We start from the raw sequence: 72,089 nt of genomic DNA, 5'->3' as shown, positions 1-72,089 counted from the left end.
TTCGCAAACAAAATCATCTTCAGTGATGAATCACATTTCCACATAAATGGTTTTATGAATAAGCACAACTGCCGTATCTGGGGTCAGAAAATCCTTGCATGATCCAAGAAAGGGAAACACGTCGACAACGGTGCGACTTTCGGTCGGGCGTTGCCACGGCCCTTATTTTTTTGAAAATGAGGCATGACAAGCAGTGACAGTAAACGGAGACCAATACTGTATGATGATAAGGGAATATTTGTTATCTCACTTGGATCGCATGGACATTGAGGAGTTATAGCTTCAGCATGATGGAGCCATTTGCCATACTTTCCTCGGAACAATTCAGTTATTCCCTGAGCGTTTCCGGATCGCCCCATTTCGCGCAATACTGATTATCAGTGGCCACCAAGGTCATGTGACTTAACTCCTTATGACTTTACTCTTTGGAGTAATCTTAAGTCAGTGATGTATACCATCCATCACCTGAAGGAAGAAATTCGACGAGTTGTCAGCGAAATGTGTTCTGGCATAACCACAAGCGCTGGAACGAAGAGGAAGAACGCAAGACCAGAGAAGGTGGTGAGGCGACGTCGACCAATAGCGCTCTGACGTCACCACGATATGAGCGGCATCTAGCCGAAGTGAATATAAGCGCCGCTCCTTCCAGCCTCGGCTGCGCCCCACGTGTCTCCTGCCTCTTTGTGAACCCACAGTTGCCCCTCCTCTCTTCATGCCGCCGCTTCCTCAGCTGCCCCATGCTCTCCCCTCCTTTTCCATCCTCTCTGACCTTTCCCTCGGCAGGTCCCACCTGGTAGTTTTACTCTTCGTCGTGTGTGCTCCAACTGGGTTTTAAGTGTGTTGCTTTGGAGTGTTTTTAATACTGTGGCCAACTTTTAACCTGTGTGTGCGCATTCAGTGTCTTCTCTGTGTTTCAAGAATCGCCAACTGTGTTTTTTTAACTTTCTGGTGACTTTTTTAACTGTCCCTCATGAACGTCTACATGTCCATGTCTTTTTTCCTGCATTTTCTCCCCTTACTCTGTTTTATGTTCCCCTTTTTTGTCTCCTTATGTATGTATCATTTTATTCTTGTTTTAGATGTCGTGTCTCCCAGCTGAAGAGCGGCGGATTGTGCCGCTGACAGCCCATCCCCTGCCCGTATGGGGCAGGGGAATGAAATCACAATAAAGAAAAAAAAAAAAAAAACAGCCTCGGCTGGACATTAGTAGACTGTGTTCGCAGAGTATTAGCACGGCCTAGCAGAGTGTGCTACGATATCAGTTATTAGTGATCCATATCCATTGCTTGTTTGGACTTTGTCTATAGCAAACGACATTACTGTTTGAATGACGCCCATCACTTGCGACGCTTGTTCTACATACAAAGTTAAGTATTACCAATTGTATAGGATTCCGAGAACGCTGCATCCTTTAGGCACCCTATATGAGATGAGTGGGCAGGACCCCACATTTGGTGACAAGAACTCCACAAAATGGATGTGGAAACTTGTGCAGGCATAGCGAATTTCATGCACAGAGTTCTTGCATGCCAACGCAGTAGAGGAGGTCATATGCCTCACATTTTTCATACATAAAATGGGAAGGTTAGATGAACATGTTTATGTATTTTGTTTAGTAAAAATAAACTTCTTACTTTTATGTACCAAATCCGGCGTTCTTTTTCAATCACTCTAGCAACACCCTGTCACACAAATGTTTACTTATTTTGTGAGCCTGAAATCAACCAGCTTTGGTTCAAATGGTTCAAATGGCTCTGAGCACTATGGAACTTAACATCTGTGGTTATCAGTCTCCTGGAACTTAGAACTACGTAAACCTAACTAACCTAAGGACATCACACACATCCATGCCCGAGGCAGGATTCGAACCTGCGACCGTAGCAGTCGCGCGGTTCCGGACTGAGCGCCTAGAACCGCTAGACCACCGCACAGCCAGCTTTAAGGAATTATAGCAAGTAAACATTTTTCTGCTACCATGGATGTGTGGGCTGAATTAACAGTGGCATTTAGTTACTACATTCACAACAATACATGTTTTTATTGAACCTGGTGTCCAGGGCATGCCACACTGACTTCCCGCGCGAACTGCTGGCGAAACGGCGTGACGTCATTAGCAATACGGGAAATGAGAAGCGGGAAGCGAGAACACCACACGTGCATTGTTAATGCAAGCAAATTGCCAAATCCGTGTGTTGAAATAACTAAACTGCAGTTGTTTATCAGCTATTCTTCTTTCTGATTGTTTTGTAGTACTATGAAGCAAAATTAGAAATCACTGCGCCATTGCTGAATGCAAAAATGCTCCATATAAAACTGCGGATGTCGTCTACCATCGATTTCGGAAAGATAAGACAACTATAGCGCAAATATGGCTCACGCTCTAAAAGAAGTGATCCTGTAAATATGAATAATGCAAGGATTTGCTGAGATCATTTCCTTCCCGAAGAATATGAACGTGTCAAGAAAAAAAAAAAAAAAAAAAAATTGGGGCTTCCTTCGAAAAGATAATTAAACAGTGATTTTTTGCCAGATATTCATCGTTCTTAGAAACACGTTTCTATGTGTTATTGTTTTTGGAACATTATTTTTTTATCGTTTGCAAGCGTTCCATTTCTACAACGACAATAATGCTATCCAAAAATAGATTTGCTTTTATAAATAACATGAGCAAGAGATCGACGATGCGAGAAGACAAGAGTACGCTGTCTGCCTTAGAAGCCTTATATCCGAAGAAAATGAGATTAGATCCGACGATCAGTACAGAGGTAGCTCTTAACCTAGACGTTACTGCCAAATACGAAACAGACAGATTGAAAACCGAGATACAACTGCCGAGGAGAGAAAACTGCGCTTTGAAAAGAAGTAACAAGTCAGGTATGAAGTAGATGTGCTGCTTCTCCATCTACATGACTACTCTGCATTTCGCAATTAGGTGGCTGGCAGATGGTTCATCGAACCGTCTTCAAACTATTTCTCTACCATTCCACTCTCGAGCAGCTCGGCAGAAAAACGAAGCTCTGATTTCTCATATTTTTTACGATGATTATTCCTCCCTCAGTAGGTGGACACCAATAAAAGGTATTCGCAAAGTTCGTGATTGAAATTTCATTAGTTGATCCTGTCCAATTCGCGTATCATATCTGTGACACTCCCTCCACTATTTAGAGATAACTTTTTCATGCCTTCAGTCAATCCATTCTGATGCAGATACTACACCGAACTGCAATATTCCAGAAAAAGGCGGACAAGCATAGTGTAAGCCTTTTTTACAACTGTGGAGTTTTCCAAGCGTTCTGCTAATAGATCACAGTCTTTGGTGTGCTTTCCCCCCATTATCTATCTGGCCGTTCCAATTTAAGTTATTCGTAATTGTAATCCTAAAGTATTTAGTTGAATTTACACCCTTTAGACTAACGTGATTTATCGTGTAACCGAAATTTAGCAGATTCCTCTTAGTACTCAAGTGAATGACCTCACATTTTGCATTATTTAGAGACAATTGCAAGGTTTGTTCTGCAATGAAACAACAAATTAGAAAGTGTTTCGCAGTAGGCCGGATATGATCCAACACTTACAGTTGCCCAGTGTCAGACAAAAGTCTTCCGGATTCAGATTACACCACTGGTAATGACTGGTTCTCCGTAATATCCAGAAGAGGGCTCACTTCTTCAATTAACTAGTTCAATAAAATAAAGGAGTCTTAAGTGATGTTTTGCAGTTTTCTTGGGCTACATGTTACTAATTATGATGGAGGAAGGCAAAATATAATTTTTACAATAACTTTCAAATTTGCTGAAGTGCGTCGCAAAGTGGTTCCTCTCTACTTATGGCCAGGAACCTTCATCAGAGTAAGTCATCTGAACCCACAAGCTAAACCAGGAAACATCATAAAAAACTTGCCCTTAAGAAAACTCTTCAGTGTGTTGCGTGGTGATTTTCCTGAGCTATGGTGAGTATTTATGAACGCAGTGATATGTTCTAGCTCTTTAGACTTTGTATAAAGTTTTTGAAGGTGGCATACGACTGTTTATTTATCACAATTTTTGATTTAAGCGATGCTTAATAATGTGCATCAGCACGTAACAACATAGAACTTACGACGCTGGTGTTAAAAAACTCTCGCGCACCGCGGTGGAAAAATATTCCCGCTGACGCGCAGTCGGCAGGCAGTTACGGACTTCTTCCCGCAGCACGACCCGGTGTTTTGCCAAATGAATATTTCCAACCCGGTACGTCGGTGGGATGATTGGCTCGATGCTCACGGCTTTTTACCTAATTCATATACCGGTTGTATACTGTAAGGCCGTCGAACGGAAACTTTTTGGTGACCCCTTATATCTTACGATAAGCTTGTTATACTATAATTAAAAATTAAAAATTGCAGTAGTATAAATAAGAAAAAACCACACACTTAGTTTACATCCTAACATGATGAGTACAGCACTAATTATAAATTATACGAACGTAGGTTTTAATTATGAACGAACGGTAGCAGCCTTGGGCCGGAGAGAGAGGGGTGGGAGAGCGAGGGAGAGAGGACCGCGGTAATAGTACACAGGCAATGATTATAGTATCGCACATCTTTTTTTAATTCAACAAATGAAATGTAAGTAGAACACATATATTAAATTCTCAGTCTTCGCCCCATCATTTATCTAAATGTAAATTAGTGACAAACTGCCTGTTGGCTTCTGTCTCGGGTTCTTTGGCCGATGTCTGTTTCATGATTTTTCTGACGTTTCGCCAGCACAAGTGGTTGTCATTGTCAGAGCATCATCCTCCATTGCTGGTGGTGGCCTGGAGTCGAACTCACGGCCGCAGATTATATGCTTAGAAATACACAAACATGAGAATAGCTTCAACAAGAAAGAGGAAAGTCTGAAGGAGAACGGATCCTGGATTTCCGAGCTGCAGCGAACGACCGTTGCAGGTAGCAAGAGGAGAACCGCACCGGAAATGACCACAGAAAAGCCCTAGGAAGTTGGCGGCAGGTACGTAGAACCTGCAGGTGTGAGCACGACTCCAATCCACCGCCAGCAATGGAGGATGTAGCTTTGCCAATGCCAGCCACTTGTGCTGGCGAAACGTCAGAAAAATCATGAAACAGACATCGGCCAAAGAACCCGAGACAGAAGCCAACAGGCAGCTTGTCAACAACTGGCCACGAAAGCCTTAACAGTTTTGTAAGTTAATGGTTTGCTGTACACATGTTTCTTACTTATTCTTTAGTAATTAGCATAAAACTTTTCAGCAGGCGTATAGACGCTATTACGTGAATGAATGTGACCACTAAAGGCTTGTAAGGGAACTAGCACAGTCTGCGGAAATTATAGAATGCTACATGGTGGGAAGGAACAGTAACTTCCTGCAGAAGAACGAAATAGAAATAAAAGCAAAGATGAAACATATGGTACCGGAACAAAAACCGTCATTAAAGACGTAGACGTTGACGGGATGTCAAATTCTAACCTTCATTTTTCCCGTTAGAAAGAAATCACGTCACTGGAAGTGTATCCTGTCACAGAGTAATTTGCCTGTGTCACGGAGTAATTTGACTGGTCCTGCTGACTCCTGTTCAGTACTACGGCCTTGGCCTTAGCATGTGACAACGGCTGCTCGGATCGTGTGTGTGGAAACAAGCAAAACAAAATAAGCGATGTTTCGAGCGTCTGGCTTCCGGCTCATCAACAGATAATCCTGTAGCCGTCGCCTTCTGACATACGTCGCGTACACCACAGGCGTTACCCTTCTCTCTTTCACTCTGCGTGCCTGGGCTTCTGGGCCATTCACTGTGTGCCAGAAACGAGGTTACGGCCCCCGCTGTTCAGGTTCCACCAGGGACGGCAGTTCCCGGCCTCCAGATGCTTTCTGCCTCTCCTGGGAGCCGGTAAACGGCGACCACAGCGTCTCACACGTGCGGCTTTCTGTTTTTCATGTTCAGTGCCTCAGGGTGGAGTGTTACGTTCCTAATAATACAGGTCTCCCAAAATAATGTACACACGCCGTAAAACTGAATCTCTCTTTAATTAAACCAAACAAAGTTAATTTTCAGTGGGTAATAGTTCAGAAGGCAGTGAAACAGCAACGCTTCCATTTCCACGTCTGCATTTACGTCCACACTCCGCAAGCCACCGTGTGGTGCATGACGGAGAGTACTATGTCCCATGGTTAGTCATTTCCTTTCCTGTTCCAGTCGCAAATAGCGACGGAAAAATGACTATCTACGTGTCTCCGTCAGTGAGCTAATTTCTCTTAACTTCGTGGCCCTTACGCGAAATGTATCTCGGCGGCAGTATAATCCTTCTGCAATCAGATTCAAATGGTGGTTTTCTAAGTTTTCTCAATTCGGCTTCACGAACACAAGGTCGTCTTTCCTCCTGGAGTTTCCATTTAAGTTCACGAAGCATCTTCGTAATTCTCACGTGCTGATCGAACGTATCGGTAACATACACTACTGGCCATTAAAATTGCTACACCAAGAAGAAATGCAGATGATAAACGGGTATTCATTAGACAAATATGTTATACTAGAACTGACATGTGATTACATTTTCATGTAGTTTGGGTGCATAGATCCTGAGGAATCAATACCCAGAACAACCACCTCTGGCCGTAATAACTGCATTGATACGTCTGGGCATTGAATCAAACAGAGATTGGATGGCGCGTATATGTACAGCTGCCCATGCAGCTTCAACACGGTACCACAGTTCATCAAGAGTAGTGACTGGCATATTGTGACGAGCCAGTTGCTCGGCCACCATTGACCAGATGTTTTCAATTGGTGGGAGATCTGGAGAATGTGCTGGCCGGGGCAGCAGACGAACATTTTCTGTATCCAGAAAGGCCCGTACAGGACCTGCAACGTGCGGTCGTGCATTATCCTGCTGAAATGTAGGGTATCGCAGGGATCGAATGAAGGGTAGAGCCACGGGTCGTAACACATCTGTAATGTAACGTCCACTGTTCAAAGCGCCGTCAATGCGAACAAGAGGTGACCGAGACGTGTAACCAGTGGCACCCCCAATCATCACGTCGGGTGATACGCCAGTATTGCGATGACGAACACACGCTTCCAATATGCGTTCACCGCGATGTCGGCAAACACGGATGCGACCATCATGATGCTGTAAACAGAACCTGGATTCATCCGAAAAAAATTACGTTTTGCCATTCGAGCACCCAGGTTCGTCGTTGAGGACACCATCGCAGGCGCTCCTGTCTGTGATGCAGCGTCAAGGGTAACCACAGCCATGGTCTCCGGGCTGATAGTCCCTGCTGCTGCAAACGTCGTCGAACTGTTCGTGCAGATGGTTATTGTCTTGCATACGTCCCCAATAGTTGACTTAGGGATCGAGACGTGGCTGCACGATCCGTTACAGCCATGCGGATAAGATGCCTGTCATCTCGACTGCTAGTGATACGAGGCCTTTGGGATCCAGCTGCTAACAGTCATTGGATCTCGACAAACGCGAGCAGCAATGTCGCGATACAATAAACCGCAATCGCGATAGGCTACAATCCGACCTTTATCAAACTCGGAAACGTGACGGTACGCATTTCTCCTCCTTACACGAGGCATCACAACAACGTTTCACCAGGGAACGCCGGTCAACTGCTGTTTGTGTATGAGAAATCGGTTGGAAACTTTCCTCATGTCAGCCGGCGCACAACCTTGTGTGAATGCTCTGAAAAGCTAATCATTTGCATATCACAGCATTTTCTTCCTGTCGGTTAAATTTCGCGTCTGTAGCACCTCATGTGCGTGGTGTAGCAATTTTAATGGCCAGTAGTGTATCGAGCAGCACGCCTCTGAATTGCGTCAGTTCCTTTCTTTAATCCGACCTGGTTCGGATCCCAAACGCTCGAGCAGAACAGGAATAATAGGATCAAGACAGAAGAAGGACGGGAAGAAAGGAGCGGAAACAGATAGCAATGCGGAAAGCCGGGTGACAGTCGACGAAGACACAGAGATGTTGTGGAAAGTAAGAAGTCAGCTGGTATTCGCCGAAATGAAAGCTACGCCGAGTATTCAAGGAGAAGTTTTAGTCCTTTCTTGAATGTATCGTGATTTTGGATAAGAGGCAGCTTACTGTGTAGTTTATTCCACTGACGTGGATGAAACGGGAAAGGAGCTGGAGAAAGATTCAGAGTTACGTACAAATTCAGCCACGACGCTGAGTGTACAATGTTCTCTATTTCAGTAATGGAATGATGATGGTATGTAATACGTGAGAGTAGGTATTGAGAACATCAGTGACAAGCAAACCACTGAAGGCATCAGACCGCGTGAAAATCCGTCGCCTGTCCTATTACATCCACCCTAAACAAGCACAAAATGTACTGAAACGATCCAAAAACTAGATGTTACATACGTATCCCACACAAGCATCTACAGCGAAGTCGCGTCATCTGGAAATTTCACAACTTACGCTGCGCTGAGCTAAAGCACTCTGGTAGAGATTCAGCAAGATGTTAAGGGCAGTGAGCAGGAATCAAAAAAATGGTTCAAATGGCTCTGAGCACTATGGGACTCAACATCTGAGGTCATCAGTCCCCTAGAACTTAGAACTACTTAACTAACCTAAGGACATCATACACATCCATGCCCGAGGCAGGATTCGAACCTGCGACCGTCGCGGTCGCGCAGTTCCAGACGGTGGCGCCCAGAACTGCTCGGCCACTCCGGCCGGCGAGCAGGAATCCCCAGCATACTGAAGCAAAGCGTAGCGCCAGCACTGCAGACCAGTTTCATGCCAGAATGAGTCAATGAAGATAGTTGCAGTGGGTCACATGTTTTACAACGAGCACAGACATCCTTGGCGAATGTTCCAGTTAACCGACCGGTCACTGTTGTCAGATCGCATTTTCTGTTAATTTGTTGTGTTAATTATTATTAAGTATTAATACAGAACATTATTCAAGATGTTAACCTGTATGCTTACGCCATACAACGTCCTAACAGAATGAGAAAATGACCCACTGACACTATACTCCATCTGCTCAAAAAGTTCCGAAACTTATTTTATTCCTGGCGCATGAGCGAAGTAAGCGTAGTAGCTGTGCTGGCAGCTTATAGTAACAACTGTAAATAACAGAATGTCAAATAAAACACCTTTCAGCCGTCTAATTTCCAAACTGTTAGGAGGGTTGGAACTCCAATAGTGGTAACTTTTTATTTACAGCTCGTACAAAATAGATACGTGTTTCAAAGTTTTACTGGCCTTCAAAACAGTCACCAGCATTGTGCATAATCCGTTGCCAGCGATGTGGAAGTCGTAGAATACTCTTAGCAGTGCCAGTTGTGTTGACAGTTCGAGCGGCGCGGTGTACTCCCCGACGAATTTGTAGCAGGTCTGAAGCGGATGCCTTGAAGTGTTTCCTTCAGTTTAGAAATCGAGTTGAATTCACGAGGGCGTATGTCAGGGGAGTGCAGTAGGTGGTACAGCACTTAACAGCCCAATCAGTCAAACAAATCAGCAACAGCTTGCACTGTACGTGCTTGAGCATTGACCTGCATAATGATGGTCAAGTCCTGCAGAAAGTGCCATCACTTCTGTCTCTAAGCTGGTCGTAGGTTGTGTTCCAAAAATGAAGGCAAGCCTTCACACATTCCTTTTAAATATTTTGTGGCTAAAGCCCTTCTGGCCTGTTATTTATTTTATACGAGACGTGTAAGTACTGCCTCTGTCTTGCATTGTTAGTACTTAAACTTTTTTATATAAAGAAATTTTTTCTTCCCACAAATTTGTAATTATGTTATAGACCACTTTAAATGTCTAAATTCTGATGAAGGCACTCTTAGAAGTGTTGAAACCTGGTTAATAAGACTAAAAAATTGTGACCGAGGGCTCATTTGTTTCAATTTTAATTTATAAACGGTCACTGAACCAAGCAACCATGTTCAAAACTTTATAACAGTAAAAAAAACCTGAAATATCAATTAACCATAGCAACAATGCTAAAGATTATCGTTTTCAAATAAAGCTTTTTTAAAAACTTAGTAATTTTCATTTATAAATATTACATTGGTTTTACACATCGCATTGTCATAGAAAATGGGGATAGCTATCACTGAAATCACTGATATTTTAATAACAGTTCCGACAGAAACGACGAACATACACAGAGCATAAGAGTTGGTACATGTGATGTACCTTTTGCATTTCTTGCCTTTATGTTTTCGTTTTCTTTAACGGCAAAGAGAAAATGCCCAGCGTAGAGCCTGCGCCTACCATCATGTATTTTTGGTTTTCAAATGTTAAAAAACATAAGATGTTTTTCCTGTTCCTCGGTAAGAGGAAGGACTCACTCTCTGCTAATGAACGAAGGTAGACGCACGTTATTTTAGAGCGTAATCAGTGGTAGCCATTTTAGGTTGAGAGAATAAGTAAAATTGTCTGTATTTTTATGTGTGTCGAAGAAATAATACATTCGTATTTCGTTAGTGAAAAATTGAGTTATTATTCGAAGTAGTACTGTGATATAGAAGAATTCAAGAAACCTACCTGTGTACTTCGGAGCTAATACGAAGATCCGATTACAAAAGGAATGATAGACACGGTCAAGATTTTGTAGGTGGATACGGCAATCGGACGTAGTATTATTAATTGACAAGCATAAATCTACAGCAATAGAAAGACTCTTTCGACCATGCACAACTAATATGAGCTAATATGAACCCTTTTACAGGCATAGCCCAGTTTATTGTGCTTGTCCGAGCGCCGAAAAATTAATCTCATTATGTTTTAGTTGGACCACTTTTTTCGCTTTGTGATAGATGGCGCTGTAATAGTCACAAACATATGGCTCACAATTTCTGTGTTCATCAAGTTACGTAAATGCACTTCACAATTGTCAGTGCAATGCGTCAGACAAATCTGTTCAATATGGTGGCTAGAAAAGACATGTTGCTATCCTGTCTACAAGAGCACAAAATCTAAAACAGGTCACACCACACCTCGTTTCTACTGGACACCTTCCCCCCCCCCCCCTTTGATAATGCCTGAGCTGCTTCTATAGGCAAGCAAATTCATCTGCCACATGACCTTTTTTAAATAATGTAAATGCGCTCTGATGGCCAATTTGTTATAAACAAAACTGATATTATAATGAAGGGCGTAAAATGCTAGCTCTTTAGTGGTTGAATTACCATTTATAATAATTTAAATGAAGCAGATATGTTTTCAGGGACATCAAGGAAAATATTTGAAAGCCACAAAAGTCAAAAACGAATTTATAGAAAATTCAAAATTGCGAAAAGTAAATAGAACACTACATACATTTTTTGGATTCATAATGAAAGATAATTTCTAATATTTAAAGTTACTGATGCACTAAAAGTTATTAATTCATTGATAGTCAAAATTACCCATTTGACGACATTTGATTACATATATTGAGTTATTCTGACAACCTGAATCAACTGCAATAGCATATTTGCACAGATATCTGATGTAATCAAAGCGATGTAACGTGAAATATGGGAATAAGCACATTTCCTGTGTGACTAAGTACCTTTGTCAAGCAATGCACCACAAAGCCCGTATGTCACTATAATTATTCTATCTTACTGTCTTACATTTAATGGTTGGAAAATTTGGTTTGAATGCGAAACAGAGATCGAAAAATGCAATTTGAATTCATTCAGTGACATCCATACATTCAAATGTATTTTGACAGTTTGGTATCAAATGATTATCAGAAATAGATGATCTGTATCATGAAGACAAACTTTAAAGATGAGGTAAATTTATGTATGGGATTCAAGTCTGCAGGAGCTGGTCGACCATGAACATGCATTTGATATTTGCCTGTGTTTCAGTATCGTAGTTCGAAAATTATGCTTCACTGTGCAACGTATTAGTTTTGCATCATTGTAGTATATTAAATACTAGCTGCACCCAGCACTGATTGTAAAGTCTCTTTTTCTTTCTAAGTAGGTACACATATCCAAAGCAGACACATTTACATATACAAAATAAATGAAATATAATGATTGTTTGTTTCATTAAATTGCATGCTGTTAATCAGTGTCCCTCCCTTTAACCGTCACTTTAAACAGAGGAAACCGATGTAAAGTCACTGTGAAACAGTGTCATTAGCGGAGCTTTAACGCCAGATATTAATAATGATATCGTCTCTTTCGCTTACGAATTGCGGTAACATACAATTTCCTTCGAACTTCTTTGGTTACAAAACGACAGCAATTACATTATTATAGACAGTCATGGGTTGCGGGGATATTTCATCTGTCAAACTGTGTGCCCGGTACGCGTTGCAATGTCTCTTTTTATTTCTAATAGCTATACATATCGTGTGGGTGTACAAAAACATGAAAACATAAAAAACGCAACACATAGCCGTCCCTGATACGGTGTAGGAAAATTGTTCGCATGCCAAACAGCTTCCAGTCGTCTCAGAAGGGATAAATACATGTCCTCATGTCCTGTATGGTTTTGAGGGGACTATTATACCATTATTACTGCAAAATAGTGGGAGGTTTAAGTAACAAGGATTGAGGAGGATAGCTATCACGCACCCTTCTCTCCAAAGTAGACCTCACAGGCTCAGTAATACTGAGACGTGGTGACCGTGGTGGACAGGGAAGAGGCGACAGTTCATACTGATGCTCACAAAAACAGTCGTGGACGATGCAAGCTGCCAGCCGTCTTGGAACACAGCATCACCAATGGGGAACATTGTACGGTAGGATGGAGCTGAACAGCCAAAATGATCACATAATCATTGGCAGAAATATGACCTAGTAAAGTACCCTTGGGGCTCATGCAATACCCCGATGTTGTTGTTGTCTTCAGTCCAGAGATTGGTTTGATGCAACTCTCCATGCTACTCTGTTCTGTACAAGGTTCTTCATCTCCCAGTACCTACTGCAACCCACATCCTTCTGAATCTGTTTAGTGTATTCCTCTCTTGGTCTCCCTCTGGGATTTTTGCCCTCCACGCTGCCCTCCAATACTAAATTGGTGAACTCTTGATGCCTCAGAATATGCCCTACCAACCGATTCCTTGTTCTAGTCAAGTTGTGCCACAAATTCCTCTTCTCCCCAATTCTATTCAATACCTCCTCATTAGTTATGTGATCTACGCATCTAATCTTCAGCATTATTCTGTAGCACCACATTTCGAAAGCTTCTATTCTCTTCTTGTCTAAACTATTTATCGTCCATGTTTCACTGCCATACATGGCTGCACTCCATACAAATACTTTCAGAAACGACTTCCTGACATTTAAATCTATACTCAATGTTAACAAATTTCTCTTCTTCAGAAACGCTTTCCTTGCCATTGCCAGTCTACATTTTATATCCTCTCTATTTCGATCATCATCAGTTATTTTGCTCCCCAAATAGCAAAACTCATTTACTACTTTAAGCGTCTCATTTCCTAATCTAATTCCCGCAGCATCACCCGATTTAATTCGACTACATTCCATTATCCTCGTTTTGCTTTTGTTGATGTTCATCTTATATCCTCCTTTCAAGACACTGTCCATTCCATTCAGCTGCTCTTCCAGGTCCTTTGCTCTCTCTGGCAGAATTACAATGTTATCGGCGAAACTCAAAGTTTTTATTTCTTCTCGTTGTATTTTAATTCCAACTCTGAATTTTTCTTTTGTTTCCTTTACTGCTTGCTCAATATACAGATTGAATAGCATCGGGGAGAGCCTACAACCCTGTCTCACTCCCTTCCCAACCACTGCTTCCCTTTCATACCCCTCGACTGTTATAACTGCCGTCTGGTTTCTGTACAAATTGTAAATAGCCTTTCGCTCCCTGTATTTTACCCCAGCCACCTTCAGAATTTGAAAGAGAATATTCCAGTCAACATTGTCAAAAGCTTTCTCTAAGTCTACAAATGCTAGAAACGTAGGTTTGCCTTTCCTTAATCTAGCTTCTAAGGTAAGTCGTAGGGTCAGTATTGCCTCACGTGTTCCAACATTTCTACGGAATCAAAACTGATCTTCCCCGAGGTCAGCTTCTACCAGTTTTTCCATTCGTCTGTAAAGAATTCGTGTTAGTATTTTGCATCCATAGCTTATTAAACTGATAGTTCGGTAATTTTCACACCTGTCAACACCTGGTTTCTTTGGGAATGGAAGTAGTATATTCTGCTTGAAGTCTGTCACACATCTTGCTCGCTAGATGGTAGAGTTTTGTTAGGCCTGGCTCTCCCAAGTGGTTGGCCAAATCATCACCGTATCTGCGCCATGTTTCGCTCTTGGAATGTAAACTCGATCGGAAGTTGGAAACAGCGTGCAACAAGGCTCATCCGACCAAATGACTGTCTTGTACAGTCTGGGTTTTATGGCTTAGGCACCACGTTTTCCTGTCTCGGGTATTTGCATCATTTATGTGTGGTTTTGGATTTCCAGGTCTCCCTGCAGTTCCCAGCTTACGGAGCTGCGTTCGTGTTGTTTTGTTATTTTGGTGCTGACAGGGTTCGCGAGTGCGCCATTCGGTCCTGCTGTAACTTTTGCAGCTGTCGTGCTCTTATTTTTCCTCACTAGCCTCTTAAACGACCGTCCGTCACAGTCACTCAATAAACACTTTCGTCCACGTTGTGACTTGTCGGATGATGTTCTTCCTGTACGCAGTAAAATCTTAGATACAGTGTCTATTGAAACACCAAACACTTGTGTTATCTTGGTGACGGAAGCATCCACCGTACGAGGACCAACATTTGGCCCACTTTCGAATTCACTGAGCTCCAACATACAGTCCCTGGCCAAATTATTAGACGCACTGCACATTTTTAATGTTATTTGTAATAGTTATACGTTGTGTACTGTATTTAATGCGATTAATCGGAAAATTTATGATAGTCATTCAGGACACTTATTACATAGTTTAATCTGTCATTGCTACGTGACATTGGATTGTTGACTTAATTGTAGGTATCAATGTGCCGAGTACAGCGCACAGGAGAAGGCCTGTTCAGTGGCGTTCTCGCGTGTAACTGGTGTAATATGTGTTCGCTTTGATTGTCAATTTCGTAATATCGACATCACAATTGATTGTTCGACAGCCAGATGTTACTAATTGTGACATTTAAAAATGGGTAAAAGAGGGGACATTTCACCACATAAAATTGCTGAGGTCAAAGCCCTCGTTAATACGAAAATGTATTCCAGTCGGGAAATTTCACGAAGGCTGGAAATGTCAGAAGCTAGCGTGAGACGCATAAAGAAGAAAACTGGTTCAGGTGAAGAAATGAGCCCAAGAAGGAAGAATAAATGTGGAAGAAGACCAATTTTCACCCCAAGGTCAGAAAGATTTCTCAAAAGAACTTGCCTAGAAAATAGATTTGCAACAACGAAACAGATAAAATCTCAACTGGAAGAGGCCAATGTGAATGTATTTGAATTCACTGTTCGCAGAAAGTTGAAGGATATTGACTTCGAGGCCTGTCGACTCGCTAGAAAACCAAAGTTAACAGTCACAGTGGAAGCAAAGTGTCTGAAGTGGGCTAAACAGTGGTGTGACAAGGATGTGGACATCTGGAGACTGGTAATTTAACTTTAAAATTATTATTTACGATATGATATAACCTATGTACATTTATTCATAGTATATTAATTATGTTTCTTTATTTTTACAGGCATGCTTCAGCGATGAAAACACGTTTGAAATTTTAACTAACAAATGCGCCGTCGAACAGGAGAAACATTTCATCCTGACTGCATTATTCAGACCGTAAAACACGCAACCAAGGTGATAATTTGGTCTGTCATCTGATGCAAGGATACAGGACGTCTTTACGAGGCTAAAGGCATAATGAGGCAAGATCAGTACATGGAAGTCCTGCAAAATGTTTAATACTACAGTTCAGAGAATGGTTCCTGAATGGGGAACCATTTATTTTTATGCAGGATGTTGCTCCCTGTCACACAGCCAGGTCAGTTAAATCCTTTCTAAGAAGCAAAATATCCCTCTGTTAGACTGGCCAGGTAATTGTCCCGAGATGAACCCCATAGAAAATGCATGGGAACTAATGAAGAAGGAGGTGGCAAAAGATGCCATCACAACAAAAACACAGCTCTTAGAGAAGATCGCCCATGTGTGATATCATCATCCGCAAATGCAGGACACAGTACAGTCCTGCATCGACAGCATGCCACGTCGTATTAAGGCTCTCATAGCTGCAAAAGGTGGCGCAACAAGATGTTAATACTAATGTTTTCACTTTCACAATATTTTAATTTTTGTTGTAATTACTGAAATAAAATATTTTCAACAAATACTACGTTTTATATACACTCCTGGAAATTGAAATAAGAACACCGTGAATTCATTGTCCCAGGAAGGGGAAACTTTATTGACACATTCCTGGGGTCAGATACATCACATGATCACACTGACAGAACCACAGGAACATAGACACAGGCAACAGAGCATGCACAATGTCGGCACTAGTACAGTGTATATCCACCTTTCGCAGCAATGCAGGCTGCTATTCTCCCATGGAGACGATCGTAGAGATGCTGGATGTAGTCCTGTGGAACGGCTTGCCATGCCATTTCCACCTGGCGCCTCAGATGGACCAGCGTTCGTGCTGGACGTGCAGACCGCGTGAGACGACGCTTCATCCAGTCCCAAACATGCTCAATGGGGGACAGATCCGGAGATCTTGCCGGCCAGGGTAGTTGACTTACACCTTCTAGAGCACGTTGGGTGGCACGGGATACATGCGGACGTGCATTGTCCTGTTGCAACAGCAAGTTCCCTTGCCGGTCTAGGAATGGTAGAACGATGGGTTCGATGACGGTTTGGATGTACCGTGCACTATTCAGTGTCCCCTCGACGATCACCAGTGGTGTACGGCCAGTGTAGGAGATCGCTCCCCACACCATGATGCCGGGTGTTGGCCCTGTGTGCCTCAGTCGTATGCAGTCCTGATTGTGGCGCTCACCTGCACGGCGCCAAACACGCATACGACCATCATTGGCACCAAGGCAGAAGCGACTCTCATCGCTGAAGACGACACGTCTCCATTCGTCCCTCCAGTCACGCCTGTCGCGACACCACTGGAGGCGGGCTGCACGATGTTGGGGCGTGAGCGGAAGACGGCCTAACGGTGTGCGGGACCGTAGCCCAGCTTCATGGAGACGGTTGCGAATGGTCCTCGCCGATACTCCAGGAGCAACAGTGTCCCTAATTTGCTGGGAAGTGACGGTGCGGTCCCCTACGGCACTGCGTAGGATCCTACAGTCTTGGCGTGCATCCGTGCGTCGCTGCGGTCCGGTCCCAGGTCGACGGGCACGTGCACCTTCCGCCGACCACTGGCGACAACATCGATGTACTGTGGAGACCTCACGCCCCACGTGTTGAGCAATTCGGCGGTACGTCCACCCGGCCTCCCGCATGCCCACTATACGCCCTCGCTCAAAGTCCGTCAACTGCACATACGGTTCACGTCCACGCTGTCGCGGCATGCTACCAGTGTTAAAGACTGCGATGGAGCTCCGTATGCCACGGCAAACTGGCTGACACTGACGGCGGCGGTGCACAAATGCTGCGCAGCTAGCGCCATTCGACGGCCAACACCGCGGTTCCTGGTGTGTCCGCTGTGCCGTGCGTGTGATAATTGCTTGTACAGCCCTCTCGCAGTGTCCGGAGCAAGTATGGTGGGTCTGACACACCGGTGTCAATGTGTTCTTTTTTCCATTTCCAGGAGTGTATCATTTTATCACAGTTTATGTATTAAAAAACAAATTTCGTTAGACATAAATTACAATTTGCTTAAAAACTGTAGTGCGTCTAATAAATTGGCCAGGGACTGTAACGTACTCGCAGCTACACAGTACAGTCTTCTGAGCACGGCTAACGGTTGCAGTCCGTGGTCAAATACAAGAACGCAACCTGTAGGCTTGGCTAGCTTCTGCGCTTATGTTGAGCATGCATTTGTCGTGCTGTTCCCATACTTTTGTCCAACTCTTGTAGTTCTTAGGGAAAAGAAGGAATGAAAGGGGAGAAGGAAGAACAGGATAATTTGACTATAAACCTTATACAGTTAAAGTGTTCTGTCCGTGTTCCAGAACAGCAAGACCATTTTCGCTTCCCCGTATTCGGACTCGTTAGCGGTTCACCTTTGCGATTACATAAAATGTTGTCTTGCGAGTCATTAGCATCGTGTGGTGAAATACTAGTCTTCGAATGCTTCCTGTATTATCGCTTGACCTTGTCCATCCATCGTTTGCATTTTCTGCGGCTGGTATGACTGCTGTCGTAATAGGTCTTTCAAGATAGCTGAGAAACCGGCCGGTGAAGTAACAAGTTCGCGAACCTGGCTGCTAACCGACCTTCCAGATGTTGATACCATTGCAGGAGGTGCCTGTTTCGTGGCATCTTCGGAACGCACGCTGCACGGTAACAGCGGACAAATTCTTCCGAGATTTAAAAACGTAAAGCGTTCTTGTTGATCACTCTCCTGGAGCAGGAAAGATGGCAGACTCAGGCATTAAAACCAGCGATTTCTTCTTAAGTTAAGCGATTAGTGCGAAGGGTCGCATCAGAACAATAAAATAACTATGTTTCTTTGTAGGTAGAGAAAACTATGCTCCTACTGTCCTTGATGGTATGATTGAAGATATGCTGTTAAATGCTAACAAAACGTCTATGACTCCCATAGTCCATGTTCAGGTTTCATCTGTCGTCTACATACGTTGTCTGATAACGATATGGCTCACCAATGATTTGATTGTGCATGTCACATTGATGTTATTCGTAGTTCGGTGTAATATTTAAATTTGCTGCTTATCTCTTACATTGTAACTGACCACTCAGTTGAACGTGTCATATACTAGTTGGTTGGTTGGTTGTTTGGGGAAGGAGACCAGACAGCGAGGTCATCGGTCTCATTGGATTAGGGAAGGACGGGGAAGGAAGTCGGCCGTGCCCTTTGAAAGGAACCATAAAACAGGAAACATAAATCAGGACGGCCGGACGCGGGATTGAACCGTCCTCCTCCCGAATGCGAGTCCAGTGTCTAACCACTGCGTCACCTCGCTCGGTCATATACTAATTATTCTATGTAATGTAACTTTTTTAACATATTTAAATTCATTTGCATCATTGTAGCAAATACATATTTCATCATGTTCATGTTCGTTACTCATTGTTTGTCACCTAATCGCATACTCAGTCCTTTTTTCATAAGGATTTTACTTGCTTTATGTGATTCCAACGTAACCAAGGATCTCTTTATAGAGTTCGGGGAATCTACACTGAAGCACTGAAGAAACTGGTATAGGCATGCGTATTCAAATACAGACATACGTAAACAGGCAGAATACGGCGCTACGGACGGCAATGCCTGTACAAGACAAGTGTCTGGCGCAGTTGTTAGATCAGTTACTACTACTGCAATGGCAGGTTATCAAGATTTAAGTCAGTGTGAACGTGGTGTTATAGTGCACGACTGATGAGACATAGCATCTCCGAGGTAGCGATGAAGTGGGGGCTTTCTGTACGACCATTTGACAGTGCCGTGAATATCAGGAATCCGGTAAGACATAAAATCAATATGGGACCCATGATACGTCTAGCTATGACTCTGACAGATGACACGTACGTAAGCATCCTGTCTGATGTATCCTGTCCATTGTGCACCGCTGCGGCAGGAAAAAGATCCTCCAAGAACGCGACTAACGACGACTGAAGAAAATCCTCCAGCGTGACAGAAGTGTAACCCTTCCGCAAATCGCTCCAGATTTCAATGCTGGGCCATCAACAAGTGTCAGCGTGCGAACCATTTAACGAAATATCATCGATATGAGGTTTCAGAGCCGAAGGCTCACTCGTGTACCCTTGATGACTGCACGACACCACGACATAAAACTTTACGCCTCGCCTGGTTGCGTCAACACAAATTTTGGACTGTTGGTGACGCAAACATGTTGCCTGGCCAGACTAGTCTCGTTTCAAATTGTATCGAGCGGATGGACGTGTACGGGCATGGAGACGGGCATGAATCCATGGACCCTGCATATAGGCAGGGGACTGTTCAAGCTGATGGAGGCTCTGAAATGGTCTGCAGTTGGAGTGATATGGGACCCATGATACGTCCAACTACGACTCCGATGGATGACACGTATGTAAGCATCCATTCATGTCGATTGTGCATTCCAACGGACTTGGGCAATTCCAGCAGGACAATGACGGACAGCCCTGCAAGATTCCTAGTGTCAGTTCCCTCCAGCACTACTTCAGACATTAGTCGAGTCCATGCCAAGTCGTTTTCCGGCACTTCTGCGTGCTCGTGGGGGTACTACACGAAATTAGGGACATGTACCAGTTTCTTTGGCTCTTCAGTTTACAAGTCATTCATGGTTTGAAAAAATCATAGTTACCTCTCACATACTTCTTGTCTATTCAATTGATTGTGCTATATTACTGATCATTCTACATAACGTACCTTTATCGATCTTTAAAGTCAATTTCATAACTGCAGCAAAGACGAATTGTACTATGTTCATGTACAGTACATAACGTCTATAAATTAATGTTCTTTCCTACCTTGGTATCTTTGACAGTAACGGTTTTATTTCTATTATCCATGTGAAGCAGGGGCACGTTTTGTGAATGTTAAATATTTGTCTGTTGTGCCCTAAAACATACGTTAGTGATTATTAATATAATAATTAGCGAATTTCACAAATCAGATTTAATGCAAGTACAACACAGAAATTTTAAAAGAGCTGAATTCATGATTACAGCTCTTAGGAGCATGCACAATATGTTTTCACCAAATCATATCTCAGTCAACTTTAAAACAGTTTCCTGTATGATTCCTTAAAACAAACATCTTTCCCCTATGTTTATTGAATTTTAAAAGAAAATTTTTTTGTTTATCTTAGAGCACGACACAATTAACAAGCACAAAGCGGAGCCTCAGCATCGAAACTTGTACGAGCCATCTGGCGATGGATTTGCAAAATTCCGAAGTCGATAATTGTTCTATGCGAATAAACTTTCTATGTAGTTCTTGTGCTTGGTCGCTGTGTTTAAGGTACAATCCTCATAATAGCTAACAAAACATGTTATCCATTCCGGTATTCTGTCGTTCCCTTCCTGACATTGCTGTTCTAACGCTCTGCACTGCCATTGTTTCGACCGATAACGGGCCTCAGACACAGTGTTCTTGACATACTCTCGCTTTGCGAGATACGAAGGTCACGTTTCCTACTTCCGAGCACGAGCAATTCAGCCTTGAATATTCACGACAAATTCACGTTATATCCATGGACAAGTAATAGTTGGAGAGATAATTGTAGAACAACACTGCTGTTTTTGTAGACGTTGCCCTTTTGTTCCGATCGACTCAACGCTTTAAATGAAACGGGTGTAGTTCCAAAGATTTCCTTGGCAAGTAATAGCAGATCACCTTGCTTTCACACGCAGTGGAAAGCACAGAACACTATTAATTCAGGATATTACTTTGTATTTCGTCGGACACCTCGATTTTATTTCGAGGGAACTGGTAAGATGTACAGTTTAATACTGTGTGCGACAAGGAGAGCGGCAGTAGTGGACTGATGAAGAAGAAAATCGGAATTATGACATTCTACGCTGACTGGTATTGTCTCGTTGCTACAAGCCGCCGGAAGATTTCTTATCCTCCGCTTCATGGACTAGGCTTCAGTCGGATCCCGGTCTCGCAAATGATCCGTGCATTTCTTCTTAATTCGTCCTACATATCTTCTGCCGGACGGTTAAAAAGTCGATGTTAACTTGCCAAGTCATCCTCTGTATTAATTCCACGTCTTTCGATATTTATTTTATGTTCAACTGACACTATTTCTAGTGTTTGTCTCAATTATTCATTTATTACGTTTTCTTCTTTTCAGTAGCCTTTTGTTCTTCTCAGAAGTTCATTTCCGCACTCTGTATTTCATCTAGAGTACTCTTTGGATGCACTCGGCATTTATTCCAATGCAGAAGTAGTGAAAGAACCACAGTTACAGGAATTTTACTCATGTATCTTGACAGGTCGAATTTTTAGCGTTTTATGAGTGATGTTACATATTCTTCTAAATCCAGTCCTAAATTATTTCCGTTTATGTCAATTTTACAGTCGAAATAGCTAAAGAATCATATTTGCTGCGAAATCATGTTGACGACAGTAGTTTTGGTTTCAAATGGGTATTCATCACAGAAAGTCATAAGGTCTTACTTTTTGATATTTTAGCATCGTATTGTTCACATAGATCATTCGGAGTGTGAAGTCCACGTTATAAATTAGCATATTTTCTTTGCAAAATCGAGGCGTCGTCTGTGTCAACTCAAATATTGTCAAAAATTATATAGTCACTCATTGATACCTTTGATATGTTATTAGTATAATTATGAAAAAGAGCAGGTGATAGGACACCCTTATCACATTCCTTTGTTAAAATGGCATGGTTTTTCATCCGCTTATTAGGAAATTCGATTTCTTATATTGGATTTTAAAGGCTTGTACTTTACTACCTGGGATATCTACTATGTTACACTGCATAAGTTTATTACAATTCACATTAGGTGACTCTGCAAGCTGAATTCGCATCTTACCTCTGTTAACTGTAGAATAAATATATCGCCTGTAGTTGATCTACCGCGCGGGGTAGCGGCGCTGTTTTGGGCGCCTTGTGAAGGTCCGTGCGAGTCCCCCTGTCGGAGGTTCGAGTCCTCCCTGGGGCGTGTGTGTGTGTGTGTGTGTGTGTGTGGTCCATAGCGTAAGGTAGTTTAAGTTAGCTGAAGTAGTGTGTAGGCCTTACTGCGGCTCCCAGCAGAGAATACTAGGTGCGTCGCTTTCCTCCAACTGCGAACTTCTTCCCGCGCACGCGTATTGCGTTCTCCTGGCCCGATAAATTTCGACGCCGTCGCGCGATTATCATCAGTCGCGTCGAGCAGTTGCATCGATGAAGTATCGTCGGATTTATACAATACGATCCAGCGGAAAACCCGAGAAGTGTATTTGCAAGATAGAAACAATTTAGAAAAGGTTTGAAATTATGTTTAAAATTTGTTGGAAGTCGCTAAGTGTTCTCATTATCCAACACTGGATAAGTATAGTCTGGGTAACTCAATGTTTATTACGTTGTATCTCCTGAATATCTACAGCAGCAGAAAATGGTATAACGGAGTAGGATTCGTTATGAATAGGAAGGTAGGGCAGAGAGTGTGAACAGTTCAGTGATAGGGTTGTTCTTATCAGAATCGACACCAAACCAGCACCGACAATTTTAGCTCATGTATACATGCCCACGTCGCAATCTGAAGCTGAAGAGATAGAGAATGTATATGAGGATACTGAACGGGTAATTCAATACATAAAGGGAGATGGAAATCTAATAGTCATGGGGACTGGAATACGATTGTAGGGGAAGGAGTAGAAGAAAGTGTTGCGGGAGAAAGACTAATTGGGTTCTACAATAAAATTCAGCTAGTAATAGCAAATACTCTGTTCAAGAATCGTAAGAGGAGAAGATATACTTGGAAAAGGCTGGAAGGTACGAGAAGATTTGGGTTAGATTATAGCATACTCAGGCAGAGATTCCGAAATTAGATATTGGATTGTAAGGCGTATCCAGGAGCAGATATAGATGTTCAAATGTGTGTAAAATCTTATGGGACTTAACTGCTGAGGTCATCAGTCCTTATGCTTACACACTACTTAACTTAAATTACCCTAAGGACAAACACACACCCCCATGCCCGTGGGAGGACTCGAACCTCCGCCGGGATCAGCCGCACAGTCCATGACTGCAGATATAGACTAAGATCACTATTTAGTAGTGATGAAGATTGGTGTGAAGGTTAACAGACTAGTCAAGAAGGATAAATTCGCAAAGAAGTCATAAACGGAAGTACTAAGGAGTGAAGAGCAATGCTTGAAGTTCTCTAAGGCTATAGACACTGCGGTAAGGAATAGCTTAATGGGCAGCACGGTTGAAGAGGAATGGGAACCTCTAAAAAGAGCAATCACAGAATTTGGAAAGGAAAACTTAGGTACAAAGAAAATAACTGCGAAGAAACCATGGGTAACAGAAGAAATACTTCAGTTGATCGATGAAAAAAGGAAGTACAAAAATGTTCAGGGAAATTCAGAAATACATCAATAAAAGTCGCTTAGGAATGAAATGAATAGGAAATGGTGGAAGGTAAGGCGAAATGGCTACATGAAAAAGTGAAGAAATCGAAAAAGAAATGATTGTCGGAATGACTGACTCAGCGTAAAGAAAACTGAAAATAACCTTCAGCGAAATTAAAAGCAAGGGTGGTAACATTAAGAGTGCAATGAGGATTCCACTGTTAAATGCAGAGGAGAGAAAGGGGAAGGTAGAAAAAGAAAGGCCTCTGGGAGGGGGAGCACTTGTCCGATGTGAGAAACAGGACACGATATAGAAGAGACGAGGGATCCAGTATTAGAATCAGAATTTAAAAGAGTTTTGGAAGACACAAGATCAAATAAAGTAGAAGGAATAGATAACAATCCATCAGAATTTCTAAAATCATTGGGAGAAGTGGCAACAAAACGACTACTCACGATGGCGTGTGGAGTGTGTGAGTATGGCGATCTATCATCTGCTTTTCGGAAAAATATCATCCACACGATTCCGAAGACTGCAAGAGCTGACAAGCTAAGAATTATCGCACAATCAGCATAAAAGCTCATGCATCCATGTTGCTAACTAGAATAATATATTTGAGGATGGAGAAGAAATTTGAGGATGCGTTAGATGACTATCAGTTTGGGTTTAGGAAAGGTAAAGGCACCAGCGAGGCAATTACAATGATGCAGTTGATAATGGAAGCAAGCCTAAGAAAAATCAAGAGACATTGGTAGGATTTGTCAACCTGTAAAATTTTGCAAGATGTTCGAAATTCTGAGAGAATAGGGATAAGCTATGGGGAGGGACGTGTAATATACAACATCTACAAGAGCCGAGAGGGAAGTGCTCGGATTGCAAAGGAAGTAAGACAGAGATGTAGTCTTTCGCCCATACTGTTCAATCTATACATCGAAGAAGCAATCATGGAAGTAAAAGAAGAGTTCAGGAATGGAATTAAAATTCAAGGTGAAAGGATATCAATGATATAATTCGCTGGTGGCATTGCTATCGTGAGTTGAAGTGAAGAAGAATTACATGATGGAATGAGCAGTCTAATGAGTTCAGGGTGTGGATTGAGAGTAAAGCGAAGAAAGACGAAAGTAATCAGAAGTAGCAGAAATGAGAACAGCAAGAAACTTAACATCAGGGTTGATAGTCACGAAGTAGATAAAGTTAAGGAATTCTGCTACACAGATAGCAAAATAACTCATGACGCTCCGGCAAGGAGGACATAAAAAGCAGACTAGCACTTGCAAAAAGGGTATTCATGGCCAAGAGAAGTCAACAGGATCAAGCATAGATCTTAGTTTGAGGAAAGAATTTTTGAGAATGTACGTTTGGAGCACAGCATTGTATGGTAATTAAATATCGACTTTGGGAATATCGGAATAGAAGAGAATCGAATCATTTGAGATGTGGTGCTACAGACGTACACTCCTGGAAATGGAAAAAAGAACACATTGACACCGGTGTGTCAGACCCACCATACTTGCTCCGGACACTGCGAGAGGGCTGTACAAGCAATGATCACACGCACGGCACAGCGGACACACCAGGAACCGCGGTGTTGGCCGTCGAATGGCGCTAGCTGCGCAGCATTTGTGCACCGCCGCCGTCAGTGTCAGCCAGTTTGCCGTGGCATACGGAGCTCCATCGCAGTCTTTAACACTGGTAGCATGCCGCGACAGCGTGGACGTGAACCGTATGTGCAGTTGACGGACTTTGAGCGAGGGCGTATAGTGGGCATGCGGGAGGCCGGGTGGACGTACCGCCGAATTGCTCAACACGTGGGGCGTGAGGTCTCCACAGTACATCGATGTTGTCGCCAGTGGTCGGCGGAAGGTGCACGTGCCCGTCGACCTGGGACCGGACCGCAGCGACGCACGGATGCACGCCAAGACCGCAGGATCCTACGCAGTGCCGTAGGGGACCGCACCGCCACTTCCCAGCAAATTAGGGACACTGTTGCTCCTGGGGTATCGGCGAGGACCATTCGCAACCGTCTCCATGAAGCTGGGCTACGGTCCCGCACACCGTTAGGCCGTCTTCCGCTCACGCCCCAACATCGTGCAGCCCGCCTCCAGTGGTGTCGCGACAGGCGTGAATGGAGGGACGAATGGAGACGTGTCGTCTTCAGCGATGAGAGTCGCTTCTGCCTTGGTGCCAATGATGGTCGTATGCGTGTTTGGCGCCGTGCAGGTGAGCGCCACAATCAGGACTGCATACGACCGAGGCACACAGGGCCAACACCCAGCATCATGGTGTCGGGAGCGATCTCCTACACTGGCCGTACACCACTGGTGATCGTCGAGGGGACACTGAATAGTGTGAGAGGTGGCATGAGCCCCCTCTCATATTTCTATCTTACGATTCTCCTCTCTAATTGCATGCGGTGGAAAGTTGCTATTCCTTCACACGCGGACTTCCCACGCAGCGTCTCTTGTCACCCGGGTGGTCCGGTGACAGGCGGGCTCTGCTGATCTGGAAAGCTTTAAGCCCACGGGTGTGAGGAAGTCGAGTGAATGCTTTGCAGACACCGACATTGTCAAGAGGCACGCCCGCAGAGCTTGAAGTAGCGGCTGGGCTAGAGGTTCCGTTACTTCGCAGAAACTTAGCGAAAACACTTTCTGGCGGGCTACCAGCGAGGCGTGGGAATGACTTGTGTACCCAGGCAGCTGTGGCGGGAAAATTCCCGCACTTTCTGCAAAATAGTAACTGTGATTGGCTTGCTCAGGGCATAGCTCCGTGACGTAGCAAGATCGGCGCAGAAATTGGCGCCAAGGATCTCCATTGGTGGAATGGTAGCGTTCCGGCAATGGAGTGGAATTTTCCGCCGGTTTTCGAGTTGCTGATTGGAACGTTTAACCACGGCCACTGTCGTGGGGGCGGGAATGTTCTGTGTTCGGTTTTTGTACGGGTGCTCTTGTAAGGTAGTTGGCTCTCGCCTTTCGGTCGAGGACGTCGAAGCAACCAGCCAACGGCTCCGGTACGGCAGATCGTGTCCTGGGAGTCAAGAAGTCGGTTTGGTAATGTATGTCCGCAGCACCGGCAGATAGGGATTTTCCTAGGTGACAATCAGAGCTCAGCAGAGCGCGCCTGTTCGTCTTTTTTCTAACTTTGTTCTGTCTTGGGTAGCAGCAATTAATGTTGGGTTGGCTATGTGTTTTCTCTAAGAATTGAGTTGCTAGGAATTGGCTGCACATATCACTTCGTCATAATCCTCACAATCTAGTTTAGGGACAACTTCACATTCACAGCGTTTGTTTAAGTATCCAATTAGAGCCAATTTGATGTATTGTTAATGTTTCATGTGTTGTTGTTTATTATTTTGTGTTTAGTCTTAATAAATCATATTGTTATTTTTGGACAGAACTTTCATTCTGTTAATAGGTAGAGCAACCCCATCATTCCTCACTATGTTAATGAAACCTTCGTTTAATTAACTTATTTATCAAATTAAATTATTGCAGGTGCCAAACTCTCTTCTACTCCACTGCCAGGGTTGATTAGTCAGTTCGCGTATTTTTTTTATCCTTGTGCAACAGGAAAAGTTGGAGTTAGAATAGGGGGGGCTTAGAGCATCATGTACATATGTAAATTCTCGAAGAATTGAGTGTTAAAAACACTGCTAGCCCCGGCACCTCGCATAAAATGGCGACCCTTAGCCTCGGATCTTTCCTGAGAATCACTGATTAACAAACAGTATTCTTAGTACGAACATTCAAATTTTTTTTCTCTAATTTTTTTATTGATTAATACCCAAGTTTTTTCTGGTAGTTCCGCGTTTAGTTTTAAATAGCGGCGCATGATTACAGTTTTTGTTTTCAGTGTATATATTTTTTTGTTCATTGTTTTTGTGTTCCTTTGATGGTGTGTCCGTATCACATCACACTTTGTTGGGTTTGTGTGCGGTTTCTGTACCACAACAAATCGTGCGTATAATTACAGCGTTGAAGCGGCGTTGTTGAAACTTTATGTCTATGTGTAAAAATATATGGAGTAGATTAATTTTATTGTGCATTTTAGATAAATTTGTTTTTCATGAATGATAACGAGAAGTAAGGCACGACTATTATCGAGCGACGCTAAAACAAAAGAGGATAGCATAATGGATAAGGGGCAGTTTACCGACGGGAATAGGTTCGGAGATGAGATGGGCACATTTTTAGCAGGACAGGACGCCAGGGTCATTGATGAGGAAGGTGATTTGGACGCGATCTTAGAGCAGCGTTGCGGCCGTGATTACGATAGTGAGGTAGAGGATGAAACAGAGACAGGCACACAGGTCGAGACGGTAGCAGAAGTTTATAATCAAACGAACGAGAGCAGACAGGGGCCAGCTCGGCCACGTCAGAGCTCTAGCGCCCAGGTGTCCAGAGTTACATCACCCATGTGTGACGAGGATCAAAATGATAACATTAACCCAATACTGAGCTTCCTACGATCAATGCAAGAAGAAGCTGACGAACAGCGTAAGAAGGACACTGAAGCAATAATTTCGCATATAGGGGAAATTCGTGGGGAATTACTAACAATAAAGAAAGAATGTGGAGAAGCAAAACAAATGTCACTGGTAGCACAAAAAGTAGCCGGCCTAGCCAAAACGGCAGCAACAGGGGCAATGAAAGTCGCGGAAGCAACTTCTAAACTCGCAGGGCGCTTGCGACGTGCGACACAAGCACACTCAAAATCCCTAGCGGTCTTAAAGACTCAAGGTAAGATTGTGGTCACGAACATCACGAAACGAATGAAAGAAGTAGAGAGTCGGATAGCAAAACTAGAGCGAAACGGGCACACGAGCACTGCGCGTTCGGATACCAATGATGGAGTACACAGAATTGTGTCTCCGAGGAAAAGCCCGCCGTGCTCTAGTCCAGTGACAGAGTGCGGAACTAACAATGCACACGCAGAAACAGAGAGTAATAGCTCCAATAACTGCAGCCCACTTAGAAGAGCGAATGCTGAATGCCACTTCCACTGTGATACAGACGTAGCACATCACAGTTATCAGCAAGATAGATCAGGACACTCAGCAGACGTGCAAGTATCGGAAACGAGTGACAACACCAGTGCGAGGATCGGACAGAATTTTGATCACATTCACTTCCTGTCGATACTAAAATTCCAGAAATTCAAAGATAATGGAGGGTCGATGCATCCGAAGAGCTGGGTGATGCAATTTACAAATTCATTACCGTCGTCATGGCCAACCCAGGCCAAATTAGAATTCATGTGTGGACACATCGAAGGCCAAGCTGCGGAAAAGATGCGGGGCGTGGCAGCGACGTGTCGGACTTATCAGGAATTTGTTGGTGCATTCCTGCGGACCTACTGGTCAAAGGAAACGCAGGACAGGATTAAAGAGGAAATAATATTTTGTCCTGAACTGGAAGTGTCCGGGTATAGGAGCGCAACCAAATTTTTTGATGATGTACTCAAGAAGAATCAGTTTTTAGATAGTCCATATAGCAACGGAGAAATTATTAAATTTTGCTTTTCCAAATTGCCAGTTAGGTACCAACAGACACTTGTCGGCAAGTGTGGATCTGACATAGAAGCATTCAAGAGTCTATTGCGCGAACTCGAAGTAGTCTTCGATAAACAAGACGCAAAGGACAGGAAGAAGGCGCAAAACAACAAATACCACGGGCCAGCAAGGGAAGACGACAACAGATCGCATAATAGCACTCGTCAGTTAGGAAACCAGGGTTACGGAAATCAAGGTTACGCTTTTCAAGGTTATGGAAACCAGAGACACGGAAACCAGAACGTCAGGGAACAGGGTCAATCTAGACAAGGAATCTGGGACAGGAGGAATAACGAACGGCAAAGCGACCGTAATTGGAGAGAACGAAATCAAGGACAACAGGAGAACCAGGAGATTGAAATTAGACCTGCAAATCCTAATGCACGTCAGAGGAGGGGGAGTCAAACAAGGGATTGGCGCTAGTCCATAGGATTCCACCACATCTCTCACACAAAGAAGTTCGTGGAATAATAGTAGCTTAAGTGGTGTACATAGTAGAATAGGCAAAGATATGAACTTTTCTTCGGGGAACAATACTCGTGGCATTAATAGATTAAGATTGTTAATTAAAGTAATAACACGCTGCGTTTTCTCGCATAAGAGTTTACTGCTGTTAATTTTTTTTGTCTATGTTCGGGATCTCCTCTGTCGTTGCGATAAGAGGCACTACCTTTCCATGAGCAATGTTTTTGTCCTTTCCTATCTGGTGTCCATGTTAAGGGATAAAGATGAGTGACGAGACGTCGCACAAACGGGCGCATACAAGAACGTGCTCTTAGAAGCGTTCTGAGAAGTCGTGATACGCTCCATAGCGGCCACAGCCAGTTCGTGAGACGTTCATACCAATGCTTGCAGGCACGCATCAGTGCACTGCAAGATTGTGGTATATTGCGAGATTTCGAGGATGAATATTGGCAGTATAGTTTTTGCAGAGCTGCGCCAGCATCGTTGTCTTGCAAGTCGGGGTGAACCTGTGAGCGTTTGACTCCAATGGTGCCCTAGACGGTAGAAACGCGGGCATAAAGCCTACCATGCCAATGTGCTGGTTGGGGATTTAGCATGCTGCTTGCGACTGTCACAGATGAATAACCAGTGACTCATACTAGGATATTCGTGACATACTGTGTAGCTGGCGTGTGGTGGGCGACTGAATCCTCAACAGGAACCAGACTTGGCTGGGTCAAATTACATTGCCTCTGGAAAGGTGCGCTTTCATTGCAAAGACTGCATCACATACAAAATTAAGTTCAACTATAAATTTATTATCTTGTATAGCCATGGCTAACCCAGTCTCTGGAGTTTCAGTGAGGCGTAGTGAGAACTCGGAGGCCATGTCGTACGGCGCGCACATCACTGTCGTCAATAGCGGCGAGCAGCGAGATATCTCAGCGTAACAGTAATTATGTAAGAGTGTTGTATTAGGTAAAAAAACAAAAATAATAATAATAATAATAATAATAATAATAATAAGAGAGTACCATATACTAGGATAAATTAAACTTTAGGATTTTACAATAACTAGATCCTTAATCTTGTGGCGGTTTTCTACCACAAGTGTTTGGCGCGCTTGTTAAGATGCTATTTTCCAGGTCACCAAACCACAGACCCGAGATGGAGGGACGACGGGCGAGCGAAAGTAGCATAGTTGCATGTTCTTTATAGCTCAGTAAAACTTAGACCTGCGTAACAACATAATTTAATTAAAAGACATTGAATGTAGATCGTTGGCAAATGGTAGTTAATTCTTGAGCATGTCTACTGTCGATCTATATAATTAATAGTAATATTAGTGCGGGCCCGCACATTTGGTTGTTCATCCATTACATAGCATCAGTTATCACACACCATGTACAATACTGAGATCGGTCTCTACACAAATATCAAGATAAATTATTTCCATTTTTTGTTATGATAGCTACAGATAAATAACTATAAAATTAAAATTACAGTGTCTGAAATGACAGACCATCAATCGTTATGTAAATTTATTATAAAATAGAAGGTCATGGGGAAAAGTTAGGCATAGGATTTTTGTAAGAATTGTGCAGATGACGGGGATCGTGGCAATCCAGAGGCCAGCCGGAGGTCATCGGCTACCTGCAGGAGGAGAGCATCGGCGCGCTACCTGACGTGAGGGGCGCGAGGGCGTCCGGTCCTACAAGCTGACAGTCACCGGGCCGTGTACCTGAGGGATTAGGCGGGATCCTCGCCGGGCCACAAGCGAAAGTGAGGCTGGCCGTTGACACTGACACGCGACCCACGCGCGACAGCCCGCTAGCTCTCCGGTCGCAGCGGCCGTTTGGAGGGATTCCCTGCGGCAGGCCACGTTGTCGTGAGTACACGAAGAAGATCACATATCGTGTCAGAACCTGCGCCTCATGTGCCTCAGGACAGAAAGGGACGCTATATACTCACCTGTTTGGGGTTTTACAACTCACTAGCATTGGCCGATCTGCATACACAAAGCAGTATCGTGCCACACTAACAAATGTATGGTCTCATTTCTAACTTCTCCTCTCTATTAGAGAGCAGTTTTAGCAATCGTCGCTCCTAGTTCGATCCTGTATGGATGACCTCACACACTTGTGGAGTCACTCCACGTGCCATCATCCCTCGTCGAACTGCAATATTGGGAAACGTAAAGTACTGTCCAGCGAGAGAAGAGACCTGGACTAGTGATGTATCCCAACAAGTAGACCTCAGAGACAATTAATCGACGTGAGGAGGGCCTATCACTGTGTCTTCCTACCGTACTGCCGTGACCATATGCGTGGGTCTGACTACAATCTCAACAGCGTACTGCAGACGCTCCAGCACTCCCTATTGCTGTTGCAACAACGTAGCAACAACACCCGACGTTTAGCCCTATGTGATGTCAGTACTGTGGCCCCATCCCAAAAGCCCCCCTCCAATGCTCAAGACATTGAACCACGTGCATCAATGCATATGACTCAACATGCCAACCCCCTCAGAGAAACTAATGAATTTGTGAAGTGCTTCGAACATTTCTAACAATGTGATTTAGTGCCTCATTCTCAGCACAGTCGTGAACAGTGTGCAATGTGCACGCACAACTTAATGTCCCATGAACCTTGTTTTTTTTAAATTTCTTTCTCTAGTGTTGTTTTTGTAATGTATGTGATACCTTGTATGTGTTTGTTTTACACTGTAATTCTTATTACAAATTACTGTATTGTTCTCCACCCCATGTTTTTTTTGTATCTTGTATTTATTGTTGAGTGTATGGAAACAGTGTGCCTGAAGTCCCCATAAACTGAAGCAGATACCACCACTGTCATTGTGAATGGACCAACAGTTCAGGGAACATTTTGTAAAGGTTATTCTTGCTGCAGGGAGACAGAATGAATCGGAGGTTGTAATTAGATTCTGAAAGCTCACAAAGAGATTGTTAACTTAAATAGTATCATGTGTGAGTGAGTTCAGGTTAGTTTAATGATTAAAATTGTTGTAACATCTTGGGCATTTAATTGCGGAGCACTCCAACTCTGATTGTAAAGAATAAATTGCTCCATATTTGGCTCACATGCCCGGGCCATATTTAGAGAGTGAATGTCTGTGTGAATCGGTGTTTGGAAGGGGCTCCCTGGGTATGGATGTGTGATGTGAGTGTTAGTGTTCCATATTAAGAAGGTGAAGTTGGCTACATCATAAATAATCCTCCCCCTATGAGCTGCATTTTTCAGTTGCAGTTATTTTCTTTATAGAGTGCGGCATGTGCAGCCAGTTTGCGAGATTGTTCTTGGGCGATTGACTCACTACCTTGCTCCTAAGTGAGCCAACCGCTCACCAATTACAATCTAAAATGGCGTAGGGGCTATGAGAGGTGGCATGAGCCCCCTCTCATATTTCTATCTTACGATTCTCCTCTCTAATTGCATGCGGTGGAAAGTTGCTATTCCTTCACACGCGGACTTCCCACGCAGCGTCTCTTGTCACCCGGGTGGTCCGGTGACAGGCGGGCTCTGCTGATCTGGAAAGCTTTAAGCCCACGGGTGTGAGGAAGTCGAGTGAATGCTTTGCAGACACCGACATTGTCAAGAGGCACGCCCGCAGAGCTTGAAGTAGCGGCTGGGCTAGAGGTTCCGTTACTTCGCAGAAACTTAGCGAAAACACTTTCTGGCGGGCTACCAGCGAGGCGTGGGAATGACTTGTGTACCCAGGCAGCTGTGGCGGGAAAATTCCCGCACTTTCTGCAAAATAGTAACTGTGATTGGCTTGCTCAGGGCATAGCTCCGTGACGTAGCAAGATCGGCGCAGAAATTGGCGCCAAGGATCTCCATTGGTGGAATGGTAGCGTTCCGGCAATGGAGTGGAATTTTCCGCCGGTTTTCGAGTTGCTGATTGGAACGTTTAACCACGGCCACTGTCGTGGGGGCGGGAATGTTCTGTGTTCGGTTTTTGTACGGGTGCTCTTGTAAGGTAGTTGGCTCTCGCCTTTCGGTCGAGGACGTCGAAGCAACCAGCCAACGGCTCCGGTACGGCAGATCGTGTCCTGGGAGTCAAGAAGTCGGTTTGGTAATGTATGTCCGCAGCACCGGCAGATAGGGATTTTCCTAGGTGACAATCAGAGCTCAGCAGAGCGCGCCTGTTCGTCTTTTTTCTAACTTTGTTCTGTCTTGGGTAGCAGCAATTAATGTTGGGTTGGCTATGTGTTTTCTCTAAGAATTGAGTTGCTAGGAATTGGCTGCACATATCACTTCGTCATAATCCTCACAATCTAGTTTAGGGACAACTTCACATTCACAGCGTTTGTTTAAGTATCCAATTAGAGCCAATTTGATGTATTGTTAATGTTTCATGTGTTGTTGTTTATTATTTTGTGTTTAGTCTTAATAAATCATATTGTTATTTTTGGACAGAACTTTCATTCTGTTAATAGGTAGAGCAACCCCATCATTCCTCACTATGTTAATGAAACCTTCGTTTAATTAACTTATTTATCAAATTAAATTATTGCAGGTGCCAAACTCTCTTCTACTCCACTGCCAGGGTTGATTAGAGTCAGTTCACGTATTTTTTTTATCCTTGTGCAACAGAAAAAGTTGGAGTTAGAATAGGGGGGGGCTCAGAGCATCATGTACATATGTAAATTCTAGAAGAATTGAGTGTTAAAAACACTGCTAGCCCCGGCACCTCGCAAGTGCACGGTACATCCAAACCGTCATCGAACCCATCGTTCTACCATTCCTAGACCGGCAAGGGAACTTGCTGTTCCAACAGGACAATGCACGTCCGCATGTATCCCGTGCCACCCAACGTGCTCTAGAAGGTGTAAGTCAACTACCCTGGCCAGCAAGATCTCCGGATCTGTCCCCCATTGAGCATGTTTGGGACTGGATGAAGCGTCGTCTCACGTGGTCTGTACGTCCAGCACGAACGCTGGTCCAACTGAGGCGCCAGGTGGAAATGGCATGGCAAGCCGTTCCACAGGACTACATCCAGCATCTCTACGATCGTCTCCATGGGAGAATAGCAGCCTGCATTGCTGCGAAAGGTGGATATACACTGTAATAGTGCCGACATTGTGCATGCTCTGTTGCCTGTGTCTATGTGCCTGTGGTTCTGTCAGTGTGATCATGTGATGTATCTGACCCCAGGAATGTGTCAATAAAGTTTCCCCTTCCTGGGACAATGAATTAACGGTGTTCTTATTTCAATTTCCATGAGTGTATATTGAAAATTAGGTGGTCTAATAAGGTAAAGAATGAGGAGGTTCTGCGCAGAATCGGAGAGGAAAGGAACATGTGGAAAACACTGACAAGAAGAAGGAACAGGATGATAGGACATCTGTTAAGACATAACGGAATAACTTCAATGGTACTGGTAGGACCTGTAGAAGGAAAAAATTGTAGTGATAACAGAGATTAGAATACACCCAGAAAATTATTGGGAATGTAAGTTGCGAGTGCTGCCCTGATATAAAGAGTTTGGCTCAGGGGTGAAATTCGTGGTGACCCGCGTAAGACCAGTCAGAAGAGCGAACCCCCTCCCCCCTCCTCCAAAAAAACACCTCCTAAACCACGCGTCAAACAAAGAGATGATTGGATGGTGCATGAAGCGGTATTCGTGGGTTCGTGGACACTGTCTGCATGAAGCATTGCGAATAAGTAATAAAGTAATACATTAAAACGTCAAAACGTCATGGCTGATGCGGTAATTTTATTGCATGAACACATGAACACCGAAAATGTAGTAAGCAATGAATTTGTTTCCTTTCATCATTTTGTGGGAGGCTTCAACCAGAAAAAGTTTCACAGATGTTTGAAATTATGTGTGAAATTTGTTGGAAGTCACTAGGTACTCTCATTCTCAAATGCTGGATGAACAGAGTCTGGGTATTTGGCGCGCATATTCAGCTGCCTCAAGATGTATACACAGTTCCCAACTGCAGTACTTGTCTCAGTGTGTTAAATCTTTAACATAAGATTATAGCTCTTAATGAGTAGAGTACGAGAACATCATAATTTTTTTTTTAATTTCGTTTTGAAAACCAAATATTTATTGCCGCTGGAAGCTGCTGGATGGGCGACCTGCAACTGCGACTAGCTGACCGTGCTCCGAGTTCGTCGTTTACTAAAATGGGTTGGATTTAACCTGAAATTTACGCTGAGGTGACAAAACTCATGGGATACCTCCTAATGTCGTGTCGGACCTCCAGAACGACCTGGGATGGACTCAACAACTCACTGGAAGTCCCTGGCAGAAATATTGGACCATGCTGCCTCTATAGTCGTCCATAATTGCGTAAGTGTTGCCGGTGTAGAATTTTGTGCACGAACTGGTTTATGGATTATGTCTCAAAAATGTTCGATGGGATTCATGTCGGACGATCTGTGTGGCCAAATCATTCGCTAGAATCCAGAATGTTCTTCGAACCAATCACGAACAGTTGGGGCTCGGTGCCGTGGCGCATAGTCATCCACAAACATTCCATCGTTGTCTGGGAACAGGAAGTCCATGAATCAGTGCAAATGATCAATGATCGGTTCAGCTGGACCAGAGGACCCAGTTCCTCCATGTAAACACAACACGCACAATTATGGAGTTGTCACCAGCTTGCTCTGTGCCTTGTTGACAATTTGGGTCCGTGGCATCATAGGGTCTGCGCCAGACTCAAACCCTACCATCAGCTTTTACCAACTGATATGGGGACTCAACTGGCCAGGCCAAGATTCTCCAGTGGTGTAGGGTACGACCGATATGGTCACGAGCCCAAGAGAGGCGCTGCAGGTGAGGTGCTGTTAGCAAAGCCACTCGTGTCGGTCGGCTCCTGCCATAGCCCATTAACAATAGACTTCACCGTATTATGCTGATACGTTGGTCACACGTCAACCACATGATTTCTGTGGGTATTTGACACAGTGTTGCTTGTCTGTTAGCACTGACTACACAAACGCCGCTGCACTCGGTCGTTAAGTGAGGGCCATTAGCCACAGTCTTGCTCATGGCGAGAGGTAACGCCTGAAGTCTGGTATTCTCGGCATACACTTGACACGGTGCGTCTCGGAATATTGAATTCCCTAAAGTTTTCCGAAATGAAATGTCCCATACCTCCAGCTCCAACTACCACCCCTCGTTCCGAGCCTGACAATTCAAGTCGTGCGGCCATAATCACGCCGCAGACCTTTTCACATGAATCACCAGAGTATAAATGACAGCTCTGCTAATGCACTGCCCTTTTATACCATGTGTGTGCGATACTACCGCCATACGCATATGTGCATATCCCTATCCATGATTGTCACCTCACTGTATTAACCTTATACATAACTTATATACTGAGTGCAGAAGACTTACAGTTCTGTAATTTTTAGCAGCACATGAGACTTTTATTCTTTTATTATTGAACTCATTGCGTATATGTGATACGTGGTCAGTCTAAACGTCTACAAAACAACTTGATATCTCTTTTATTATTATTGTACACCGCTTTTCGCTGACTTTTTTCCCGCCTGGACAATGGCAAGAATATTTATATTTTAATGTACTTATGATATTCACATTTTTACACACACAGTAAAATTTTAATGTCTTTGTTCTTTGTGGGACTGACGGGAATTGTGAAATTCCGGTGCTGGCTTTCTCATTTAAGGCAGATCTTTGCTTTGCAGAAGGACGTTATTTTTTATTTTTTCGTTAAGGGAATGACGTTATCTGTAGACGGATTTCCCCGATGTCAAAAGCACAAGAATCCGCGCCTGGTCACCGGTAGGGAAAAAAAATTTTATTCACAGCGCCAGATTTGTACCTATGGCTAAAATTGGAAATAATTTTTTTCCAGCGTAAAACGATTCTGTCCAAAAAAATGGCTCAGAGCACTATGGGACTTAACATCTATGGTCATCAGTCCCCTAGAACTTAGAACTACTTAAACCTAACTAACCTAAGGACAGCACACAACACCCAGTCATCACGAAGCAGAGAAAATCCCTTACCCCGCCGGGAATCGAACCCGGGGACCCGGGCGTCAGAAGCCAGAACGCTACCGCACGACCACGAGCTGCGGACAAAATCGATTCTGTATTAACACATTAACATATCTACCAAGTTTCGCAGTCATATTATAATCACAACACTAGATTACATTAAATGATGTAACGATTAGCAGAAGCGTAGTAAGGAGATATCTAGGGGTATTTCTGGACGAACGTCGTAACTTTGCACATCATATAGAGGAACAAGACAGAAAAGGTACAATGTGATGAATAAACTTGTAACCATTGAAATAGCGAATTTCGGCTTCCGTGAAAACAGTCAGAGTATGCCATCAATCTATGTTAGCATTAGTCGCAGGATATGATGCGAGCGTCTGGGCTCATAGATGGCAGCTAGTGAAGCCAGCCTCAGTATTAAGAAGAGCTCAACCAGGCGTGCTACTTATAATAAGGGGGGCCTACCGCACTACGCTGAATGATGTTTGTTGGTAATTCTAGAAATAGCCAACTGGATTTGGAAATTAAGAAAAGGGGATCCATTTACTGGTTAAAGAAAGGCAATCAAATGGAAGTACGAAGGGTGCTTGGAACTGAGGGCAATTCGAAAAAGGCAATAAAACATCGCTTACTACAATTGTGTCAAAATGAGTGGGGCGCTTCAGGTACTGGTAGGAGAACATACGAATTTCTGCCTAACATTAGGGAGAGATTAAAAATGAGATTTCTTAATTCATCGAATTGATTGATACATTACCTGTCTGGCCATGGCCATTATGCCTACACAAAATCAGAAGACAGATAAATGATAGCTGCGCCCGCGGTAGTGTGGGCACACCAGAACACACATTGTGGGACTGTGCGCTCTATGAAGATGCAGCGGGTAACGCACGTCAGGTATTAAGAAAGTCGGATCCCAATGCAGCACTAAGGAGCGATCCGATCTGACACACCTTGGACGATACTGCAGCGCAGTATCTATGAATGCCAAGGAAGACTTCACGAGGCTTTCAACCAGAAGTCATCATGCTGCCATCCAGGATAGACAACATACTCTGCAGATGGAGAGACGTTAACAGAGGTCGGCGACCACCGACTGAAATACTGTCCCAAGAATCTACATTGTGTTGGTGCAAGTGATCATGGAAGTAGGGACTTTAAGAAGTAACAGCGAATGGTGGAAATACTTGCTACAGTGGAAACGCTGCTGATGCCCAAGGAAGCCAGCAGACTATGGCTGTTGACAGGGGTAGTAGGAGGGCGGATCCAGTAGGGGAAACACCCACCTACAGGATTAAATCCACCAAAATAAATGAACAAACAGAGAACAAATTCTGTAGTGTTTGTAGTAGATTAGTATCTGGGTAATTGGTTAAGGGTTTTAATGTACTTTTGTACTAGTAGAACTAGTTGTAGTTCGTTTTATCTCTTTTTTTAAAATTAAGTATTCGAAATAAATAATTAATATGTCACTTATAACTATCCAAGGAAATGTAATTTGTATGGCCTATTTTAGCTTTTTGCATAATAGGCTGTAATTATGAAGAATAAAAAAATTATGAACAATAAAAAAAATAGAAATTACAGCCGACACTGGACTTCCGTGAGCAGCTACACTTCAATTATAACCACCTGGCAGAAGTTGTAGACGACAGGTCTTCGCTTTTGATCAGTCTCCGTGGGTCACGGTGTACTCATATGCATCAGTGATGAAACATCGTCATCCACTGTGAGATCATCCCTCGAGCATGGGTGTGTGTGTGTGTGTTTGTACTTAGGATAATTTGGGTCAAGTAGTGTGTAAGCTTAGGGACTGATGACCTTAGCAGTTAAGTCCCGTAAGATTTCACACACATTTGAATATTTTTTTGAGCTGTTAGATCGCATAGGTTGGCAGCTGTTCCAACAACTACTTCCGGCCTCTATCAACAAGTGTCGTACTGTAAATTGTCAAGGTGAACAATGTTCACCTGTTTGCTTCTGTTTGTTGCTGCAATTACACAGGGTTAATACCATTTTTAAACTTATTCAACATCGATAGATTGACAAGGAAACAAATAGTACATGATAAGTGTAACAGAATATTCCAAACTTGGGCGGAGAAATATGGCGTGATTAATAAGGGCAATAAGGCGGTATGTCTTTTATGTTCCGGGTCGGTGGTATGTAGAACATCGTCTGCAAAATGGCGCTATGAAAGGAATCACAAATCTCGTTGTCAAAAAAGTTAACCAGAGCAAAAGGAATTCATTGCCTGTGCTATTAAAAACAGAAAAAGACAGTCGACGTCTACGGCTGCCTAAGTTAGCAAGGATCGTCATCCCAGTGCCATAAGTTTCACGGCTGCAGATGCCATTGGCCCAGCGTGGTAAACCATCTGGCGAAGGGCAATTTTCGATGGAAGCCTGGTTAACATGCATCCAACCACTTTTTACAGGTTTTGAGAATAAAGGTAAACTAACTGAGCGCGTCAAAGGCACTCCTTTACCTAGAAAGACAATAATGACAGAAGCTTAAAACTGGTGGAATATGCAAAAGAACAACAAAAACATGATGTCAAGTCCTCTCCCTATATTTCGCTGTCATCACGAAAGTACTGATGAAACTAAATCTAACCGTTTAGCTATCTTTGCTCGATATTGTGTTGTAAATGACGTCAACGAAAAAGTGATTGACATAATATTGTTTCCAGCAACTAATAAACGCAAAAATTTTGTATGGCTTTCAAAAATTGGCTTACTGACAGAGATATAGATTTAACCAAAATTGTTTCGATAACGACCGCTATGGTCGCAGGTTCGAACCCTGCCTCGGGCATGGATGTATGTGATGTCCTTAGGTTAGTTAGGTTTAAGTAGTTCTAAGTTCTAGGGGACCGATGACCTCAGATGTTAAGTCCCATAGTGCTCAGAGCCATTTGAACCATTTTTTTGTAAAATGGTTTTATTACACTACCGGCCATTAAAATTGCTACACCAAGAAGAAATGCAGACGATAAACGGGTATTCATTGGACAAATATATTATACTAGAACTGACATGTGATTACATTTTCACGCAATTTGGGTGCATAGATCCTGAGAAATCAGTACCCAGAACAACCACCTCTGGCCATAATAACGGCCTTGATACGCCTGGGTATTGAGTCAAACAGAGCTTGGATGGCGTGTACAGGTATAGTTGCCCATGCAGATTCAACACGATACCACAGTTCATCAAGAGTAGTGACTGGCGTATTGTGACGAGCCAGTTGCTCGGCCACCATTGACCAGACGTTTTCAATTGGCGAGAGATCTGGAGAATGTGCTGGCCAGGCCAACAGTCGAACATTTTCTGTATCCAGAAAGTCCCGTACAGGACCTGCAACATGAGGTCGTGCATTATCCTGGTGAAATGTAGGGTTTCGCAGGGATCGAATGAAGGATAGAGCCACGAGTCGTAACACATCTGAAATGTAACGTCCACTGTTCAAAGCGCCGTCAATGCGAACAAGAGGTGACCGAGACGTGTAACCAATGTCACCCCATGCCATCTCGCCGTGTGATACGCCAGTATGGCGATGACGAAGACATGCTTCCAATGTGCGTTCACCGCGATGTCGCGAAACACGGATGCGACCATCATGATGCTGTAAACAGAAGCTGGATTCATCTGGAAAAATGACGTTTTGCCTTTCGTGCACCCAGGTTCGCGTTGAGTACACCATTGCAGGCGCTCCTGTCTGTGATGCAGCGTCAAGGGTAACCGCAGCCACAGTTTCCGAGCTGATAGTCCATGCTGCTGCAAACGTCGTCGAACGTGCAGATGGTTGTTGTCTTGCAAACGTCCCCATCTGTTGACTCAGGGATTGAGACGTGGCTGCTTGATCCGTTACAGCCATGCAGATAAGATTCCTGTCATCTCGACTGCTAGTGATACAAAGCCGTTGGAATCCAGCACGGCGTTCCGATTACCCTCCTGAACCCACCGATTCCATATTCTGCTAACAGTCATTGGATCTCGACCAACGCGAGCAGCAATGTCGCGATACCATTAACCGCAATAGTGATAGGCTACAATCCGACCTTTATCAAAGTCGGAAACGTGATGGTACGCATTTCTCCTCCTTACACGAGCCATCACAACAACGTTTCACCAGGCAACGCCGGTCAACTGCTGTCTGTGTATGAGAACTCGGTTGGAAACTTTCCTCATGTCAGCACTTTGTAGGTGTCGACATCGGCGCCAACCTTGTGTGAATGCTCTGAAAAGGTAATCATTTGCATATCACAGCATCTTCTTCCTGTCGGTGAAATTTCGCCTCTGTAGCATGTCATCTTCGTGGTGTAGCTATTTTAATGGCCAGTAGTGTAGTTTACTCCAAGCACACATTGAACATTCTATTCTTGAATTCCACTGCACCTTTGCCGGCCGGGGTGGCCGAGCGGTTCTAGGCGCTGCAGTAGGGAACTGCGCGACCACTACAGTCGCAGGTTCGAATCCTGCCTCGGGCATGGATGTGTGTGATGTCCTTAGGTTACCAGAATGAGATTTTCACTCTGCAGCGGAGTGTGCGCTGATATGAAACTTCCTGGCAGATTAAAACTGTGTGCCCGACCGAGACTCGAACTCGGGACCTTTGCCTTTCGCGGGCAAGTGCTCTACCATCTGAGCTACCGAAGCACGACTCACGCCCGGTCCTCACAGCTTTACTTCTGCCAGTATCTCGTCTCCAACCTTCCAAACTTTACAGAAGCTCTCCTGCGAACCTTGCAGAACTAGCACTCCTGAAAGAAAGGATATTGCGGAGACATGGCTTAGCCACAGCCTGGGGGATGTTTCCAGAATGAGATTTTCACTCTGCAGCGGAGTGTGCGCTGATATGAAACTTCCTGGCAGATTAAAACTGTGTGCCCGACCGAGACTCGAACTCGGGACCTTTGCCTTTCGCGGGCAAGTGCTCTACCATCTGAGCACTTGCCCGCGAAAGGCAAAGGTCCCGAGTTCGAGTCTCGGTCGGGCACACAGTTTTAATCTGCCAGGAAGTTTTGGTCCTTAGGTTAGTTAGGTTTAAGTAGTTCTAAGTTCAAGGAGACTGATGACCTCAGAAGTTAAGTCCCATAGTGCTCAGAGCCATTTGAGTTTTGAACCACTGCACCTTAAATTTAGGTACGTTTACACTGGGATACATGTATCGCGACATGTATGAGCGACATGTCAATTTGACATTTCGCGATACATCACCTCATACAAAAATTCACGGAACTTGTATGCGGACCCTCTAGCTCATACATGTCGCGTATACATTTTGTATATCGCTTTTTGGCCATATACGCGACATGTATGAGCGACATTTTAAGAACTCGCGCATGCGCAGTACTATCATTTCCTGTCATCTTGTCGCCTGCCGCTTATTTTGACGATTAGCGCATGCGTAGTACCAGGCTCTTTGGCGGCTGTTTGAGTTTTGGAGGTGCCGACTGTCGTTTGTTGTGTAGTTATTTGTGTATTGTGTCGTGTGTTGTGCCCGCGTGTAATACTTTAAAATTTGCCATGACTTCTTGGTCCAAACAAAATACACTGCATTTTATAGAGGCAGTGCGCAGGCACCCCTGTATATGGGATGTGAAACTACGAGACTATAAGAACACTCAGAAAAGGTACGACGAGTGGGAGGAAATTGCCAAGGCATCTAACGTGTCAAGGAAGGAATGTGAGGACAAGTGGCATAATTTAAAAAGCCAATATAATCGCGAGTTGGCGAAAAGGAAGAGCAGCAAAGGAAGTGGAAGTGCTACAAGCAATGTGTACCAGACTTCATGGTATGCTTTTGAAAGTTGCATGGGGGCTTAATAAAATGAAATGCAAATACATTTTTAATTTCCTGTCGCTGTATGTCCGATTACGCAAGACTCGTAAACGGCTGGCCCTGACAACTAATTGTTACGCTATCTGACTGCATAGAATGACAACAAAGAATGAAATGAAAATTTTCGTTAACACAATTAATTAATTAAGTCCCCAGCAACTATAAAACCTACGAAACCAAAGCACAAGTATAACTGTTCTGTGTGTGGGAGTGTGACTCAACGCACATCTGGCACGGTTCTTCTTCAACAAGACAAGAATTTTTAAATATCATTTATACTGACGTGATAAAAGAAAATTGGAAATACTATAATTGTGCAAGAAACCCAGAATTACACTCTAATACAAGAACACACGCCAGATGCTTTGTTGACTGAACCTGTAATGAAGCATTATTCAGGACACACAAATAATAAGAAAATAAGGAACAGTAGTTAGTTACCTTAATTTATATTGACGAAAAGCACTCAGGTCATTACAATATCTCCATTGGAACAACATCTACTATCTCTCCCATCACATAGCTGCATAAAACATCGAACAAACACTCACTACTACCCCATCTCATTCCAACTTCAGATACAAGCAGTGTCCACCACAACTGTTCGGCAAGGACTGCCTGCAGCTACCTCTCAATGAGCACTGCCAGTGGAGGCGGCGGAACAATACTCTCTCTGGCGCGATTTTTGGCGCTGTGGCTCAGTGTAGCCACCTTTCATACAGTGTAGCCACCTTTCATATGCCCTTCCTCCACGGGCTAGAATTTGATGGTATATCAAAAAAAAAAAAATAAAATACAGACAAAAATAAAAGATAATATTAATACGTAAATATCATATAACTAGATAAAATTTTGGCTTTGCACTGACCTTTCAATAGCCTAATATATAAAATACACTAAGCAATACAAATTCTTTCATACATGTGACTTTACATAATAGTTTACAGAAATATCATGTGGTTAAACAATTCAATCGATAACGTCACCAATGACGAATATGAGCAGGTAAGAGTCTTATAACTTTTCACAAACAGTAATACACAAAAAATCAGTTAATACAAATATTCACAACAAGTAGTTCACAGTTCCAGCAGTAGCACCCAGCACTGTTGGATAGGTGCTGACAGCAATAAGTGACATCATCTCAGTAGAAGCAGTCCATCAGTGGCACCCAGCAATGTTGAGTAGGTGCAGACTCCAACAGGTGACATCATTTCAGTAGAAGCAATCCATCAATGGCACCCAGCAATGTTGAGTAGGTGCAGACACCATCAAGTGACATTATGTCAGTAGAAGCAGTTCATCAGTGGCACCCAGCATTGTGGAGTAGGTTCAGACTCCAACAGGTGACATCATTTCAGTAGAAGCAGTCCATCAATGGCACCCAGCATTGTGGAACAGGTGCAGACTCCAACAGGTGACATCATTTCAGTAGAAGCAGTTCATCAGTGGCACCCAGCAATGTTGAGTAGGTGCAGACACCAAGAAGTGACTTCATTTCAGTAGAAGCAGTCCATCAGTGGCACCCAGCAATGTTGAACAGGTGCTACAGCAACAAGTGACACCAGTTCAGTAGAAGCAGTTCCATCAGTGGCACCCAGCAATGTTGAACAGGTGCAGACACCAACAAGTGACATTATTTCAATAGATGCAGTCCATCAGTGGCACCCAGCAAAGTTGAGTAGGTGCAGACAGCAAGAAGTAACATCATTGCAGTAGAAGCAGTCCATCAGTGGCACCCAGCAATGTTGAGTAGGTGCAGACACCGACAAATGACATTAAACAACTATCACTGATCACACTGTTCCTCAGCACAAATTAAACATGTCCTAGTGGCACCAATCATGTAGAAAAAGTACAAGTAACAGTCCATAATTTCATCATCACTAATTAGACAGTTCAAGCATGAACAATAGTTTGAATGCACATACAAATGCTTTTACAATGTTCTTACACTAAACATACAAATCATAACAAACACACAAATGATATCAGATAATTGTCATATTACTATTACAAATACACAAACATCAGTAAACCTATAATATTTATGGGTGTCAGTGCAAGCCACTACAAAAAAATAAAATAATATTTAGGAGATAGGTGGGTAGGATTAGGAAAGGAAAACACACAAAACACACTCACTCATCTTTCATCCACATTAAGTACTACTGTGTAATTGTATAGTGTTAACTGTCTGAATCCACTTCTGTCAAATTTCATGTTCATCATGTGTATCAAGTAGTAGTGGCAGCAATGTATAACAGTCAATAATAGTTAAGTCAACGTCATAGTCATCATGTCAAGACCAATGTTTGCCAAGCCAGATCAAAATGTACTGTTACTGAACAACTGTCAGTGTGCCAAGATATGCAACTTCCTCTCTCCAAAAAAAAAATTATATACTGCTTAGTGATTTAACAAAGTGTGTGTAGACAATCTTCCTTCCATTTTAGTGTTCTAGTCTGCTATCTTCATCCTCCTTGTTCCATATAGACCAACAAAAAAAAAAAAAAAAAATGCACCTCACTTACTTTACCTCTTATACACCATACTCCAATCAACTTCATACAATCTCAATACCTCCATAATACCTTTTCAATACGTCGATACATATAAACCTTATTGCCAGTATCATTTACCTTACCTCTTGTCCACAAAAACTCCAATATTACCAATATCATTTCACTTCCATAACAACTCTTGCCTCAAGTCAGTTTCGTCGAACAAGTACAGATAAAATCCTAATGCAAACCTCCTCATCCCATACAATCCGAAGACACACTGTCAACACACAACCTCTGTGTAATCCATCTGACCAAAATCTTCTACTCATTATGAATTATAAACAAAGAATGCATACATGACCTCTAACAGACTTAGTTCGAATAACTCTCAGTAATTAAGTACGATTACGGAGTGTGAATGATGCTAATATTTCACAGTGTGTACACCACTTCAAGAATTATGGCAAACAGAAGCAAACATGTGGAGTATTTCTTGTATCAAGTGTCACTTCCTATTTCAAATGCTCACGAAAAATGCAGTGTAATAACTGTGTTGGTATGTCATGTCGTTAGCTTCCTTCCTATTGGCATACATTTATACAGCTTTCATAAAACCTCCAGCTCATGTGACTTCTATGAAGTTTCTTGTACTAATGTCGTTCGTCGAATTACTGCAGTTCATTTTCTTATGTTAAAATATAAAGCACTGAGCGTAAGCAAAACAAGCAACAGCGAGTAAATATACCAGTAGAGAACAGAATGTCAACAAGTGGATGCAGCACAAATCTTACAACGAGGCTCTGCCAAGCGAACAATCTGTAAATAGTACCATAGTGTAACCTAAACTCTATGTTCATACACAGTATAATAGCATTTCTATATACAAAATTAAAGAGTAGTTGTGACAACAAACAAAAATGTGTAAATGTGCAATCCATACGCATAGCAGTAAACATATATCTTACGTACTAAACAGGTCATCAGCATCGTATAACCGTAAGCAAATAAATGTTCATATGTAATCTAATAAATAAACATGAAGGCGCAAGCAATTAAATCACAAAGTATAACTTACATACCTAATCACATCAGCACAATTTATCAGGTGACAATTATAATTTAAATAAATAGGCACAGCAGGCACATAATTAAAAATATGACATCAGTGAAAAAGCAGTGCAGCCAAGCGATGCATAATATACACAAGTTACAACTCAATTCATGGATAATCATTGTCAAAATCAGTTAACGTACGCAAGCACGTCGCTTCACCAGCAAATTCATAGAACATGTAATTAGCACAAAGTATGAATCACGTAATCGCGAGCAGCAAATTACGTCTAAAGTACGTACCTAAGTGGAAATATGTTACCTGAAAAATAAACTCAATTAATAATTACCCTTTTAGTTTATTACTTTCTTCTTCGAAATGACATTTTTCCTGAAATTTTCTCGATAGCAAGTCGTCTTAACGTCGGACACGCACAGAATTTACCTGAAGTTCTTAAATATTTTACAGAACCGTATCCTGAAAAATACTGAATGTTAATAACAGAATTCATCAAGTCACTATAGCTTTATACTGATTTTAGTCGGAGAAATTAGACTGTGTATTTATTTACGGCTGTCAGTGCATTCGCACTGAGCGCTCGATCAGCTGTAGACGCGTGACGTAGGAAGTGATTGTTTGCGGTCACGACTGCCTTGTGCTGCGCGCAGACTTGACTGTTGCTTTGAGTATGTGCCGCCGCCAAAACACAGCGCGGTATCCTTGTACTCTCCGCATTTTTACATGTAGCTGTTAGTTCCTCAAAAGTATGTCATTCTACAAAAAAATTTTTTCAAAAGTATATCATTCCACAAAAATTTTAACGTTAGATATATGATGTATTCCCTTAGAGCGTCGTGATTTAAGAGTTTCTACTTCGACAGTGTTATCATGAATAATTTTGCGAATTCTATATGGACCGTTATAAAGCAGAAAAAATTTGCGACACAAGCCTTTTCCTTTGTGAGACAATCGATGAGACTTAATTAACACCTTCTGACCAACTGACAAGATTTTTAAACGACCAGGACGCTTTGCTGATTTCACTCTTCTAGCAGCCGCAGATGCAATATTTTGTAGAGCCAGATTGACAACTTCAGACTGTCGCAGTTTCCGTGAAGGCGGAAAAGGAACGATTTCAGAAATGCGATTTGTCGGTGCTTTGTTTTTTAATATCAGTATAGGTGGTAAAGAAGTTGAGTCGTTAGGAAGTTCATTCAGAATGTTTTGAAAAGTATGAAGATACTGATCCCACGTTCTGTGATTCTGATGACAATAAAGACGACACAATTTATTGATTTCCTTCATCCATCTCTCTGAAGCGTTAGATTGAGGGTGAAAAAGTGAAATGAAAATTGGTTTAATTTTACGACGCTGTAGAGTACGAAGCCAAATTTTAGAACGAAACTGTGATCCATTATCTGATATAACCTTATCAACATGACCCACTTCTTTAAGAAAATGTTTAATGAAAGCATTAGATACTGAACGAGCTGTTGCTTTGCGTAACGGTGTAAAACACACATATTTTGATGTCAACTCCACTGCTACGAAAATGTACGCAAAACCATTAGTAGATCGAACCACTGGACCGAACAAATCAACTGCAGCCATGTCCTTTAATTTTGCTGGAATGATAGGAAACAACGGTGCTCTGTGAGAAACTGTCGGCGGTTTAGCCTTTTGACATAATTTGCATTTGGCAAGAACAAATCGAATACGTTTTTCCATATTATTGAAGTAGCAATTTTCTCGTAATTTATGAAAGCATTTTCTGGAACCAAAGTGCGCATAACTGAAATGCGTATACCAAATCAGCTTATTAACCCACTCATCAGGAATACAAACTAACCAAACAGAGTTGTCGACCGATTTTCGTTTAAAAAGAATGTCATTGCGAACTAAATAATGCTGTCTAATCGCTACGCTTTCCTTTCTCTTCCACTTCTCCTTAATGTCCTTCCAGATTGGATCCTTATTTTGCTCCTTAGCGATGTCCTGAAGCGAAGACGAAATAAAGTTCTCAAACGCAACACCTTGAATATACATCAAACAATAATTGTTTTCCTTGCAGTCCTCTTCAGCACTTTGTTTCAAGCCCATAGGTGCACGTGATAAAGCATCAGCAACAATATTTGAAGAACCCTGTATGTAAACAATACTAAAATCAAACTCCTGTAGGTACAACGCCCATCGTGACAATCTGCCGTGAGTTAATTTTGTTGACATAAGAAATCCCAGAGCTCGATGATCGGTGTAAACCTTAGTATGTCTGCCAAACAAAAATGTGCGAAATTTTGTAAAAGCCCAAACAACAGCCAAAGCTTCAAGTTCCGTAATCGAATAATTCTTTTCTGATTTCGAGAGAACACGACTTCCAAATGCAATAGTCTTTTGTACTACAACGCCGTTTTCTTCTATCTCTTGAAATAAATGTGCACCTAGGCCTTTGTATGATGAGTCCGTCGCCAAACAAAAATCTTTAGATAAATCTGGATGTGAAAGAAGTGGAGCAGCAACTAAAGCATCACGGAGTTGTTCAAATTCTGACTGAGCTTCCTCATCCCAACACCAATTAGATTTCTTTCCAGATAGTTCACATAAACGAGGTGTGGCCAAATTGTCCAATTTAACAAAGCGTCTAAGAAAATCACAGACACCAAGGAAACTACGAACATCACGTTTTGTGGTAGGAACAGCATAATTACGAATAGCGTCAAGTTTTTCTGGATCAGGAAGAATACCTTCTGTAGAAATAATGTGACCGAGAAATTTCACCTGTGAACGACCAAATTCAGATTTCTCCAAGTTCACAGTAATGCCAACTCTTGCAAAGATACGTAACAATGAATCCAAAATTTTGTTGTGCTCACTCCAAGAATGTTTAGCAATAAGAATGTCGTCAACATATGAAGTAATATTGTCACGAAGATAAACAGGTAAAATTTCATTTAAGCTACGAATGAATGCTGCTGAAGATACAGTAAGTCCAAACGGTAATTTCCGAAACTGGTAACAGTTACCAAAGGCTAAAAAGGCAGTGTATTTTCTACAATCAGGGTGGAGTTCTATTTGCCAAAAACTTGCGCGCATATCAATCGTGGATAAAACTTTAATTCCATGGAAATGTTGAAGAAGTTCATCTAAATTTTGTGGGCGGTCAGTTTCAGGAATGATGATATTATTTATCTGTCTGGAATCCAGAACCAAACGAATTGACCCATCCTTTTTCAGAACAACGTGTAATGTGCTAGTATAAGGACTGACTGCAGGCTCAATAATGCCCTGATCTAACATGTACTGAAGTTCATTCTTAACCTTGTCTCTGTAAGCCAAAGGAATAGCGTACGTTTTCCCGCGAAATGGTGTGTGTTCTTTTACTTTAAATAAATATTGTAAGCCTTGTATAGTTCCCGTGTGATGACTGAACACTGTAGCATGTGAAGTCAAAATTTGGTGCAGCTCTTCTCTTGCAACGTCATCTGGCACTTCAGCTTTCTTAACCTTTTCATTAATTAGTTCTTCGCTATTAATTATATCATCCATCGCGTCTCTGTATCTATTGTCATTGTCATGAATAAACACATTGTCGTCGTAATGCTCAACGAAAACATCAGAAGTAAGAAACCTTAAACATTTTGTATCTGACTCAGATCTTGTTAAACACTCGAAAAATTTCAAACATTTCGGCATTCCGGCAACAGTCAAATTCACACTTCCCTCTTTAAAGTTCAAAATTGCCTTATGTGCGTTAAGAAACTCCATACCTAATATAATTTGTGTACTGAGTAATGGAACAATAATAAAATTAGCAGAAAATTCGTATCCTTGACAATTGAAATTTAGGTTGGTCTGTTGTTTAACTTCTACACCTTTTCCAGAAATCGCTCCTCGAATTGTAGTTTTAGAAATAGGTAACACAGGACAGGCAATAGTCCTTTCACATATACGAAAAACTGATTCACTAATGACGTTCAATGGGCTCCCAGAATCTAAAACTGCAGTGAACTTATTCTTACCCACACATACTTCAATAACAGGATGTAAAAATGCGTCTACATTATTTTCCTTTTCGTCTAACAAAATGTCTCTCATGTCTTCCAGGCGTACGTAGTGTAAAGTCGTAGTGTCATTACTTTCTGAACCGTCTATATTGCTGCCAGAAGCCGAAGCTGCTAGTCATTGTCGATTGTTTGCGTCACGTCTTTGATTATTCACGTCATTTCGCGGATCCATTTCTACGATTTGCACTTGTCTCTCTGAAGTTCTGTCACGTGGAGGATGCCAATTAGGTCCCTCCTGTCTGTTAGATACAAATTCTTGGTTGTGTCTGTTATTAAAATTTCTGTTTTCCTGTCTGTCTGCATAACTACTTCTTGTGTAATTTCGACTGTCACTTCTGAAATTATTGTTGTATCTACTACCCGGATTATTTCTGTAGTAAGAATTTCTATTACTGTTTGAATAATTTCTGTCTTGATAATACCGATTACTGTTTCCGTATGATTGATCATTCCGGTACGAATTACCGTTATTATAATTGTCTGTGTAATTTCTGTTAGAACGTCTGTTATTGTCATAAGGCTGGTATCTATTGTCCTGTCTGTTTCGTCTGTCATTCTCAAAATTACCGCTATAACGTCCGTTCCGATCACCATCCCTTTGCTCTGAAAATCTATCATAATTACTGTTACTGAAAAAATTACAGGTAGTCCCGTCGTCATTGTCGTACTCGAGTTCTTGTAGCAAAGTCTTAAAAGTCTCAATGTCGTCTTTACATCTTCCGGCTAAAGCAATTTGTCTTATGGATTGTGGCAGCTTGGTTAAACAAATGCGAATTAATTCAGTCGGGCTATAAGGGTTGGAAAGGAACTGATTCTTTCGAATCATGTCTTCAAAATATTCCGCTGGCGTGTGGAATTCAGACTGTTTGAAATTACGCTGCATGATAAGACTATGTTTGACTCTGTCTTGCGTGTTTTCGGACCAATATGCCGATAGAAATGCATGATAAAAATCATTTAGGCTATTACAATCTCTAATGATTGCGCGCATCCGCGTCGCCGGTTCGTTTTCTAAATACCCACACATAAATTCCAGTTTGTGACTTAGTGGCCAATTTGGTGGAAGTGCGTACATAAATTGATCTAACCATGCACATGGATGTATGTCATTCTTAGAATTGCGGAAGATTTTAAATTTCCGAACAGTCAAAAAGTGTTTATAGTCAAAGTTTTCGCCTCGTGGCGACAAAGACCTACCGCGTCTGTCCCAGTCCAAATGTCGATTATTGTCAAGTTCGCGCGCCTGTCGCTCTCTTGTTGCATCTCGTAAATGAAACAAATTACTTTCTTCAAACCCTTCTGCTATCTGTGATTCTAAATTCCTTCTGCTGTCTTTTCCTACGATTTCGCCTTCAATTTGTTTGACTTGCTTTCGTAATGCCTCCACTTCCCTTTTAACGCGTTCATTAAATTTTCCCTGATTTTCAACATGTTTATTTATGCTCTGGTACTCTTCGGTTTCTGAAAATGGCAATGGAGCTGTGTCATCTGAATCTCTGTCCCCATTCAAACTAAGATTTGTCAATTTATCTGAAATCTCCTCCACTCTTTCCGATAAGTCACCTATTTGTTCTTTCTGTTTATTTACGTCTTCCGTAAGTGTCGCGACTCGGGTTCAGTATTAACACATTTAGTAGTTAACTGTTCATACTGTTGTGTTAGGTTATTTAATCTGTCATCTGGTACGGATTCCTCGATTCTCTCAAATATTTCTTTCTTATCTTTTGCACGTTGTAAATTTAACTCTGAAAATTTCTGTACTATCACGCGATCTGTTTCCTCCTGTTCTCTATCCTGTTCCCTTTGTCTAATCTCTACTGCAATTAATCTATTATTGTGAGAATTCAAAATCGGTTGTACTTCTTCTCTGATTTCTTTCTTTAATTCATCTTTCATATTTTTGAAACATGTCCCTATTCGTGAATCTAACCGTGTTTCCATTGTTTCCATCTCTGTTTCTAGCCGTGTTGCCACCGTTTTCAATTCAGATCCTAACTGTGATCCCAATGAGTCTAACCGTGTTTCCATTGTTCCCATTTGTGATCCCAGTGAGTCTAACCGTGCTTCCATTGTTCCCATCTGTGTTTTTAATTCAGATCTAAACTGTGTTTCCATTCGTGCTCCCAAATTTAATATAGCACACATCAACTGCTCCATATCAGCCGGTTCGAAATTCTTTTCGCCCCCTAACATTTCCCACAAAACCAGTTTCCCTCGTCATAGCTGTAAAGCTATCTGTGTTCGATACTGTTCCAGAATCTTCTATCGTTACTCTCGTATTCTGTGAATTTTCTGATTGAGAAAAACCTTGAACTGGTTCCGGACTATTTTCCCGACTTATTACATTGTTTTCCACTTCATTATCCATCATACTGTTGTCCTGTGTTGGCGAGTTCGCCATGTCAACAATTTCGTCATTCTCACTATTCATCATTTTTGCCTTTTTCATCGATCGCGTAATCATTTACAAAATATCCAAAACTCGTCTCTATATGAAAATTACACACAATGACACTTTATCATCAACAATATCATTCACACGAAATGTTTCCCTCAAACACGATTAACGAACAATTGAAATAATTGCACTAAATTCTCAAACGCGTATACAAGACAACAAAGAAAAAATTATGAGAAAAAAAAATACCATTAGAAGAATGACAATTACCAAATCTACACATGCAAAATAGACTACAATTACTAAACTACAAATTACTACAACAATACTACTGTCTACTATTTTTACAATCAGAAGAATTCCAAGGGACGATCCGAAGCAGCGGTCGCCACGTGCATGAGGGCTTAATAAAATGAAATGCAAATACTTTTTTAATTTCCTGTCGCTGTATGTCCGATTACGCAAGTCTCGTAAACGGCTGGCCCTGACAACTAATTGTTACGCTATCTGACTGCATAGAATGACAACAAAGAATGAAATGAAAATTTTCGTTAACACAATTAATTAATTAAGTCCCCAGCAACTATAAAATCTACGAAACCAAAGCACAAGTATAACTGTTCTGTGTGTGGGAGTGTGACTCAACGCACATCTGGCACGGTTCTTCTTCAACAAGACAAGAATTTTTAAATATCATTTATACTGACGTGATAAAAGAAAATTGGAAATACTATAATTGTGCAAGAAACGCAGAATTACACTCTAATACAAGAACACACGCCAGATGCTTTGTTGACTGAACCTGTAATGAAGCATTATTCAGGACACACAAATAATAAGAAAATAAGGAACAGTAGTTAGTTACCTTAATTTATATTGACGAAAAGCACTCAGGTCATTACAATATCTCCATTGGAACAACATCTACTATCTCTCCCATCACATAGCTGCATAAAACATCGAACAAACACTCACTACTACCCCATCTCATTCCAACTTCAGATACAAGCAGTGTCCACCACAACTGCTCGGCAAGGACTGCTTGCCGCTACCTCTCAATGAGCACTGCCAGTGGAGGCGGCGGAACAATACTCTCTCTGGCGCGATTTTTGGCGCTGTGGCTCAGTGTAGCCACCTTTCATACAGTGTAGCCACCTTTCAAAGTATGCAGTTCATAAGAGACAATTACAAACCACTCTCTCATAGGAGCACACATGAAGTAGTACCAGTAAGTAAATTTGTTATATTATTTTATTAATCATATATTTGGCAACATTTTTTCGTGCTAATGCTTTACATAATGTGAATATTTACAATTTCACTCAAAAACATGATTCTCCATACTGCTATGGTTTGAAGTCCTGAATACTGCAGAAGAATAGAGCATATTACTTTATGTCATCATTTAACAATGATGTGGAACTTATTTTCCATACTGCCATGGGATGGAGCCCTGAATACTGCAGAAGTATTCAGCATATTCTCTTCTGTTGTCATTCAGCAATGAAGTTCTTCGGCCAGTTCTGGGCAGTGGCTCCAGCACAGTAGGGGTGTCCCTCCAGGACCCAGGTATTACGTTGCCATCATCTCCCTCTCTGTCGTATGTTCCTGCTGGACAATAACTTTGAGATTTTCTGTTTTGAAGAAAATTGTGTAAATAAACACAGGCTAGTGCCACCACTGTAGCCTTTTCCGGACTGAGAAGCATTTGCTTCCTCAGCACTCTGTAAACAGCACTTATAATCCCAAATACATTTTCTATCACTCTTCTTGCCCTGCATGCTCTATAGTTAAAAATACGTTGCCAACTATTTTTTTCATGCAGACCTGGAAATGGTTTCACAATATTTTCCTCTAGGCCAAAGGCTTCGTCAGCGACGAAAACATATGGAACAGGCTTGCTCCTACCAGGAAGAGGAGTTGATGGTGGTATATTTAGAGTTTTGGTTTCTAACATTTTGTAAAATGTGGTGTCTTTAAGGACACCACCATCTGAAATCCTCCCCTGCGTGCCAACATCAGCGTAAATTATTCTGTAATTAGCATCAGCAATTGCTAGCAAAACAATGCTGAAGCGCTCTTTATAATTAAAATAAACTGTTCCACTGTTGGGTGGTGCCACAATGTCAATGTGCCTCCCATCTATAGCTCCCAAACACCTGGGGAAATTCCATTTTTCTTCATATTCTTTGGCAATTTTCAGCCATTCCTCTGCAGTAGCAGGAAGCTGGAAAGAAAATTGTTACTCTTTTAATTTAATTTACGCATGGACACTCAAAAAAATTCTAAATACATTAAGATACTTTGATTATAATGTATGTATAACATATAGCTCACTTTGCCTTAGAAATGTGTTATGTATTTTAAAGGTCATGGAAGCCCCAGCCACAGAAGGAGATGGTGAAGGAGAAGGAGAAAGAGAAGGAAGCATTAGTTTCCCTTTCGATGTCACAGAAATGGAGGAGGTGACATTTGCCACGCCCCCAGAAGACATTTGGAAGTGGAAACCACTCCAGTCATCTCTGTGCCTCCACATGAAAGTGGATGTACAACCGTGTCACCCTGTACCACTCCAAGTCCGAGTGGAAGTGGTAGATCAAGTGCACTGAAGAGAGCCGGGAGAGACCTGGATGAAGACCGAGAAGGTCATTTACAGACCTTAAGAAAAGTTGGCGACAATTTGGCTGGCAGAAAAAGGGACCAGTTTACCCACTTGGGTGACTTGGTCGTCAATAAGCTCAGATTTCTGTATGAAAATGGCCATACTAGAATTATGGCAAGACTTGAGAACGGAATATACAGATGTTTGCAGGAGGCAAACGATGAACTAATAGATGAATATGCATCATAATTTATGTATTCTTTAAAAACATGTATAAATGTTGAAATATGCATGTAATGTGCTGTCAAGTATTACTTAATAAAACTAAATACAAATTAATGTTGTTGGATATCTTTACTGTGAAGAAAGTGTCCTCAGAAATTGTGATATTGTATTACTGAGTGAAGCATGTCAGTTGATCCAAAGAACTAAAAGCTAACCCATTTCAGCAAAATTTGAGAAATTTTTGCTGCAAAATGTATGTGCCGTTAAAATTTTAGTTCCTATTCCAGCATCCTCACGTGGTTATGTTGCCAACATCAACGGCGCGGTAGAAAATTTGTGCTGCTGTTCCTGGTTGATAGTTACTTGTATGTACCCTCGTCCGCTCGTTAAAAGTAATTGCCCTCGTAAAACGAAGATTTCATGACAAAACATTTGCATTGTCGCGCGATTGCTAATGCCAACGTCTCACGATTGTCCGTTGTCAACATTATCACGCGAGGCCGCCGGAATAATAGCAAAAAACTGATATACGTGCCAGATGCATGAAAAAATTATATAATGTATTACATACTCTGATATATATATATAAAACTTTTACCTTCACTTCTTGGGATTAAACTTGCACAATGGCCTCGCAAACACGAAGAATAATGTTGCATATGGCACTTTTTTATATTCTATGCAGATACATTAACGTCGAAAAGGAATCCCCAGGGGCCAAAAAACGGAGTGTTACTGCCAACTGATCCTCTGGTGGAATCGCTTCCCGAAAGTTTGTGTTGGTTTTGGACACAAGAGGAGCAACAAGAGATAGCGAACCGCGGAAATCCTCCATACTCTTCCTAACATAATTTCTAAAATATGCGCCATCCTCCAGCGTTAATTCCTGAACGAGCATTGCGTAAGCTCCGTGAGTAGCGCGTTTGCGAAGAAACTCTCTCTGCCACCATCTACGCTTCCTCCGCCTTTTCTTCCTATCATCTTCCAAAAGAGCAAGTGTACCAGCACATAAAAATGTGAAATCTTCCAAATCGTCGTCGGAAGCCATCGCACAGTGATACAAATCAGTGTAAACGCACGCTCATACATGTATGAAATTGATACTTGTCAACTCATACAAGTCGCGATACATGTCGCAAAGTCGCATATACATGTATCTCATACATGTGCCGATACAAATCGCAGTGTAAACGCACCTCGTCAACAAGCCTTGTGTGCAAAGGTTGATTTCGCTTCCCCTGATATTACGCAAGTTCTAAGCGTTGTTAGATGAAGTCAAGTCGGTGTACAATGGCTTACTGATGTACTGGTAAAGTCGCGGCAGCTTACTTCAAATATCTGTGAACTTCAAATGGTTCAAATGGCTCTGAGCGCTATGGGACTTAACATCTGAGGTCATCAGTCCCCTAGAACTTAGAATTACGGACACCACACACATCCATGCCCGAGGCAGGATCCGAACCTGCGACCGTAGCGGTCACGCGGCTAGAGACTGAAGCGCCTAGAACCGCACGGCCTCATCGGCCGGTGGGAACGTCTCACACCAAACGAGTGTAACCCCATGTTTGCGTGGTAGAGTAATTATGGTGTACTCGTACGTGGAGGTAGTGTTTGCGCAGCAATCGCCGACAAATGTAACTGACGTGGAATAAGGGGAACCAGTCCGCAGTCGCCGAGGCAGATGGAAAACCGCCTTAAAAACCATCCACTGGCCGACACACCGGACCTCGACGCTAATCCGCCGGCACGCCTTCCCGCCCGTGAAACAGTGCGTTAGACGGCACGGCCAACCGCGCGGGCTTCTCAGATGACGCGAGTTCAGCTTGCATTCTGCTAAAAGTTACAAAGTATGCACCTAATATGCATTATTTGGCATCGTGTTTTGCAACAACAAGAATCACATTAAATTTTAGTTTATGTTGATAAACTAAAAACGTTTAATTTACAGGGTGTTTCAAAAATGACCGGTATATTTGAAACGGCAATAAAAACTAAACGAGCAGCGATAGAAATACACCGTTTGTTGCAATATGCTTGGGACAACAGTACATTTTCAGGCAGACAAACTTTCGAAATTACAGTAGTTACAATTTTCAACAACAGATGGCGCTGCGGTCTGGGAAACTCTATAGTACGATATTTTCCACATATCCACCATGCGTAGCAATAATATGGCGTAGTCTCTGAATGAAATTACCCGAAACCTTTGACAACGTGTCTGGCGGAATGGCTTCACAAGCAGATGAGATGTACTGCTTCAGCTGTTCAATTGTTTCTGGATTCTGGCGGTACACCTGGTCTTTCAAGTGTCCCCACAGAAAGAAGTCACAGGGGTTCATGTCTGGCGAATAGGGAGGCCAATCCACGCCGCCTCCTGTATGTTTCGGATAGCCCAAAGCAATCACACGATCATCGAAATATTCATTCAGGAAATTAAAGACGTCGGCCGTGCGATGTGGCCGGGCACCATCTTACATAAACCACGAGGTGTTCGCAGTGTCGTCTAAGGCAGTTTGTACCGCCACAAATTCACGAAGAATGTCCAGATAGCGTGATGCAGTAATCGTTTCGGATCTGAAAAATGGGCCAATGATTCCTTTGGAAGAAATGGCGGCCCAGACCAGTACTTTTTGAGGATGCAGGGACGATGGGACTGCAACATGGGGCTTTTCGGTTCCCCATATGCGCCAGTTCTGTTTATTGACGAAGCCGTCCAGGTAAAAATAAGCTTCGTCAGAAAACCAAATGCTGCCCACATGCATATCGTCGTCATCAATCCTGTGCACTATATCGTTAGCGAATGTCTCTCGTGCAGCAATGGTAGCGGCGCTGAGGGGTTGCCGCGTTTGAATTTTGTATGGATAGAGGTGTAAACTCTGGCGCATGAGACGATACGTGGACGTTGGCGTCATTTGGACCGCAGCTGCAACACGGCGAACGGAAACCCGAGGCCGCTGTTGGATCACCTGCTGCACTAACTGCACGTTGCCCTCTGTGGTTGCCGTACGCGATCGCCCTACCTTTCCAGCACGTTCATCCGTCACGTTCCCAGTCCGTTGAAATTTTTCAAACAGGTCCTTTATTGTATCGCTTTTACATTAAACCTCCGTTGAAAACTTCGTCTTGTTGCAACAACACTGTGTTCTAGGCGGTGGAATTCCAACACCAGAAAAATCCTCTGTTCTAAGGAATAAACCATGTTGTCTACAGCACACTTGCACGTTGTGAACAGCACACGCTTACAGCAGAAAGACGACGTACAGAATGGCGCACCCACAGACTGCGTTGTCTTCTATATCTTTCACATCACTTGCAGCGCCATCTGTTGTTGAAAATTGTAACTACTGTAATTTCGAAAGTTTGTCCGCCTGAAAATGTACTGTTGTCCCAAGCATATTGCAACAAACGGTGTATTTCTATCGCTGCTCGTTTAGTTTTTATTGCCGTTTCAAATATACCGGTCATTTTTGAAACACCCTGTATGATTGCTATATAAAAGGTCTATTTGATGGTTGCAAATAAAGAGTGTTAATATGGAAGTACTTAGTTTTTTTCGTTAATCGGTAAACACCAAATTTCTATGCCGTATCGCATCTTAAAATATGAACGCATTCACGCACTATCTTATGTCCTAACACGCACAAAATAAGCAAGAAGGAAAGGGTGAAATGCGATATTAAAATTTAGCTCTACGATTAGTTTAATGGCACGCCATGGCCGTATTAAACATTTCTTCGGAAAATTTGGCACTTAGATGTAGAAAGGTTCGCCATCCCTGGCGCGTAAGTGCGGCCCTGCTGCGACGACGAGACAACGAAAAGTAACACTGACGCGTGAGCCACCTGCCCACACAGAAGGCCCACCGGAGTCCACAGCCAGCGTCCAAGTGTAGCGAAGACAGGCATGGGAGGACCCACAAGATCGCATATCAATAACATTACGTGTCAGAACTGCGAGTGAACTGAGGAGACGCAGCATTGGCGACATGCCGTCACAGCGGCCTGGGGCGTGGCCCGTGTGAGTCACGGCAAGCTGCGAGGCTGCGGTGATGCGGCGTGGCGAATGGGCTGGCGTACTAGTGCTGCGTCCACCGCCTCTACTGCACTGTCGACATCGATCCCCTCAGACGCTACACAAGTGTTCTCACTTATTCAAGCATAGCGGACACACTAATTCGGTGCTCAAGTTACTCACAAAAGCTTGCTTAAAACAAGTATTTATATCTAGAATGAAATTTTCACTCTACAGCGGAGTGTGCGCTGATATGAAACTTCCTAGAAGACTAAAACTGCGTGCTGGACCGAGACTCGAACACGGGACCTTTGCCTTTCGCGGGCAAGTGTTCTACCAACTGAGCTACCCAAGCACGACTCACGCCCTGTCCTCACAACTTTAATTCCGCCAGTACCTCGTCTCCTACCTTCCAAACTTCAGTGCTCTAACACTTGCCCGCGAAAGGCAAAGGTTCCGAGTTCGAATCTCGGTCCGGCACACAGTTTTAATCTTCCAGGAAGCTTCATATCAGCGCACACCTCACTGTAGAGTGAAAATTTCATTCTAGAAACAACCCCCAGGCTGTGGCTAAGCCATGTCTCCGCAATATCCTTTCTTCCAGGAGTGCTAGTTCTGCAAGGTTTGCTGGAGAGCTTCTGTGAAGTTTGGAAGGTAGGAGACGAGGTACTGGCGGAATTAAAGCTGCGACGACGGGGAGTGGATCGTGCTTGGGTAGCTCAGTTGGTAGAACACTTGCCCGCGGGAGGCAAAGTCCCGAGTTCGAGTCTCGGTCCGGCACACAGTTTTAATCTTCCAGGAAGTTTCAAGTATTTATATGCTTACTGCGGAGGATGGCCACACAAACAAACTTGTTACTCACAAACGCGTTTAACTGTAGATGAAGCCATTTATAAAACTCCATTACAACTAACAGATTAACAGTGAGCGTACTCATCCTCGGTTTTAAAAAAATCTAATTTTCTCTAGTTGCAAAACGTGTACTAGTGAAATCCGAAAGCAGATAACTACACTATTTCATCAAAAGTGACCGGACAGTTACTACTGTGCATCGCTGTTGAATGTGTCCCCTCTTCGCCTTTCGCATTTAGGATGGCTTGAACTCTGCTGGAGACAAAGAGGTGTCTGTAATGTCTGTGGAGGAATGACAGCACTTTCTTTCACAGAAAGTAATGATGCTGGACACTGCTTGGGTGTGGACTGAAGTCGACGTTCTAACTCAACATAAAGGCGTCCGTTTCGTTCCAGGTCGCTGGGCAGGTCAGTCCATTTCAGGAATGTTACTGTCAACAAACTATTGCCTCACTAAAAAATGGTTCAAATGGCTCTAAGCACTATGGGGCTTTACTTTTGAGGTCATCAGTCCCCTAGAACTTATAACTACTTAAACCTAACTAACCTAAAGACATCACACACATCTATGCCTGAGGCAGGATTCGAACATGCGACCGTAGCGGTCGCGCGGTCGCAGACTGTAGCGCCAAGAACCGCTCGACCACTCCTATTGCCTCACTGATGTTGCTTAATGACAGGATGCGTTGTCATGCTGATTCGAACAATTACCATCTCAGAACAGCTCCTCCACTGCACTCAGTACACAATACAGTAAAATACAGGCTGTTTACAAATGAATATCGGGGTTTTAAAGCTTTATAATATTTATTATATTAAACTTACAGTTATAAATGATATGTCAAATGAAAGAGCAGCTCAAACAGTTTTACCAAGAATCTTATAAATGTTCAAGACATAAATGTTCAAGACATCAAGTCTTATAGCCGAGTTCTTCCCAAAAGTTGATTAGTGTGTCTTCAGTGATTGTAGCATCAGCTGCTTCAATCCGGTTTCTTAATTCAGGGAGGTCTGCTGGTAGCGGAGGCACGAACACACGATCCTTGATGAAGCTCCAAAGAAAAAAATCGCATGGCGTTAGGTCGGGTGAACGCGGAGGCTATGCAAAGCAAGCCCTGTCATTGGGCCCCATGCGGCCTATCCAGTGCTTGGGTACAGTGAAGTTCAATTGCTTTCTAGCGGATCGCGGCGGAAACATTGCGCGCTGCGCACTGGTGCCAAACACAGCTGTTTGAGTTGCTCTTTCATTTGACATATCATTTATAACTGTAAGTTTAATGTAATAAATATTACAAAGCGTTAAAACCCGGATATTCATTTATAAACACACTGTATCTTTCCGCGGCCTAGCCGCGAAAAACACTGCCATACAGTAAAAGCACCTTCTCCACACTTGACTGTCGGTGCTAAACTCGCCAGCAGGTAACGTACTCCAGGTATTCAACAAACTCAAACCCTTACATCGGATTGCCACAGGCTATATTGACTAAACCAAAGCATGGCTTGTGAAGACCCACTCGATCACTGTACCCCATTCTCTTTTGCTGCAAAAGCGCAGGAAAGTATGCTAACCGCACTACTGGAAACACTTCGCGACTCGCAAATGATTCCTTCTGTGGATTTCATGCGACGGTAATGCTCGACGGTGCTTGTTCGTCAGTGCATGGGGTCTGCCTGACCTTGGTTTAGCTGTTTGTGTTTCTTCATACCCCAACATTAGAGTCACATCACCACCAGTCAACCTGGACAGCTGTAGAAAGGTTGGACTGTCCCTGGTGGATGTCTTGCTCAGATGACATACAGTGATCATTCGACGTTCGAAGCCACTGACATGTCCTCACAGACCCATTCTGCTGTTACTGATTCACTACTGACAACACAATAATCCCTGCCTCCATTAAACTGAAGCGTCTGCCTCTCGTGACAATTAGTGGTCAATTCCACATTATGTAGAGGAGCCCAGATAGTTCTGATAAGATAGTGTACTCTTTCGTAAGTATATATTGGAGACAACCAAAACAAAACAAACTAAACTCCGTAATCGGTCTGCCGCGTCGTCCTCTGGCATCGTTTGAATGCGATGTGGACGGGTAGGGGTCTGCACACCTCCCAGTCGTTCTCGGCTTTTCAAATCTTGGAGTAGCTGCTTCTCACTCAAATAGCTCCTCAGTTGACATCAAGAAGCTGATTGGGACCCATAACAGTCCTCCTACCAAGGAGAAGTCCCTGACAGTACTGGGAATTGAACCCGAGTGCTCCATATGCGGCGGCCGCTGTGGCCGAGCGGTTCTAGGCGCTTCCGCCCGGAACCGCTCTGCTGCTCCGGTCGCAGGTTCGAATCCTGCCTCGGGCATTGATGTGTGTGATCTCCTTAGGTTAGTTAGGTTTGAGTAGTTCTAAGTCTAGGGGAATGATGACTTCAGATGTTAAGTCCCGTAGTGCTTAGACCCATTTGATTTGCTCCAAATACCAGTGAGCTATGCTGACCACTGATCAGTGCAGGCGAATTATTCTGCAGATAACGTAGTCTAATTTTCACAGAAACCCAGTTGAAAATGTAATTTGCAGTAAGATATTACAGAGCAGTTTCATGCAACAAAAAATAGCTTTTATAAAAATAGACTCATGCACAGTAGCATACCCAGGTTTCGTTGGGATGGGGTGGGGAGGCTACCCACACACTAACCGCAATGAAGATTGCTGTACCATGAACACGTCGACCGAACGCTGCCAGACTGGCACCGCAGTGTCGGATACGTTGATTAAAATTTCATCTTTATGAGGGTTATTTCTAACACACAAAAAAAATGTCCCTACCAACGAAGGATGGTGCCAGTGCGTTATGCCTATTGGGTGTATCTAATGTTACTGGATCTTTTCTTGAGGAGAGCACAACACAGGGTGCCCAAAGAACGTCTACGTAAAACTAATCTCTATCTTCTGGACTTGGAGATATGTGGAGTCATTGTCGTGTGGGATACATACTGGCAGATCGCTCAGACAATTTGCAGTAGTGCAGTGACTGCAGGGCGAGTGCTGAGGAGCAGAACGCAGCACAAACTGTGGCAGGGAGAGCGGGCAGTGCCAATGGCTCTTATGCTGCTCTTTTTTACTTTTTTGATAATTTCTTTGGGCTATCATCTAATTTGGGACCATCCTATTTAAAATTAAGCTGTATGTAACTTGGGCTATGTAGTATAGAAGGTGCCCCCTGGGCTTCCAAAGAAAACCAATCAACTTTGTAATATATTACTTCTGCATGATAAATTCATTGGTTACCTAACACAGGTAGGTTGTTTACTTCAGCCTCTCTAGCTGAAAACATTCTGAAGACACTGTTCGTATTGCTTGGTTGAAGTGACGGACGGTCAGTTAACTCAAGTGAGATAGGGAGGGGACAGAAGAGACCAGTGTTCGTTTCCAGTCACAACCCGGGCTACCCCAGCAGTGTTTCAGTTCGTGTAACGCAGGAAAATTTATTTTGCTATCTATTTGTCATTACTCACAAAGAGTAACGGTAAGTAAAGTGCCATCTGCGCTAATGATTTTTTAAAATTTTTTACAGATGTGTAAATTAACGGTATGTCAAAGTGTGACATTAGACGCCCGAGAATTTTCTGCGAGTGTTTAGGTGATTTTAAATAACATTATTGATATTATCTGAAATATTAAAATTTTCTGTATGTGTGTAAATGTTGTACATGTACACTGAAGAGGCAAATGAACTGGTACAACTGCCTAATGTCGTATGGGCAGCCCTGCGGGATTCATGGTGTCAGTTCCCTCCAGCACTACTGCAGACATTAGTCGAGTCCATGCCATGTCGTGTTGCGGCACTTCTGCGTGCTCGAGGGGGTCCTACACAATATTAGGCTGACGTACCAGTTTATTTGGATCTTCAGTGCACACGTACATCATTTACACACATACAGAAAATTTGCGTATTTCAGATAATATAAATAATGTTATTTGAAAATCACCTACATACACGTAGAAAAATTATCGTGCGTCTAATAATGGCACTTTGACATACAGTTAATTTACACATCTGTAAAAAAAATTTAAAACAATTTAGCGCAGATGGCAGCTTATTTACCGTTAATCTTTGTGAGTAATAACCAAACAGATAACAAAATAAATTTTCCTGCCGTATACGAACTGAAACACTACTGGGGTAGCCCGGGTTCTGATTGGAAACGTACGCCTGGTCTCTTCTGTCCTCTCCCTATCTCACTTGGGTTAACTGACCGTCCGTCACTTCAACCAAGCAATACGAACAGAGCACGAGAGGGTGGAGATCTCTTCTGAACAGCACATTGCAAGGTATCCCAGATATGCTAATTAATGCTCAAGTCTGCGGAGTTTGTTGGCCAGCGGAAGTGTTTAAACTCAGAAGAATGTTCCTGGAACCATCTGTAGCGACTCTGGACGTGTGGGGTGTCGCATTGTACTACTGGAATTGCCCAAGGCTGTCGGAATACCCAATGGACACGAATGGATGCAGGTGATCAGACAGAATGCTTACGTACTTGTCACTTGTCAGAGTCGTATCTAGACGTATCAGGCGTCCCATATCACTCCAACTGCACACGCCCCACTCATTACAGGGCCTCCACCAGCTTTAACAGTCCCCTGCTGACATGCAGGGTCCATGGATTCATGATGTTGTCTCCATACCCCTACATCCTCTCGATACAATTTGAAACGAGACTTGTCCGACCAGGTAACATGTTTCCGGTCATCAACAGTGCAATCTCGGTGTTGATGGGCCCAGGCGAGGCGCAAAGCTGTGTGTCGTGCAGCCATCAAGGCTACACGAGTGGGCCTTCCGATGATGTTTCGTTGAGTGGTTCGTAAGTTGGCCCAGCACTGAAAAGTGCACCAATTTGCGGAAGGGTTGTGCACTTCTGTGGTGTTGAACAATTCTCTTCAGTCGTCGTTGGTCCTGTTCTAACAGGATCTTTATCCGGCTGCAGTGATGACGGAGACCTGTTGTTTTACCGGATTCCTGGTATTTACGGTACACTCGTGAAATGATCATGCGGGACAGTCCCCACTTCATCGCTACCTCAGAGATGCTGTGTCCCATCACTCGTGCGCTGACTGTAACACCACATTCAAACTTACTTCATTAAGTGTGTGGCAGGTAGCAGATCAAGTTTTAAATGGAGCTTAAAATCATTTCTTTTTGACAACTCCTTCTACTCCATGGACGAGTTTCTGTTTCAGAAATGGTAAAAAAAAATTGTAACTCTAAATGTAGAACTAAAAATTTCAGTAATATTAATATTAGCGCCATACATGTGTGTATATACACTCCTGGAAATTGAAATAAGAACACCGTGAATTCATTGTCCCAGGAAGGGGAAACTTTATTGACACATTCCTGGGGTCAGATACATCACATGATCACACTGACAGAACCACAGGCACATAGACACAGGCAACAGAGCATGCACAATGTCGGCACTAGTACAGTGTATATCCACCTTTCGCAGCAATGCAGGCTGCTGTTCTCCCATGGAGACGATCGTAGAGATGCTGGATGTAGTCCTGTGGAACGGCTTGCCATGCCATTTCCACCTGGCGCCTCAGTTGGACCAGCGTTCGTGCTGGACGTGCAGACCGCGTGAGACGACGCTTCATCCAGTCCCAAACATGCTCAATGGGGGACACATCCGGAGATCTTGCTGGCCAGGGTAGTTGACTTACACCTTTTAGAGCACGTTGGGTGGCACGGGATACATGCGGACGTGCATTGTCCTGTTGGAACAGCAAGTTCCCTTGCCGGTCTAGGAATGGTAGAACGATGGGTTCGATGACGGTTTGGATGTACCGTGCACTATTCAGTGTCCCCTCGACGATCACCAGTGGTATACGGCCAGTGTAGGAGATCGCTCCCCACACCATGATGCCGGGTGTTGGCCCTGTGTGCCTCGGTCGTATGCAGTCCTGATTGTGGCGCTCACCTGCACGGCGCCAAACACGCATACGACCATCATTGGCACCAAGGCAGAAGCGACTCTCATCGCTGAAGACGACACGTCTCCATTCGTCCCTCCATTCACGCCTGTCGCGACGCCACTGGAGGCGGGCTGCACGATGTTGGGGCGTGAGCGGAAGACGGCCTAACGGTGTGCGGGACCGTAGCCCAGCTTCATGGAGACGGTTGCGAATGGTCCTCGCCGATACCCCAGGAGCAACAGTGTCCCTAATTTGCTGGGAAGTGGCGGTGCGGTCCCCTACGGCACTGCTTAGGATCCTACGGTCTTGGCGTGCATCCGTGCGTCGCTGCGGTCCGGTCCCAGGTCGACGGGCACGTGCACCTTCCGCCGACCACTGGCGACAACATCGATGTACTGTGGAGACCTCACGCCTCACGTGTTGAGCAATTCGGCGGTACGTCCACCCGGCCTCCCGCATGCCCACTATATGCCCTCGCTCAAAGTCCGTCAACTGCACATACGGTTCACGTCCACGCTGTCGCGGCATGCTACCAGTGTTAAAGACTGCGATGGAGCTCCGTATGCCACGGCAAACTGGCTGACACTGACGGCGGCGGTGCACAAATGCTGCGCAGCTAGCGCCATTCGACGGCCAACACCGCGGTTCCTGGTGTGTCCGCTGTGCCGTGCGTGTGATCATTGCTTGTACAGCCCTCTCGCAGTGTCCGGAGCAAGTATGGTGGGTCTGACACACCGGTGTCAATGTGTTCTTTTTTTCATTTCCAGGAGTGCATATCTTGTAATCTGACTTGTTCCTCATCATATCGATAAAATAATCGGGAAAATGATCTACGGAACATGACATAACTAAACTAAACTTAATAACCTGCCATTACAGCAGCAGTAACCGATCTAACGACTGCGCAAGACAGTTTACATATCTCTGCATTTGAATAGTTATACCTGTACCAGTTTCTTTGGTGCTTCAGTGTATATGTGTAAGTACTGTATCGATGTTAAATCGGAGGAACAGGGAGATGGATAGGCTGTAATGCCTATGTGCATTCCCTTCACGTGTTTAGGCCAAGTATTATGCATATTTATGCGATCGGGAATGCTCAGTAGCAGCTAGGTTACATGTACATTTGACAATTAAGCGTCAGCAAGGAGCATTAGTGATGAAATCATAGTAGGCAATGTTGTGCAACCTCAGTAGGAACAAGATCCGACTCTTCGGCAGTAGGATCTTACAATCTGAGACAGTGTTCCTCCGAGACAAATTTCCGTCACAATGTCTGCTGCAAACGTGACGTGAGATCCGCCGAGCAACAGCGATCTGAACGCCCATTGGCTGAAAGTATACATATATATATATATGGAGGGAACGAGAGAAGTGTCCTTATTGGCTGAGGGAGAAAGGTGGGGTGGTCTCTCTTGTTAGTCGTGAGGAGCCATTCATAACGCACGGTCGAGTAAATGGGGCGGCACTAAAAGAACGGTCGCGAGTGCATATTTAAGATGTTAAACAAGCTAGAAAGTAAAGTTATTAGTTATCAGAACGCCACGTGTCGTGCGCAGTGTCTATCATTATGTAAAACTGTGTTAATGTGTGTAAAGGGTCGAATATAATGGCGTAGTCCAGAGCCGCCATACTGCAATTGCTGATTCTGTGACGTGTGTGACAAAGCAATTTCTGTATTAAAACAATTCTAGTACAAACGTTTTTGACAATTAACAACTGGCATCCCTAAACACTCCAATTCAGCAGGATCACCACCTACATGGAACTTGGCGACTGAGCGCTACTACTGTGCTATGAGGGACTAACTGAAGCAGCAAGACACCAGGTTGGTGATACCGCCCAGAGAAGCACTTCCTTCTCGCTACAATGCCAATGAGGGTGTTGTAAGGGTTGAAGGAACAGTGTTGTGTGAGGAAGATGTAATGGGGTTTGTAGGAGTGGTTTGTGGTTATATGAGAGTGACAGGCACGACAGATTAGGGTAGAAGACACTAATAATTAATTATCGTTGTGGAATGTGGTTTGAAGTGAACACAGAGACCTGGACAGTGCTCCTCTAGAGAGAAATAATGGCGCTTTTGAGACGGCTTGACCTGTTGAGCTGCAGATACACCATATGATCAAAAGTACCTGGGCACTTATTGTGGACATTAACATAGGGTGCGCATAACCTTCGGCTTTATGACGTCTTGAACACTGCCGGGCACGCTTTCAGTGACGTGTCTAAATGTCTGTGGAGGAATGACGGCTCATTCTCCCTCAAGAGCCGAAACCAGAGAAGGCAGTGATGTTCGACTCTGGAGTCTGGAGCTATGTCGACGTTGTAACTCATCCCAGAGGTCTTCCAATGGGCTCAGTTCGGGGCTCTGCGCAGGCCAGTCCATTTCAGGGACGTTATTGTCCACAAACCATTGCTTCACAGATGCTCCTTTATTATACAAACAATTGTCGTCTCTGAGCTGTTCTTCTGCTGTACACAATACACAATGTTTAAAATATGTTCGTACCAATTACCGTTTTCTTAAGTGTAATACGGTGACTAGGCCCTGACCACGAAAAATAGCCCATAATGTAACACCAATTCCTCCGCCCTTCACTGTTCACACTACACATGATGGCAGCTAACATTTTCCAACTATTCGCCAAACGCAAACCCTTTCATCGCATTGTCAGATGGTATAGCGCGACTTACCACTCGTCATCTGCTGCTCTGTGGCGTATCTCTTAACTCGACCTCCAACGTCGCATAGCATTGACTACGGGAATGAGTGGGTTATCAGAAGTTACTCGACTGTTGCACTCAATTCTCTTTAGCTCGCTACGTACAGTCGTTGTGCATATTGAAACTGACGAGTGATTCCTTCCGCTAATTTCACGTAAATTTTTATAACCAGTCTTTGCAATGATTGGTGGTACCTGTCCGCCAGTATATGAGGACTGCCCATTTTTGCTACTGGTTGTTTCTTCGCATTTCCACTTGACAGTCACATCACCAGCAGTTGACGTCTGCAGCTTTAGAAGGGTTTAAATGTCCCTGATGGTTAGCTAACGACAAGTCCACGTTCAAAGTCACTTATCTCTCCTAACAACGGGATTCTGCTTTTATTGCTTTTCTACTGACAACGCAATTCTCAGCGCCCCCTTTTATGCTGGCGGGTCTGCTTCTCATTACATCTAGTGGACAATTCTGCATTACCTAGGGGTGTCAGCATACTTTTGAGCAGACAGAGTAGCTAAAGGTACCAAAGGAAACATTAAAAATTAATCACGTGTAAAGCTGAGTTTAAAGTGAGTTCACAGTGTTAGAGTTCGAAGTGTAACATTCAAGAGGAACTACTAAAGAGTGAGTGTGCTGCTCTTAACAAGAAAGAATGTTATTTATTTTAAGGTCATAAGGTACATACGGAGTTGTGGTAGGAAAAAGCAACCAGAGGTCAACGTTTAAGGTGTTGGTGGTGATTAGTGTTTAACGTCCCGTCGACAACGAGGTCATTAGAGACGGAGCGCAAGCTCGGGTTACGGAAGGATGTGGAAGGAAATCGGCCGTGCCCTTTCAAAGGAACCATCTCGGCATTTGCCTGAAACGATTTAAGGAAATCACGGAAAACCTAAATCAGGATGGCCGGAGACGGGATTGAACCATCGTCCTCCCGAATGCGAGTCCAGTGTAACGTTTAAGGGCATAGTAGTTCTAGCTTTGTGTGATTCTCAGTCAATAAATGGTCGCCCTAAGTGAGCAGGTGAATATAAATAAAAGCAGTGTCTTGTCTGAATTTAATAGCCAGGCTAACTATAAATACTGCAGTCAGCTGCATAGATTAGATTTTCAGAAACTGCGAAATTACCAACAATCTACCGTTTTGGTTCAAATGGCTCTGAGCATTATGGGACTTAACTTCTGAGGTCATCAGTCCCCTAGAACTTAGAACTACTTAAACGTAACTAATCTAAGGACAGCACACACATCCATGCCCGAGGCAGGATTTGAACGTGCGACCGTAGCGGTCGCGCGGTCCCAGACTGTTGCACCTAGAACCGCTCGGCCACCACGGCCAATCTACCGTTTTAACAGCGAATTTTGTGATATACATGATGAAGTAAAAATGGCGTACTTGGCGGTCGGCTGCGATTCTTCATCCCAGTTCAAGACAAAAGTGTATCTTGCAATACCCAGTCTCACCAATACATTTAATAGTAGAAATGCGATTTTAATACCGAGGATCTGGCAGTGCTGTAACCGCATGCAGCGTGGCCAGGAACAGGTAGCATGAACTTTGCACTGTGCCGGAGCCGTCCCAGCAGCTCAGTGGTATGGCAGTCTGCCGCCGGCAGTGCCTTGGAGCGGTCATGCACGAGGGCTTCGCTGGTGAGGCACGCATCACGTGTTGTGTTTGCTCCGGCCGCAGCCAAGTGAAGACTTCCTTACAGAACAACTTCGCCCACAGCTATCGCTAAACTGCTTTACATTCCACTT

Source organism: Schistocerca cancellata, chromosome 5 (assembly GCF_023864275.1).
Source record: "Schistocerca cancellata isolate TAMUIC-IGC-003103 chromosome 5, iqSchCanc2.1, whole genome shotgun sequence".
NCBI classification, from domain to species: domain Eukaryota; kingdom Metazoa; phylum Arthropoda; class Insecta; order Orthoptera; family Acrididae; genus Schistocerca; species Schistocerca cancellata.
The sequence above is the reverse complement of the archived record's forward strand: the minus strand, read 5'-3'. Positions refer to the sequence as shown.